Source organism: Muscardinus avellanarius (genome assembly GCF_963383645.1).
Source record: "Muscardinus avellanarius genome assembly, chromosome: 15".
In the NCBI taxonomy this organism is placed as follows: domain Eukaryota; kingdom Metazoa; phylum Chordata; class Mammalia; order Rodentia; family Gliridae; genus Muscardinus; species Muscardinus avellanarius.
Window position 1 is genome coordinate 70,155,480 of NC_137801.1, and position 72,089 is coordinate 70,227,568.

General features: G+C 39.9%; 2 protein-coding genes across 3 annotated transcripts; one reads left to right on the plus strand and one right to left on the minus strand.

The window, feature by feature from the left end:
* Window positions 1–6,847: 6,847 nt before the first annotated feature.
* Window positions 6,848–13,598, plus strand: MRPL19 (mitochondrial ribosomal protein L19; the record flags this gene model as incomplete). Its single annotated transcript, XM_080711414.1, has 6 exons — window positions 6,848–6,950; window positions 7,053–7,167; window positions 9,207–9,329; window positions 9,746–9,876; window positions 13,080–13,261; window positions 13,377–13,598. The coding sequence occupies 6 exons, from the start codon at window positions 6,848–6,850 to the stop codon at window positions 13,596–13,598; spliced, it is 876 nt and encodes a 291-aa protein (XP_080567540.1).
* A 5,068-nt stretch (window positions 13,599–18,666) lies between these two features.
* Window positions 18,667–52,831, minus strand: GCFC2 (GC-rich sequence DNA-binding factor 2; the record flags this gene model as incomplete). Of its 2 annotated transcripts, none has more annotated exons than XM_080711508.1 (17): window positions 18,667–18,784; window positions 19,307–19,431; window positions 21,603–21,749; window positions 23,830–23,896; window positions 25,833–25,909; window positions 28,002–28,123; window positions 30,766–30,916; window positions 33,831–34,030; window positions 34,735–34,847; window positions 35,581–35,662; window positions 36,566–36,689; window positions 37,747–37,933; window positions 41,314–41,429; window positions 45,074–45,171; window positions 46,368–46,496; window positions 50,177–50,305; window positions 52,546–52,831. In XM_080711508.1, 17 exons carry the CDS (start codon window positions 52,829–52,831, stop codon window positions 18,667–18,669), a joined length of 2,271 nt encoding a protein of 756 aa, XP_080567634.1. The 2 variants fall into 2 exon arrangements, with proteins under 2 accessions (XP_080567634.1, XP_080567633.1); XM_080711507.1 differs by having other exon boundaries at window positions 46,269–46,496.
* Window positions 52,832–72,089: the final 19,258 nt, after the last annotated feature.

Consider the following 72,089-nt stretch of genomic DNA (forward strand, 5'->3'; position numbering starts at 1 on the left):
TGGAACCCAGGGGCATTCTCTCTCCAAGCTACATCTCCAGCCCATTTTTTTTTTTATTCTTTATTTTGAAACAGGGTCTCACTGAGTTGCAGAGAGCCTAAGTAGCTGAGGCTGGCTGTGACCGCGATCCTCCTGCCTCAGCCTACCAAGTACTGGGATTACAAGTGTGCGCCACTACGGCTGGCTTTTATTCTTTACTTTGAAACAGGGTCTCACTGAGTTGCAAAGGACCTCACTAAGTAGCTGAGGCTGTCCTCAAACCACGATCCTCCTGTCTCAGCCTACTAAGTACTGGGATTACAAGCATGCGCCACCATGCTTGGCTAGTTTTGAAATAGGGTCTCATTAAGTTGCTGAGGGTGAAGCTGCCCAGGACCTTGGATACAAGGTGATACACCACACAGCGTCTGGGGCTGACCTGGACTCCCAGTGTCTGCCTCTCTCAGGCTCTGGACAGCATCACACATTGTGGGTCTACTCTGATGTGGAGCTGAACCAAACCTTCGCAAGCCGGCCAGGTGCAAACTCAGTAGCCCTGCAGCCTTGGCAGCCGCTGTCTGTCCTGGAAGAAACAGCAGACAGGGGAAAACCAACCGAAAATCAAGTCCCGTCACCCATGCACGGGTGGCTGGGGAGGCTTTTTTTTTTTTTTTTTTTTTTTTTTGGTGGTACTAGAGGTGGAACCCAGAGGCTTTCTACCTCCGGGCTATACTCCCAGACCTTTTTTATATTTTATTTGAAAACAGGGTGAAAGCCTCACTAAGTAGCTGAGGCTGGCTTTGAACCCATGCGATCCTCCCGTCTCACCTCCCAAGGGCGGGGATTACACGCGTGCGCCACCGCGCCCGGCTCTGGGGAGGCATTTACCGCAACCAAGTCCCACGTGTTGCCGTCAAGGTCATGAGTGTTGCCGTCAAGGTCATGAGTCCGATGTGGGTTATAGTCTTTGTGCATATTATATAAAGTCCGCAGCTCGGTTCCCTGTTCCTTTAGATTGCTTCATCTAACTTCTTTGACAAAGATCTGCGCAGTCACCCATCCCAGCTTCATAGGATTCCTGGAGCTCCCAATCCTGTCCTTAAACCTCTCAGGGCTGTGTTGGCAACGTCGAATCCAAGGAGGAGGATTCGTGGGCCAATCACTCTCAGACCAAAAGGATAAAACTAGAAATGTGCCCTGCACATCTAAATTCCTAAGAAATGCTACTCAATACATCAGCTTCTTTTGTTTTTCCTCACTACTGATTCATGTTTCTTTTTTTTTTTTTTCTTTTATATTAGGGATTGAACCCAGGGATATTCTACCTCTGTGTTATACCCTCAGCTATATTTTTTATTATTTATTTATTTATTTATTTATTTATTTATTTTGTGGTACTAGGGGGTGGAACCCAGAGGCTTTCTACCTCCGGGCTATACTCCCAGACCTATTTTATATTTAATTTGGAAAGAGGGTCTCACTAAGTTGCCGAGAGCCTCACTCAGTAGCTGAGGCTGGCTTCAGACCTGGGCGATCCTCCTGTCTCAGCCTCCCAAGCGCGGGGCTTACAAGCGTGTGTCACCATGCCTGGCTATATTTTATTTTTAATTTTGAATCAGGTCTTCACTAAGTTGCCGAGGCTGGTCTTGAGCCTGTGATCCTCCTGTCTCAGACTCCCAAATCCTGGGATTACAGGCATGAGGCCACTGTGGCCGGCTCAGGGTTTCTTTTCCGCTGGCTGACACTCTTCCTCCTCTCCTTCCCATGGCAGTAACTAGTCTCTTTCCAACTTTGAAACATGGAAGAAGCCCGTGATTTAAGATAGGTAGCTTGACTGTATTACTCACGGAGGGCTTTCTAAAGGAGGTAGCATTTATGTTGAGTGGGTACAATTAGACTACTTTTGACCCTCTCTGCTTATGGTGTTGTTCTTTTCCCTCAAAAGGGCTCTGCTCAGTTTTCCAGAACATACTCTTCTACCACCTGCATCCAATTTTCCTGGGCACCTGTCAAAACTGCAAATTCCTGTGCTTTACTCGGACCTCTTCAATCCGATCTCTGAGGAGCGGGGCTTATGAATCTCCAGGTTAAACAAACATCCAAGCTGCTTCTTAAGTGCAGGAGATTTGAGAACCTCTGTGACAGACTGAGGATTTTGGTAATAAGTATATTAACATCTGGTCTTATTAAATTCAGTCTCAAAATATCTGAGTAGCACAGGCAGGGTACCTCTCCTCTCCTCTCTCATCAGCAAATGCAATCTTCACATTACGTTTAGTCTTCAGATGTAATCTCAGCCCGTAGCTCCTGGGGACGAGCCAGGGCAGGGTGGAGCTGCTCTGGGCGGGATGGGGGCTGTACTGGTTGGTGTCCTACGGGCTGATTTTCAGCTGTAGTAAACTTTTTCTCCTCTGCCTTGAAAAGCAGAAATGTAGGGATTCAGTAGGCTGGTTAGAATTACTCGTTTAGTTCACTGAAGTGACCTTAAACATGTTACTAAACTTAGTGTTCTTTCTTTAATCTGGGAACAGTAAGAGCTACCATAGAGTCTTCTAGAGGGGGGGTCTTGACCCAGAGATATTCCTTGGTTGCTAAGTCTCCCCAGGAGAGGCCAGGTCAGGGAGCAGCCTTGATTTTTGCCACGTTGAAAGAAGTATCTCCTACATGTCCCTGTCTCTGTGATCACCGGCTCTGATGCTGTGAGCTCCTGGCTGGGCAGGGATGGCGCTTGACTGCTGCAGAATGCCAGAGCACATATTCTGCGACCAGCACTTTTTTCTCCGAAGGCAAAATTTAATGTCAAATAATAAGGCGTGCTTGACGAACATAGGAAAATGGGAGTTAGATATGGGCTTCAAATGTTTCCTGGCAGCAGGCTGAGGCTCACACTGGGGATTATTTCATTAGTGGAGTCAGACAACCTGAGAACTATTGGCCACCGCTCACTGTGTCCGCCTCTGCTTCAGTTCCATCAATGGACCGGGAAATTCTCCCAAAGTCACTTGGCTAAGGTTCCTTCCTTTCCTGGCTGATTGCTGGCCAACTTTTCACTTTGGAATTCTGGTTTTCTAGACTACCATGATGACCATCCTCTCTTCGTAATGAGAGATTCTTTCTTCACATGTGTTAACACATGGATCAGGTCACAGGGTTCTTTTGATGGCATCTTTAAAGGAGGTTAGAAAAATGAAGCTGAGCCGGGTGTGGTGACGCACGCTTGTAATCTCAGCATTCGGGAGACTGAGATAGGAGGATCACGGTTCGCAGACAGCCTCGGTTAGTTAGCGAAGCTCTCCACAACTTAGTGAGACCCTATTTCTTTTCTTTTTTTTTTTTTTTTGGTGGTACTGGGGTTCCTGGAAGCCCTTCTACCTCCGGGCTACACTCCCAGACCTATTTTTTATACTTTTTTTATTTGGAAACAGGGTCTCCTAAGCCAGCGCGCGCGGCTGGCTTCGAACCTGCGCGATCCTCCTGTCTCTGCCTCCCAAGCGTGGGGATTACAAGCGTGCGCCACCACGTCCGGCTAGTGAGACCCTATTTCAAAATAAAGAATAAAAAAAAAAATAGGGATCAGGGCGTGGTGGTCCACACTTGTAATCCTAGCATTTGGGTGGCTGAGACAGGAGGATCCTGGTTCGTGGACAGCCTCACCTACTTAGTAAGGTCTTTTGCAACTCAGTGAGACCCTGTTTGAAAATAAAGAATAAAAAATAAGGCTGGGGATGTAGCTCAGAGGTAGAATGCCCTTGGGTTCCATCCCCACTACTGAAAAAAAAAAAAGAAAGCTTTTTTTTTTTTAAAGGATAATTATATGAGGCGATGGTGATGTTAATTAATTTGATTATGGGAATTAACAATGGGCACATGTACCAAATCATCACTCTGCATGCCTTAAATATATACAAATTTTGTTTTCATTCATACCTCAGTCAAGCTGTAAACAAAAAAATTATTTTGATTCAGACGTCTCCCAAAGAACTTAGTAATGCATTACCTCATTTTACTTGGACAATTTATTGTGTGTCAGATACTGTACCAGATCGAGAAGAGGAATAATGAGCAAAACAGACAAAAATCCTGGTGTCAACAATAACCTGGCGTGGGGAGCTTGCCGGAACACTTTAGTCCCTTGGCTGAAGACCATGTCCACGGTCTCCTTCCCATGGGTGTAAAATAGAGAAGTGAGTAATTAAAGCTCTATTTCTGTAATTAGCTCACAGAAAGATCCAGCCTTTCCTTCTGGTGTTTGGTGGAAAAATGAAACCTACAGTTTGTCCTTCATGCTAAGGTGAGGTCAGAGAGGCATAATGCATTTTGGGTAAGCAGGAAGACGGGAGAAAATGCATTCTTTTGGTGCATTCTGCCAGTTCTGCACAGCTCCACAAAACTGGGTGGGCAGCAGGGTTGGCTCGGAAATGTTCAGGACTTTCTGCCCTCCTCAGCTGAAGGTTACACATAGATCCTCAAGGTCAGCGCTACTGCCCCCTGGAGGGAAACACTGGAACATCAAGGGGGCAAAAGTTGGCTTAGGTGCAATTGGGGAGCTTTGAACAAAAATAAGGGGGAGAGCTAGGGGTGGTGGTGCATGCCTGTAATCTCAGGACTTGGGAGGCTGAGACAGGAAGATCACAGGTTTGAGGACAGCTTCAGCAACATAGCAAGACTCTCAGCTTTGAGGTTGAAAATAGAGTTAGGGGGTTTAGGAGGGAGGTAAAAACACCAACCGGGTTATCAGAGACCGCTATTTTATTTGGACCCGGCCCCTCCGGAGAGTCAGCCAACCATGGGGGAAGAGACCGCCGGGCTGGAGAGCTGCGCATAGACCTGATCAGCGGCTGAGTCATGTGGTGGATCAGAGGTACTGCTGTTTTATAGGCATGCTGATTCTCTCGTGGCATCTGTAGCATCGCGATGCTTGGAGTCTCGAGGCACCCGGAGTCTCACGATATCTCTGCTTCTGGTTTCTGGGATTCAACTGTGAGACCACACGGGGGAGGGACCCAACTTATCATCAGCAACCTAGTGAGACCCTGTTTCAAAACAAAAAAATAAAACAGGGCTGGGAGTGTCACTGGGGCAGAATGTCCTTGGGTTCAATCCCCAGTACCACAGCCCCCTGGGGTGGTAGTAGAGGTGGGGATGCCCAGGGGTGCACTAAGCATTATTTTTTTTTTCCTGAAAAAGGAGCAATAAGCCAGTAAATTTGGGAATATATGGGCTTATTTCTCTTCCTTACCAGTAAGATCAGTCCTAGCAAGAAAAAAGGCCAAATTATTCTCAATATATTTAATATAAAAAAATTCTTTCAGCTCTTTGGGAGGCTGAGGCAAATGGATCATAAGTTCTAGGACCAGCTGGGCAACCTAGTGAGACTCTGCCTTAAAAAAAAAAAAAAAAAAAAAAAAAAAAGGACTGTAACCAGTGGTAGAGCATCCCTGTCCAATCCTCACAACTACAAAAAAAAAAAAAAAAAAAAGAAAGAAAACACTTCTCACACCACCACCATCTGTCACAATTATCTTTGCCCTCCTCCCATTTACTCTTCCTTAAGGGTGGGCAGAGGAGCCACACTTTTGTCAATCTCAAACATCATTGGTTGTGTGATTCCTTGTTACTTATAAGATCGGTGCTTGTTCTAATCAACAAAGCTGGAGTTAAAATAGAAGGCCCTGTCCTTTCTCACAGTACCCTGAAGTCTCAAAAGCGGTCCTCTTTCTCAGGATGTTGTAACACTTCATCAGGACAGCAAGCCAAAGTCCGTGTGGTAGGCTGTAGGGATGAGGGGGAGTTTGGATTCCCTAAGGTCAACAGAAAACTATGGGAGGCTTTAAACTGGAAAAAGACAAAGTATGCATGTGTGAGCCATCTCTTTTGGTTTCAGTGTGGAGTAGAACTGGTGGTAATTAAAAGCTAGATGACCAGTGAGGAGGTAATTGCGGTGACCAGCAGCGATTCAACTTTATTTCCTCAAAGGGGGTCATTCTGTCTGTAATCTCAGCAACTTTGCTCAAGCTGTTTGCCAGAAACTATTTTATTTTCCTTTCTGTACATTCACTGGAGTTAGTGACGGTCAGGTAGGTAGGTGGTGAGCACAAGGAGAATTTGACTCTTCCTGGATCTTATGGAATGAGCCCTACCTTCCTTTCTTCTTTGCCTCCCTCGAATATCTTCCCATCCCCTTTCCTCCTGGGAATTTTCCCTCTAAGCTACACCCCAGCACTATTTTATTTTATTATACTGGGGATGGAACCCAGTAGCCTTCTACCTCCAGGCTACATCCCCAGATATATTTTTATATTTTATTTGGAAGCAGGGTCTCACTAAGTTGCAGAGGGCCTCACTAAGCTGCTGAGGCTGGCTTCGAACCTGCGATTCCCGTTTCATTCTCCCAAGTAATGAGATTACAAGCGTGTGCCGCCATGCTTCGCTAGCCCTATTTTTTTTTTTTTTAACAGGACCTCGGTAAATTTCTGAGGCTGGCCTCGAATCTGCGGTCCTCATGTCTCAGCCTCCCAAGTACTGGGAGTACAGGTGTGTTGCACCATGCTTTGCTCCTATATTGGGGGTTTTACAGCTGGGAAAAATGTTGCCTGAGAAAGTGAAGATAAGAGTTGATTTAGAGGGGAAGGAGAAAACTTTTAGGGCTAGAAGAACATCCGAGCTAGAAGAACACCCTTCTTCCCCTGGGGAGAGGTGTAATTTGGTACTTTAATGAGGAACTAGGGAAATTATAATACTCTTTCCTAAGCTGTCCAGAAAAGGACGATTGGAGTGTCTGGCCTGTTTTGTCCCATTGCAGCCACCGTCCGCCCGCAGGTGACCGCACAGATTTCTGGGAGTTGTAGTCCCAACCCCAGGAGCCGGCATGGCGGCCTGCATTGCCGGGGGCTGCGGGGGCGCGATGGGGCTGGCGCGCGGCTTCGGGGCCTCCAGGGCCCTTCTCCCCGCGCCGGCCTCGGTGGCCTGCGGTAAGTGTCGCGTGCCGGGCGCGGTGAGGGCGGCCGGGCGGGCGGTCTCCGCGGGGCCGCGGGTTTGCGGGGAGTGCTGACCTCGGTTGTCCGCTCGTGCAGGGGTCCGCGTGCCCGGCCGGCAGCGCAGCACTGGGCCCGACCAGCCCGGAGCCTTCCGGCCGCCGCCGAAGCCGGTCATCGTGGACAAGCGCCGCCCGGCGGACACGGGCCGCAGGTGAGCCCGGGTCCGCTCCGGGAGGCCGGGGCTTAGAGGAGGCCAGAAGCGGGGAGTCTGAGGATTGGTGGAGGCCGAGCTCCGCCATTCCTTAGCCCGCGCTATAGCGCGCTCTCAGCTCAGCTTTGCCCTCTTCGCCTCCCCAAGCCAGTACGGAAGTTCTTTGTAATTTATAAAGTCACAATTACAAGTAGAAGTCCCCTAGGTTTGAAGCTCAGCCCTCCGTGGTATTTGGCCCATACTGGAGTTTTCCCCTTGAGGCTCATCTTGTTTAACCTGCTTAGACCCAGGAGTTGACGTTTTCTCCCCAAGCCCCTGAAACCTGGGTAGAGATCTATGGGCCCAAACTCACTGTGTTTAAGAGGGAATTCCTGGCAGATGCGGAATGATAGTAAAGCTCTGCACGAGTTTATGTGTGAAGTTTGCTCTTTTGAACACCTGATTCACCTGATGAATTGTAACCTTGGAGGTGCACGTACGTTTAAATAAATAAGATTTATAGAAAGAGTTACTGTAAGATTGTGTAAAAGTCAGTTTTAGGAGGAAAAACTTGGTACGATCATAGGCATTCTAAAAGAGCTGTAGGTTGCTGATTAGATTGTTTCTGGGGATTAAACATTTCTAGTATTCTGTGGTTCTAAATCGAAATAAACAGGGATCTAGGGAACCCAGAGATTCAGGAAAAAAAAATAAAGATTTTCTGTAACTGCTTTTTAAAATATTTTTTGGCAAGGTGTGGTGGCTCACGTTTGTATTCCCAGCATTTGGGAGGCTGAGACAGGAGCATAGTGCAGGTTCGAAGCCAGCCTCAGCTACTTAGTGAGGCCCTTTGCAACTCAGTGAGACCCTGTTTTTTTTTTTTTTTTTTTTTTTTTTTAAATAGGGCTGAGAGTGTCACTCAGAGGGAAAATGCTCCTGTGTTCAATCCCCAGTACCCCCCCCACAAATAAATAAATAAATAATAAGTAAATAAAATATTGTTTGAAGGTGGAAAAGGAATCTCTTAAAGGCCAGCACTGAGTGAAATCCAGTTAAATGAGAATGTAAATTGTATTGCTGGAAAATATTTTGGCAGAACTTAGTCGATTTGAAATTTCTACCTAGATGCACAGGAACTTCAACTAGATTGATAATTTATTTCTCAAGATTGTGGTAGGGACATAAGTATTTATTCTAATGTCCTACTTTTTCTATATGTCATTTCATAACAAGTTTAAAATGAGTTAAAGAGAATAGGAGGCTTATTTTTAAAGTCAGTTGTTACTTGGTGATAGACATGTTGATATGTTTTCTAGCAGAATTTACTGAAACTTGTAGCTCAACGGGAAGTCAGAGATTACTGGCATAGGTTTTGGAGACGGACAGACATGCCTACAGTTCAATCTTGACAGATTTCTAACTCATATAATCATGGCTCGTTTATTTATCTTTTTTAGGCTTTAGTTTCTTTTATAAAAAAGGAAATGATACCAAACCCACCTAGTTGCCCTAAAGACCAATGTATTAGCTTGCCATCACTGTGACACAGTGCCTGAGAGTTCAAAGGAGGAAGGATTTATTTTGGTTCATGGATTCAGTCCACGGCCACTTGGCTCTGCCTCTATCGCTCTGTGCCCGTGGGGGCTCAGTGTATCATGGCCGGAACGCATAGGGGAAGAAACGAACTCATCTCATGGTGGCTTAGAAGCAAGAGAGAGAGGAAGGGGCGAGGTCCCAATATTCCCTTCAAGAGTCTGCCCCAGACCTGCCTTTGTTCCTCTGCGCCCCACCTGCCAGCCAAGCCATAAATGCTACTTAAGGTGTTTTATTATATATAGCTTTTAACAAAGTGCTAGGTGCGTTCCCAGGAACTGTGAGCTATTTTCATGAACATTAACACTTTTAGAAACCTCGGTTTTAGAAATAATGCTGACTTCTTGTTTAGAGAATAAAGGACTAACCAAGCCAAGGCCGTCTCCTCCCAAGTCTCTGTGAAGCATCAACTTTTCCTTCTAGTGGCCTAAGCTTGTTTTTATTTTTTTCATTTATATTTTTCATAGGTTCTTGAGTCCTGAATTCATTCCTCCAAGGGGAAGAACAAATCCTGTGAAATTTCAAATAGAAAGAAAAGATATGTTAGAAAGGAGAAGAGTACTGGACATTCCAGAGTTCTATGTTGGTCAGTAAGAGCTGGATGTTTTTATTCTTAGTAGTTGAGGGGTTGCTTTTCTTTTCATAAAGAATGATTACTCAGGGCTTTGCTCTTATGAGGTACTTATTCCTCATATTGCATTAAAATGTTTAGGAAGGTAAATTACCTAAAAGCGTTACTTATTTCTGTATTTCATATAAAAGTTCACTTGTAGCTAGGTGTGTTGGTATATGCCTTGTAATCTCAGCACTTGAGGGCTGAGACAGGAGGATCATAGATTCGAGGCCAGACTTAGCAATTTAGGAAGATCCAGCAACTTAACGAAACCCCGTTCCAAAACAAGAAATAAAAAGGGAGGGGGTGTAGTTTGGAGGCAGAATGCCCTGGTTCAGTCCCGGTATCAAAAGGAAGAATACCCGCCTCGCTTCTCTTTGAGTCTGTAGGAAGCATCCTGCGCGTCACCACAGCTGACCTGTATGCCCCGGGAAAAAGCAAGCAGTTCCTGGGGATTTGCATCAAGAGGTCAGGAAATGGACTCGGAGCTACTTTTATCCTTAGGAATATTATTGAAGGACAAGGTAAGTCTCATTTTCCCGTTTTGTATAGAAAATGCTCTCTCAGGATTCTTTTTTCGTTTTGTTTTCTGCTTCTTGGAACAGCACATGTGAAATTTAGAAGAGAATGGGCGGCAGGGGAAGACGGGACTTACACTGCTCTGAGAGCTGCGGTTACTGCCTACGTACAGTGGTGTCGGCCTTCTCTCAGGGGCTTCTTTCATTATAGGGACAACAGCCATTCGAGTGGACTTCACAACCATGGCAACTTCGGGGAGGAGACCAGGGCCGCCAAAGCAGCACAGGCACTCTCCCTTAGAGCAGACATCCTCGGGAGCCGCGAGGCAAACGGCATCCTGAGCGCCCTGCTGCTTTTAAAAGGAATGCCCCCATTTGGCTTTATCTTACGATGGGAAACAGTCATCATAGCTGTTTTCTAAGACTCGATGGCAAACTATGTTTGCATACTGTGTCCTCTTGGGAGAAGGTAGAGAAATAAGAGGTAAAATTCTAGAAAGATTATGAATCCAGATGGCAGGAAAAGTTTTCTAACTTAAAAGTGTGTGCGTCACGATTCCCAATGGTGAAGTATTATTTCACACAAATTTTGATGATTCCGGAGCAGTTGCTGTCTTGCTCGTCCTATAATGACTGGGAGAAGAGCTATGCAGAGAGTAATTCAGCAGGCCCTGATCGCGGAAGCTGGCGGGTGTGTACTTGAAGCCGGGTAGTAGAAACAAAGGAGTGTGGGTGTGAGTTGATGGGCCTGGGTTTGATTTCTTTCTTTTTGAAAACTCAAGTGTTTCGTTTCTGCCTCGCAGGGCTCTAGTCTGCAGCTGTGAGATCCTGTGCATGCCGCAGTGGGCTCTAGCTCCCTCCTGCCCGTCCCTGTAATTTGTTTGACCCCGCCTTCCCCATCAGTAGCCCCGCTGTAGTTTTTCCTTGGAGTGGCTTTAGGTCCCATCTCATGATGATCCCACGCTGATCCCTCCAGGACGGCCCTTTTCAGAGTCAGCTGCTCACGCGCGGAGCCCATCCCCGCCTCCACTGGCGTCCTGTGTGCGCAGTCAGTCACCCTGAGAGCTCTTTACTGTGCTTCACAGGGTGTTCCTCTTAGTCTTCTCTGTTTCCATATGTGATACTACTGCCCACCGGTTTACAGAAAACAAAAACCTAGGAGCTTCTCTTTCACATATTCAGTCAGTTTTCTTGGCTCAGATTAGCCTGTTTCTCTCCCTCCATCGCCACCGCTCATCCTGCCGCCAGCACCTGTTGCCTGCACGTGTGCAGTCCAGTGTGCATCCTGGTATCTTAACCTGTTTGTGCTGCCATGACAAAGCCTGGACTGTGATTTTTTTTTTTTTTTTTTTTGGTGGTACTGGGGTTCCTGGAAGCCCTTCTACTTCTGGGCTACACTCCCAGACCTATTTTGTATTTTTGAAACAGGGTCTCTTAAGCCAGCACGGCTGGCTTCGAACCTGCGCGATCCTCCCGTCGCCGCCTCCTAAGCACGGGGATTACAAGCCTGTGCCAGCACGCCCGGCTTTGGATTGTGATTTGTGAACAGAAACTTATTCCTCCCTTGTGAAGGCGAGGAAGGCCAGGATCAGAGCGCTGGCAGGTTCTGGGTTGCTAAGGACCCTGTTCCCTGGTTTCCAAGATGGCGCCGTGTTGACACGTCTTCTGGCAGGGGCCGATGTTCAGCCCTCACCTGCTGAGGTTGAAGGGCAGAAAGTTGTGAGGCTAGTTCATCAGGCCCCACTTGATAGCACCACAGTTGAGATTTTCAAAATGAAGTGTAAATTTTCACGAACTTTGGGTTTTCATTGTGAATTCAAACTGCAGTGCCTTGCTCACCAAGTTCCTCTCTCCAGTCAGATGGGCCCTGCCTTGATTTTTCCAATATGGCAAGACTTCTACCACTCCGGGGCCTTTCTGTTTTCTGCTTGGAGCGTTCTTGGTCCTTTGTGGTGTCAGTTCTCACGTCACCTTCTTGGAGAGGCTTCATAGAGCCGTTTGTAAAGCTGTCCCTTCAGTCAGAGTCCTTACCCCTCAGAGGCCGTCACCCTTTCTTGTCTTTACTAGAAATTACCTTGTTGGCTTGCTTTTTGTTGTTGTTCATTATCTGGAACTCTATGAAAGCACAAGGGATCTTACCTGTTTGCTTGCTATGGGCATAGCTTATACATCAGTGCTTGGAACAGGATAAGTACAGTAAATATTGGGTTGAATTCTGGTGTTAAAGCACTAGAATCTAATGTTGATCATATTTAGGAGTATTTGTATTTCTGTTGGGATTGTTTCAGAACACGCTCTTGCCATTAAGTATTTGGTAATACAGATGGTGTATATTACATTACACCTAGCATCCTGACATACTCAACTCTCTTACTAGCTTGCTTCATGTGGGGGCCCAGTGTGTTAAAAAAAAAAAAAAGGCCATTCTTTTTTTTTTTTTTTTGGTACTGGGGATTGAACCCCAAGGCCAGCCCTTTTTATTTTTAATTTTGAAACAGAGTTTTGATAAGTTTCAAAGGGTAGCCTCAAATACGAGATCCACTTGTCTTAGCCTCCCAAGTATTGGGATTTATAGATGTGTGCTACCCTGCCCAGGAAAAACAAAAGTATCTTAGGAGGGGCATCTAAACCAAAGTTAAAACATTAAATAAAAAATTATATACTCAGGGGCAGTCTATCTCAGAGATACACCCCCAGTCCTATTTTTATTCTTTATTTTGAGACAGGGTCTCACTAAGTTGCAGACACACTAAGTAGCTGAGACTGGCTGTGAACCACAATCCTTCTCTCTCAGTCTCCCAAATGCTGGGATTACAAGCGTGCGCTACCACGCCCGGCTCCTGTCATTCTTAATTTGGATGGTTCATTTTTAGTCAAGTAATTGGAAAATAAAGAAGAACACGAGAGGTGCATTTACTCAGGCTTCAAGTTAATGCATATTACCAGAATTATAGAGATATGAAACAGCATGTTTAATAGAAGATACTTTTTATAAATCAGGCTTTCTTATTTTCTTTTTTCTTAACTTTTTATTAATTTAAATGGATTTTAGTTTGTTTTTAGTCATCTTTAACATTTACAAATTTATGCAAAATTTGTAAAATTTTTACATGTAAAACCTTGTGCTGGCTTCTTTATGAAACAGCTTTTACTGTAGTGTAAAGCACTGGCAGGAATCTGGACTTACAGTCTATGTGTTTTCTTCTTAGGTGTTGAGATTTGCTTTGAGCTGTACAATCCGCTAATCCATGAGATCCAAGTGGTCAAATTAGAGAAACGGCTGGATGATACCTTGCTGTACTTAAGAGATGCCCTTCCGGAATACAGCACTTTTGATATGAATATGAAGCCAGTGACACCAGAGTCCAGCCTGGAAGTCCCTGTTAATAAGGTATGAGTGTATATTTGGAACTTGAGTACATGTGTAGAATGAAGAATCATCTAAATGAAAAAATTTTTGCTTATGTCTTACGAACTTAATTTTTCTTTTTTAAATGTTTCCTTAGCTAAAGGTAAAAATGAAGCCTAAGCCCTGGTCCAAACGCTGGGAACGTCCATATTTTAATATTAAAGGAATCAGATTTGATCTTTGTTTAACCGAAGAACAAATGAAAGAAGCTCAGAAGTGGAGTCAGCCATGGGTGGAGTTTGATATGATGCGGGAATATGATACTTCGAAAATCCAAGCTGCAATATGGGAAGAAATTGAAGCATCGAAAAAGGCCTGATGCAGGGAAGGCATCTGGCTACTTACAGAGGATATATTGGCTCTCAGGATTTATTTTGAAACCGATGTAATTTCATTTATAAGAAATAGTCATTAAATGAACTAAGCACTCATTAGCACACGAGTTTATTACTCTAAAAAGAGAAATATGTTTCCCAAATGGCCCAAGAGTCATTTTCTTATTGGAGACAAAGCAAAGTTGGAGATGAGAGAATTACCAGAAAGTTCTTCAGTGATCCCGGAATCCAAGCAAGGGGAGTGGCTAGGATTATTTTCTATAAACCATGAAATAAATCATTGATACAAAGCAAGGTATGATTTTTTTGTTTGTTTGTGGTATTGTGGATGGAACATAGGGGCATTCTACCTCTGAGCTGCACCCCAGCCCTATTTTTTTTTTTAATTCTTTATTTTGAAACAAGGTGTCAGTAAGTTGCAGAAGGCCTCACTAAGTAGCTGAGGCCTTTGCAGACTCAGATCCTCCTGTCTAGGTTGCACCACCAGGCCTGGCAAGGTATGATTTAAAGAATAATAAAATGAACTTTCATAAGAAATAGAACATTTATTAATACTTAAGGTTAAGAAATAGAACACTTACCAAGATCTAAGAAGTCTTGTTTGCTATCATTTCTCTACCCAGACGTTGACACCATCCTGTGTTATTCCCTCACAATTTTCCTAACTTACTGTTTATGTATAGATTCCTAACCAATATAGATTTTTTTGTTTGTTTTTGTGGTACCGGGGACTGAACCAAGGGGCATTCTACCTCTGAGCTACACCCCCAGCCCTATTTCTAATTCTTTATTTTGAAACAAGGTCTCACTAAGTAGCTGAAGCTGGCTACGAACCTGTAATCCTTCTGTCTTAGCCTCTCAAGTACTGGGATTTTAAGTTTGCACCACCATGCCCAGCTAGTTAGTTTTGAAAAACTTGTTAGTAAGTATGAAAGATAGTATTGCCATTACTAAGGTATTAAAGAAAACATGTCAGTCTTTGGGTCACAGTCTGGCTTTGATTTCCTTAAGAACTTAGGAACATTTTCAGATTTTCAGGGCATGATGAATTAAACTCCAGCTATTAGGAATAGGTCAAAATAGGATACTTCAGGGTCACATGATGAGTCCTTGGTAATCTGTGCAGCTGAACATGGGTTGGAAAGCCTTGATGTCACATGTAAACATCCTTTATATGTAAAAGTATGTAAAAGTACAGTACTAGCACGGATCTCTAAGGCACCCGCCTTTCTATTGAAACGTGCTCAGATTTGCCCTCGAGTGCCTGTCTTGTGGATTCCTTTCTGTGTTGGGCTATTTCCTAAATTCTTTATTTTTCATCTTACAGGCTACTAACTCATTTGGGTGGAACACATTCCTTCGTAGCTTCCTGAAATAGCATGCGTGAAAGTAAAAGTTTCGAGACTTTGCATGTCTTCTTACTGATATTTCATAGAATTTTAGATGGGAAGTAATTTTCCTTCAGAATTTAAAGATATTGATCCATTGTCCTTGTATTTCAGTGCAATGTTGAGAATCCAAAGCCGTTTTTTTCTGCTTCTTGTGAATGACTTGAAAACTCAGAATTTCTCAGTCATAAGTACTGAAGATTGAGCGATGTGCCTTGGTGTGGGTCTTTTAATCCACTGTTTGGGGCTTTTGGTGAGCCTTTTCATTGTAGTAACTTATCAGTCTGAAAACATAAGATTTGCTAATGATTTCTTCTTCTTTGCTGCTTCTTGAGCTAGGATTTGGATTTTACTATTAATTAATTTATTTATGGCAGTACTGGGGAAGAACCCAGGGGCATTCTACCTCTGAGCTATGCCCCAGCTCCATTTCTTATTCTTTATTTTGAAACAGTCTCCCTGAGTTGCAAAGGGCTTCACTATGTAGCTGAGGCTGCCCGTGAACCCGGATCCTCCCATCTCAGCCTCCCAGGTACTGGGATTACAAGTGTGCACTACCACACCCGGCTATGACTTGGATTTTAGGTACCCAGTGCTGGATAGCTACTTTCTTCTATCAGTGTATTTTAGTTCTTTAGCTCAATCTTCCAACTCTTTTTGCTATTACACTTTGAAGTCTCATGACCCTTTTTGACCAGTGAAAGTTTCTTTTATATAGTATTGTTTTCTTATATGCATTTACTCTGCTACCGAGTATTAGTATTACATTTTTTCTCTTAAAATGTATTTCTTTGGCATGTTTATTTCAGTTTTATTTTTTCAGTTTGTATTTGTTTTAGGTCTTTCTAAGATATATTAGTGATTACTTAACTTATGGTTGAACGGGTGGGGGGGGCTAGCTTAGAAAGCCTGGGACTTCTAGGAGAGTTGTCTGTAGGGTTATCTGGTTGGGCTTCTTTGGGAGTCTCCTCTTCCATGTGGATAACTTGGTTGGAGCAGGTTCTCTAGAGAAAAGGTTTCTAATCTTGGAGGGAGTGGCTGCCTGCCAGACAGCCGACATTGAGCTGCTTTCTTGATCTGTCACTAGTGGTTGTTACACAGCCAGCTAATTACTTTCAACAAACAATAGACCATCATTTCTTGTGCAGATGATTTGCTGAGGCTCCCTCTCAAAATTCAATTTTACTTTTGTGCTGGCAATTGGAGCCAGGACCTTGAGCATTCTAAGATACGCTCTACCACTGAGCATTGCTCCTAGGCCCTCAAAGCAAAATTTTAACAGGTGCCTATTCTGATATTTTTCTTCTCTTTAACTTATCAGAAGATAGCCATTAAAAACTTGTTCTAGCCGGGCGTGGTGGTGCACACTTGTAATCCCAGCATTCTGGAGGCTGAGACCAGAGGATCGCGGTTCGATGACAGCCTCAGCTACTTAGTGAGGCCCTCTGCAACTCAGTGAGACCCGGTTTCAAAATAAAGAATAAAAAATAGGGCAGGGGGTGTAGCTCGGAGGTCAAATGCCCCTGGGTTCCATCCCCAGACCCACAAAAAAAAACCAAAAAAAAAAACCCAACTTGTTTTTTTTTTTTTTTTTTGCGGTACTGGGGATGGAACCCAGGGGCATTCTACTTCTGAGTGACACTCAGCCCTATTTGTTATTATTTTGAAACAGGGTCTCATCGAGTTGCAAAGGGCCTACATAGCGAAGGCTGTCTACCAACCGCAATCCTCCTGTCCCAGCCTCCCAAATGCTGGGATTACAAGCGTGCGCCACCACGCTCTGCTAAAAAACGTGTTCTTTTTTTACCTTGATAAAAATACTTCAACTTTCTTGGTAGAATGGCAGATCAACGATACATTTCGAGGCATAAAACATAAATGCATGATCAGTTCACGAGGACACATGCTCAGATACACCCAACTGGTTCTGCTTTTCACTAGAAGTCTACCTTTAAGATTCTTATGCATCTTCCACCAGAAATAAAGCTGGTCTTAATATACCAAATGCACATGGTGGTGCTGCCACACCAAGGAGACGATGAGACGGGCAAGCCAGATGTCACCAAGCTTCCTCCTGTTTAAAGTTGTCTTTTTCTTGGTTCAGCGTTTGCTTGCTTGCTGTTTTAGTTCTGACAAAAGGTTGACTGACTGTCCCTGCTTGTTTCTCAATGTTTCTGTGGGAGGAAAAGCTTGTGGATTTGCCTGTTCTACCATGTTGCTCATGTGTGTGCTTTAAATTACCTTTCAGTGTAAAAGAAGTGACTCCCTGAATCTTTGGTATAATTCGTAGAATTCCAAAAGGTAGAAAAAAGGATACACAGTCATAGTTTAGCATTCTGACCTTATAAGGTGTAAATGCTATGGAAGCAAATGTTTTATTTAGGGAATAATAACAAAAAAAGTCTACGTTTCTACTTTTTTTTTTTTTTTTTTGCGGTATCTGAGGTTGAACTCAGGGGCATTGTACCTCCAAGCTACACCCCAATCCCTATTTTTTTAATTTTTATTTTTTGCAGGTCTGGGGATGGAACTCAGGGGTATTTGACCTCCAAACTACACCCTCTGCCCTGTTTTGCATTATTTTGAAACAGGGTCTTACTAAGTTGCGGAGGGCCTCACTAAGTAGCCAGCCTCAGCTACTGCGATCTTCCTATCTCCGCCTCCTGAATGCTGGGATTACAATCGTGTGCCACCATGCCCAGCTGTCTTTTTATTTTTGAAACAGGATCTCACGGAGTTGTGAAGGGCCTTGCTAATTATCTGAGGCTGTTTGAGAACTGTGATTCTAAAGAACACTTTTGATCCACTGCTGAATCTCTGGGTACAGAGGGCTGAGTGTATTCATGCTCTCAATTTTTAAAGACGGGCTATTCTGAGCTCCATTCCATGCGCTGGCCACTGTGCGAGGCATTTCAGTGTCTCAATGTCCACAACAACCTCGTTACAGATGTGATACCTCAGAGAAGTAAGCAACTTGTCCAAAGTTGCACAGGTTGTAGCTGTTAAAACGCAGAAGTGTCTAGAAAGTTTTCAGAATCAGAATCTGGAAGATGAAGATGGGTGTTGGTGTTTTAAAAGTCCTCACGTGACTAACATCCTGCTAGATTTGAGCGTCACTGCACAACATTCTGCCTGCAGACAGCAGAATGAAGTAAAACTCAAGGCCGGTCATTTGCTCCATGTTAGCAGATAACAAAAATGCCAAGGACTGTATCCAATCAAGGTATGTATTACTAAATTATTTGTTATAATTAAGATTTATTAACATTTGTAAACAGGTGTAATTAAAATATGTACAACTTCAAAACAGTTTTATGGTTCAGGATAGAAAACTTAATCAGTGTGCTCACCTAGGCCAAAACACCTACATCCAAGATACCTCCAAGCCCTATGTTTGGGTGGAAAAGCAACAGAAGAATCAGAGAAGCACTGAACTCATACTGCTCCTGTGCACGTGATTCCTTCAAACATGAGGAATCCAGGTGGGCAGCTTCCGTGATAGCAGAAGGTAGAGTGCAGAGGAATGGAGGAGGGGGCTCAGCTCTTTCACCAATCTACCCCCATTACAGGAACTGGAGAGGCACCAATGTTTTCTTTTCCAGGCAAAAGAACTGGATATATTGTTTTCATATAAAAATATTTAATATTTTCTTATAAAGTTTATTCAAACTTCTTTAATTACTGATTTAAGATGGTCTAGGTGATATTCTTCTATGAGGGATTCTGCTTGGTTCAGAGCTTTTATTTTCGCCAGGGTAAGAATTATTTCTTTGACTTCATTTCTGAAAAAGAAAAAAAATGCCATGTTATCAAAGCTGAGGGTGTGGCTGGGTGATCAAGACCACAGGTGTAAAGAGCTTAGCAGCTTGAGGCCTGAGTTCAATTGCAATGACAACAGTAACCATGACACTACGAACACTAAAAACACATGATGTGTTTATGCTTTTTTTGATGCTGGGATTGAATCCAGGGTCTCCTGCATGCTACCCCTGAGCCAGCTCACATTTAAAATTCTTAAGAGATCTTTCGATTTAAGGTTTTAATTTTAAATTCCCCTCTGTGCTCTTTGGAAGTGCTTAGTTTGGAAGAACTTTTACATTGACAAAAATGAATATGAAGTGTAATATAAAATAGTTAACTGTTCCAAAGATAAACCATAAAAACATACAAATTCTTCACTATTACCAAGCCTCAACAAAATTTTAAAAGTATAGTAAAAGTAAACCTCTTCCTTTCTAAAAACTGCTGAGAGAATACAAAATTCTTATACTTTTTTTATGGAAATAAAAAAGAAAATGTATTACCTGAATTCACCTGTAGATAATTTATGAGCAGACTGCAATAAAAACTGGATGAAGTTTTCTAGCTGGGGAATAGATGTCCTCAGAGCAGAATTTCCAAACCATTTTTCTGGTAAACACGCTGCTACCTGTTAATCAAAACACATGGCTGGCTTACAATAATGACAGTTATCTAAGAATCCTTGCTAACATAATCTCATAGTGATTATGCAAGTTGAGTATCATTCATTTTGTAGTTGATGGTTTAATAAAATTCTGATGTTTTTCTTCCTTGTTAAAGATGATGTAACATTTAAAAATAAATTTTTTATTACTAAGAGCTTAAAATAGATTACTCTTTATATTTTGCGTAGTAATATACACTAATTATATACTATAATATTGTTATTATATTAGTAGTTATATTACTTATAATTCTTTCTATATTCTTGTATTCTGAGCCATACCATCTGTACAAAACATACTTTACAACAGGTATAAACTCCTAGACACAAAATTACTTTCCGTCAAGAAAATAGAATATTTACAATCAGTATTTCACCTAGCATAATCTACATAAACAAGACATAGTTGAGAAAATCAAGTGGGTGACTAAGGTAACACAGAAGCAAAGGAAAAATATAATTCATAATTTTAATTTTTTAACTCTAAATACACAAACATATTTTTGAATCTGGGAATTGAACTCAAGGGAGTTCTACCTGGGAGTTACACTGCAGCAATTTTTAATTTTTATTTTGAAACAGGGTCTTGTAAAGTTGCTGAGACTTGCCTCAAACTTGTGATACTCCTGTCTCAGTGTCCCAAGTACTTGGTTACAGGTATCTGTGCCACCATGCTGGCCAAGTTTAAAACACTGCTTTAAATGTCTATATTAGCCATGCATGGTGGCACACACTTGTAATCCCCGCTCTTGGGAGTTAGAGACAGGAGGATCGTGCTGGATCAAAGCCAGCCTTGCTGGCTTAAGAGACCTTGTTTCCAAATAAAAATATAAAAAATAGGTGTCTGAGAGTGTAGCCTGGAGGTAGAAGGGTTTCCAGGAACCCTAGTACCACCAAAAAAAAAAAAAAAAAAAAAAGTCTATATGAAGCTAGGCATGGTGGAGGGCAAACATATATAATCCCAGGACCTAGGAGGCTGAGATGGAGGGATCGCAGGTTCAAAAACAGCCTCAGCAAGTTGTGAGATTCTCATCAACCTAGCAAGACCCTGTTTCAAAATAAAAATAAAGTAGAGCCGGGTGTGGTGGCACACACTTGTAATCCCAGTATTCGGGAGGCTGAGACAAGGAGGATCGCGGTTCAAAGATAGCCTCAGCTACTACTTAGGCCCTTTGCAACTCAATGAGTCCCTTTTTCAAAATAAAGAATAAAAAATAGGGCTGGGGGTGTAGCTCGGAGGTAGACTGCCCCTGGGTTCCATCCCCAGTACCGCAAGAAAAAAGTAGAACTTAGGCGGGTACAGCTCAGAGATTGAATACCTCTGGGTTCAATCCCTAGCACCACGAAAAAGAAAACAAAAAAATGAGTTCATGTAGTACATTCAATTTTTCTTTGGAAAAATCAAAACAAAGACACTTTTGTAATTGTCCTCTAAAGGTAACACATCTTGGGAAAAAGTTTTGGTAAAAATAGGAAAATGAGTTGGGTGTGGCAGCTCGTGTAATTCTAGTATTTCGGAGGCTGAGGCAGCAGGGTCACAGCTTTACGGCTTGAAGAGCTTCAGCTATTTGTTGAGGCCCTCGCAACTTAGTGAGACCCTGCTTAAACGACAAGCCAGAAAAATGTTTAAAAGTTAAAAAAGGAAATGTTCCTCACCTAAATTTATATTGGTATATAGTGAAAGGTGAGGATCTAACATTCCTTTTTTGTAAACAGCCAGTTGTCCCAGCACCATTTATTAAGTAATTTTCCCTTTCCCTACTGGTGATATAATTTTTTTGGTGGTACTGGGGATGGAACCCACGGGCCTTCTACCTCCGGCTACACTGCCAGACCTATTTTATATTTTATTTGGAAACAGGGTCTCTTAAGCCAGCTGAGGCTGGCTTCGAACCTGCGTGATCCTCCTGTCTCCGCCTCCCAAGCGCGGGGATTACAAGCCTGCGCCACTGCGCCTGGCTTACTGGTGATATTTCAAACCAGTATACTAATTTTTAAATACAGAGGGGCGCTTATGCTCTGGTACATTGATTTGTCTCTTCCTTTGTGAGTATCACATTCATTTCGCAACAGGGTAGACTTTAATAGCTAGCTTTTAACCAATGTAAAACCAGAACTGTTCCTCCACAACTTACCCGGCTACACTTTGTGACGAGCTCTGGTCCAGGCGTGGCGTTGAGAAGAGCTGTAACCAGGTAGCGGTTCAGCAGTTTCCCCAGTCCTAGCTCTTGCAATGTGTCATCTGGGAGAAGTCCATTCCAAAGAAGGATATTTTGGAAGAGCTAAAATAAAATATCAAGTGAAAATGCACATGTTTTCTAAAGAGAAGTTATAGTTCATCAAAATCTTCCAATTCCCATGACAATTAGCCTCATTAGAGATGTCAATGTTAGACAGAAAATGTCAACAAATATCTGATTCTTTCTGATCTCCAAGTATTTGCTCTTCTATTTTTTCCTCCTCTGGTGCTAGGGATGGAACCCAGAGAAATTTTTCCTCCAAGATACACTCCAAAACCTATTTTTCTATTCTTTATTTTGAAATAGGGTCTCACCAAGTTGTGAAGGCCCTTTTACTAAGTAGCTGACGTTGGCTGGAACCTGCGATCCTCTTAGAGTCTCGGCCTCCCAGTGCTGCGCCACCACGCCCAGCTGTGTTTGCTTTTTTGATTTTCACTTTTAACATTACCACACCCAATCTATTTCAAATAACTTCACTGGGGTTTTTCCTGGTCAGCAACCTTTCTCCCCAAACCACCCTCTTTACAGCTTGGGGCCACCAAGTGGCAGGGTACAGGATCCCAGGAGTCATAAGGGCTGCTGTTCAGCCAGAGCCACACCACCAATGAGCAACCTTGAGTAGCCAGTCAGTGCTGAGAGCTTCACTGCCCTGATATATAAAGGAAGAATTGGCTGTGCATCTGGAGATGACTGGGGCGAAGTATCCAACACTATAAAATGACTACTGGTGCCTTTCCCACCTCTAAATCCAGACCCGTCTGAATCTGAAGATGCTTTCCACTTCCTCTCCAGCGCTTTCTTGCTCTGAATGTGGGTGATGTGCATGCAGTTTGCTAACAGGCCATGTTTTCTCACACTACCCCGTCACTGATGACACCCATGCTCCTGGAAGCCCCTCCCTGACTCAGCCGCGGCACACGCATATGCACTCCACTGAAACAACTCCTGCTGAGGCGATCTATGTGTGAACTCTCAAATCCAATAAATACTGTGGTCGAAATTTCTCCTGATTCTTTTGGGTGGCGTTTGACACTCATCTTCATTTGTGACAACCCTTGGTTTAAGCTTCCTTGAGGCCACTCTCCTGTGGCCCTCTTAAAGCTTCTGGGAGGACTTCACCTTCCCCGTCCACTCTCCAGGATTCCAGTTCCCTCCTTTGCCTCCTATTCACACTTCGCCCTGTTCACCTTGCCTCCTCAGAACGCGCCACTCAGCCACGGCTCCAGGTACTGACTCTATGGACTCCCCAGACCTCAGCTCAGAGCTGTCCTTGAGATTTGGACTCACGTATCCAACTGCTTCCTCGGCTGTGTCAGTATACTCTGCCAGAAACAGATGTTACCTTCCCTGCCGGCCTCTTCTTCCTGTTTCTCCTCCAATGTCCCCAAAGGATGTCCTAAACTACTGGGTTGCCAAAGTCAGAAACTTGACTGTGCACTTATGCTCTTCATAATGTACCATTAATTAATCATTGAGTCCTCTCTCTCTTTGTGGTACTGAAGATGGAACTCAGAGGCATTCTACCTCATTAAGTTGCTGAGGGCCTTGCTCAGTAGCTGAGGCTGGCTTTGAACCTGTGATCCTCTAGTCTCAGCCTCCCAAGTACTGGATTTAGAGGTGTGGGCCACCACACCCAGCTTGAGTCTATTCAATGCTTCATCTCCCAAAAATGTTTGAACCCATTTCCTCTTCCCATCCCTATTGCCAAGGCTTAGCAATGACTTCTTTACTTTTTAAAATAAGGGTTAGTCATATAGATGGCCTAGGAGTAAATCTGGACTGCTGCCTGTGTTTTTAGGGCCTTTGGGTTAAGAGAGGTTTTCACATTTTAATATGACATTTAAAAATGTTTAAAAAATAGTGTAACATGTGAAAATTGTATGACATTCAAATTTCTGCATCCACAATTAAACTATCATTGAAACACAGACACATTCATTTGTTAACATATTGTCTACGGCTGTTTTTGTACTATAGTGGCAAAGTCGAGTATTTGCAAAGATACCATAAGGCCTGCAAAGCCAAAGATAACTATGGTCTGGTTCATAAGAAGTCTGCAATTCTGTTTAATATAAACTCTATTAAAAATAGATTTACCAGTTGTTGTTGTTGTTTTTCTCACCTTTAGAGCTGACCAGAACTGTCTTTCTTGGAATTTTGCATGTGGTGATGTTTTGTTTTCTACAGCACTAATAAGAAACAAGAGAAAGAGAAAGGAGAAAATGCAAAGGACTGTTAACTCTTTCAGAACCAAATTTAAAAACAAATTTTTGTTAACCAATTACATCGAGTCTTAATGGAATATAAGTAGAGGTGCTCTGATGATATCTATCAAAATTACAACTGCATCCACTCTGACCCAACAGTTCCATTTCTGAGAATGCCTTGTGTATATAAACTAGAACATGTTAAAAAATGCCAGGTCTGCCAGATTATTTCTATCATTGTTGCTAAGCTTACGACTGTCATATCAACCGTTAAAGGACAGCTACGTGATGATACGATGCAGCTAAAAAACTGAAGGAAACATGAGCGCATGAAACAATCTCAAAGACATGCTAAGTGGCCGAGCGTGGTGGCGCACGCTTGTAATCCCTGTGCTTGGGAGGCGGAGACAGGAGGAAAGCCAGTTGTGCTGGCTTAAGAGACTCTGTTTCCAAATAAAAATATAAAAAATAGGTCTGGGAGTGTAGCCTGGAGGTAGAAGGGCTTCCAGGAACCCCAGTACCATACCATGCCCCCCCCACCAAAAAAAAAAATACGCTAAGTGGAAAAAGTAAACTGGCTACATCTATTTATGATATACTTGTTTGCTATAGAAAGAAGGGAAAATAAGATTACAGCATATATAAGTATTTACTTTTTTGAACAGAGGATTGAACCCTGTGGCGTTCTACCTCCAAGCTACATTCCTAGTCTTTTACTTTTTATTTTAAAACAGGTCTTGTTAGGTTGCAGGGGGTCTTACTGTTTGCATAAAGAATATCTAGGTCTGATTATTGTATGCAGGTGTGTGGACACAAAGAAAAGGGTAAAATCTGAAAAGATGTAGATCAAGACGCGAATGAGAAAAACTTTTCATTTTAAATATAAACAAGCAAGAGCCACATGACAGGCGTGGCAGTGCACGCTTGTCATCCCAGCATTTGGGAGGCTGAGACAGGAGGATCACGGTTCAAGGACAGCCTCATCTACTTAGACCCTTTGCAAGTCAGTGAGACCCTGTTTCAAAATAAAGAATAAAAAATAAGGCTGGGAGTGTTGCTCGGAGGTAGAATGCCCCTGGGTTCCATCCCCAGTACCTCAGGAAAAAAAAAAAAAAAAAAAACTATTTATATATATATATATATAAACAAGCCACATTTGTACTTTTGAAACATGTAAATGCATTACTTCTCTGAAGCATTACAACACAAACCTTAGCCAGGGTAGAATTTTTATATGCAGACATCACTTCCTGACTCAAAATAAATCAGGGAGCTCTAAGGTTCTTTTTTTTACCTTTCCATAAAGCTCTTCCACCCTGTGGGTACTCATTAGGTAGCTATAGTTCATAAATCATTACTGTAACTGAAGCTGCTTAGCAAATATATGACCATGCATGTCGTATTTATATATTTTTTTGTAGTACTGGGTATGGAACCCAGATGCATCTGTGTTTTATAAAGTGAATACAGCATTCGGTTTCAGCCTCAAACCTCCAGTGGAGTTTGAGGTACTGGCTAAACTTCTTTCAAGGCACTGCCCTGAGCATTCCTCCCCCCGTGTCCTGTGAGGCTGCTCCTCATCTGAGTCTCACTTCACAGCTGAGGGCACTAATGCACGGAGAGCCTGAGGTCAACTATCTGGAAATGGTCTGACTTCTGAACTTGCGCTTTTTACCTCTTTGCTACCCCTCATGTTCCTAGGATATATTAACAAAATAAAAACCACACAAACAATGTTCAAGTGGTAAGATCATGTATGGTATACAGCAGGTGGCTGAGAACTATTTGTTGAAATCTTAGTTTGCATCTTAATAGAATATGTGTATGTGTGTTTTGAAAATACTCTATTTTCTTATAGAAATCTGTATTGTGTGATGGGCTATCTATCTCAAACAATCTAGAAATTAACAGCTTTTACCTCTTTGGATACAGGGGAATAAAAACATCATCTTCTATTGCCTTCTTCATTCTTGAAGCAATGGATTTAAGTAAATCCTATTATTTAAAAATTTGAAAACCATTAGTGATACTCATAGCTGGAAGGATATTTATCAAAAAAATGTAATAAAGATTTGCACAAATTCACAGAATCAGCTGTTAAAATTACCAATAGAAGCTTAGGAGAAACTCCTCCAAATTGTTTCTTCCAGCTACAGTGAGATCATTTTCACTGCTATATTGTATTTTGTTGCCTAATTACTAACGGGACACCTACACGGTTTCCAGTTTTAGGGTCTACTGTGAATAACAGTGTTATAAAGGTTCTTGTAGATGTCTTTTAGTTTGCACAACTATACATTTCTAATGTATATATATTTAGAAATGGAATTGCTAGACTATAGCTCGTAATCATATGTCAAACATTATACAGAAGCGACAAAGGCTTTTCTTTCTTTTTTGGAGGGTAGAATTGGGGATTGAACATAGGGCATTCTACCTCTGAGCTATGCCCCCAGCATCATTTGATTTTTTATTTTGAAACAGGTTTCTTGGTCTTGAACCTGTGATCCTCCTGTCTCAGCCTCCCAAGTACTGGGATCACAGGTGTGTGTCACCATGCTCAGCATACATAGCATTTCTTAAAGTAGTGGTATCTCATACACACACACACACACACACACACACACACACACATTATTTTTTTGTGTGTGTGGTACTGGGGATGGAACCCAGATGCATTCTATCTCTGAGCTACACCTCCAGCCCTACTTTTTATTCTTTATTTTGAAACAGGGTCTCACTGAGTTGCAAAGGGCCTTATTAAGTGGCTGAGGCTGTCCTCAAACCTCGATCCTCCTGTCTCAGCCTCCCAAATGCTGGGATTACAGGAGTGCACCACCACGCCTAGTTTCTAATTTATATTTTCATCTCTAGCTGTATATGAAAGATTCTGTTTCCTTACATACTTATTAAAACTTGTAAATAAATGTTTATAATTCCAGTGGCTATGCAATCATATCCAATAATGGAGGTTTGCGTGTGCATGTGTGTGTGTGTATGTGGGGGGTGATGCTGGGGATTGAACCCAGGGACATTTTACCTCTCAGCTATACTCCAGCCCATTTTATTTTTCTTCTCAAATAGTCTAGCTAGGTTGCTGAGAGTCTTACCAAATTATGGAGGTTGTCTCAAACCTGCAATCCTCCTCCTATCTCTGCCTCCCAAGTACTGATGACAGGCGGGCAGCACCACACCTGGTTCCTCTTATGTTTTAGTTTTCATTTTCTTGTTGAGTAATATGTTAAGCATCTTCACATAAATATTTATTTGGTGAGCCCTTTTGCAATGTACTTATGTAAGTTTCAAATCTATTTTACTGGTTTTTAATACTGGGTTCTATCTTTTCCTTATCAATCTAGCTAAAGTTGTTAAAGACTATAGAAACACACGAATATAAATATGTAAAGATAAGGGGAAGAAGCAGAATACACACATGATCACTATGATTAGAACTTTGCAAAAAAGGCTGGATGAATCTGGGCGTGGAGGCACAAGCCTGTAATCCCAGTCCACGGGAGGCTGAGATAGGAGGACCGAAGGTTCGTGGGCAGCTTCAGCTACTTAGTGAGGCCCTCCGCAACTCAGTGAGACCCTCTTTCAAAATAAAGAGCAAAAAATGAGGCTGGGAGTATAGCTGGGAGGTAGAATGCCCTTGGGTTAAATCTTTGGTACCACACATATATACAAACATATAATAAATATATACATAAATATAAATATCAAATATTTTTTTATAAAACATAAAGTTGCAATGCACTAATAAAATTATTTTTACAAAAGCATATCAAACTAAAGTCTTATTTCTCTTCCCACTTAATTTTTCATATTTCTCAAGTGACCATGTTAGTATTTATAATGTTAAAGACAAAAACACTCAATTTTATTACTCTATTTCTTAAACATTTTGGATTATTTTAAGGAAAAAAGTCATTTTCTAGGCAACAGCTCCAGCAAATAGTATCTGAGCTTATATAAATTATTTTACTAATCTACTTTGCTTTCAATGCTGGGAATCAAAATCAGGACCTTGTGCATGCTACGCAAGCGCTCTACCACTCAGTTATACCCAGCCCCAAGAAATTATTACCTGCTTGCTAGTACTAACTTCATTTTCGTAAGTGGAATGCTCCTCAAGAATCACTCTGCAGTGTGTTACCAAACTTGTTGTCTGTGAAGCTGATGAGGGATCCCAAATGAATTCTATAAAATCTGAAACAATATTAAGGTGGGGCACAATTTATTTGGTAGATGATTTACTTCTCACGTGCAAATAATGAAGACCTTTCACATAGACTACTTCCTCTTTATTCCAGTTAAAATCCAGAGCCGGTCATTGCGTTACTTACATACCCTCTCCTTGTCTTCTTTGACCTTTGTTGAACTCAACCTTTCACTGAGTTTGTACCTTAAATTGACTGCCATAAAACTCAGGCAAGCCCTCAATGCGGGCCGGCAGCCATGTTTTCCTTCCCTGGTCCATCCATCCCCCTCTTGCCCAGACCTAAACTATTTTATACCTTCTTTCTCTTCCGCATCTCACTCATATCCCAGACACTCTTCTAGAGGTATTTCTTACTTTCTTTTTTCTCCTTCCTGCTTGTTCTCTCTCTCTCCGCTTATGTTACTTCTTGATGTGATGAACAAATCAGACAACCAGAGAAGCTCCATGGTCTTCTGCTGCGGCACCCACTCAACCGCACCTGTGCGCACCTGCTCTCCTCGTGCCCTAGGCTTACGGATGAATCATCACATCCAGGGAAGGCCAACCGGGAAAGTCTTTGGCTTTTGTGAAGATCCTGGTCCCACAATCCTGCCTTTCACTTTGGTACTGCCATTGCTGTTTTGCTTTTGGTCCTGGAGATTGAACCCCAGGGAGTTCTACGTCCAAGCTACAACTCCAGCCCTTTTTATTTTCAAACAGGTCTCACCAGGTTGTTAAGAATCTTGCTATGTTGCTGAGGCTGGTTTTGAACCTGCAATCCCTGTCTCCGCTTCCCAAGTGCTGGGATTCCATGTATGTGCCACCACACCCAGCTTTGCCATTACTTCTACTGGACCTTTCATATCAGCCTACAATTATTTATCTTATATTAAAAAATAATCCCCTTCTTAATCCTACTAACTCCGCCCTACAATTATTTATCTTATATTAAAAAATAATCCCCTTCTTAATCCTACTAACTCCGCCATACACCTGGTATTGGTCCATACTTCTCCTTTCAAACAAAATTCCCGATGTAAAATGTTGGTCTCCAATTTTTTCCTTCTCATTTCTTCCTGGATTTCTTTCAATTAGGCCTCCTCTCTCATCAGTCTACCTGAACTGCTTTTATCAAATCCCTGAGGACATTCACATAGCCATAAATAACTTACTTACAGTAAATAACTTACTCCTTATTTACTGACAACACTTCCAACAGTTCATCCTTCTTTCTTTTTAGAAACACTTTATTTACTTGGCTTCCAGGATACCTAGCACCCTCCTGGTTTTCCCTGCCTGATTCTCTGGTCATCTCTGTGACTTCTAAACCTAGCATCCTTCTGGATTCAGGTCACTTCCTTCTCTTTTCTTTTTTACATTCGCTTCCTTAATATTTTATTTTTATTTTATTGTGGTACTGGTGGTGGAACTCAGGAGTTTTTCTACCGCTGGGCTGTACTCCCAGACATATTTTATACTTTTTTTGGAAACGGAGTCTCACTAAGTTGCTGAGAGCCTAACTCAGTAGTTGAGGCTGGCTTTGAACCTGTGCGATCCTCCTGTCTCAGCCTCTCAAGCGCTGGTATTACAAGAGTGTATCACCATGCTCGGCCATTTCCTTAATATTTAAAGTCATTTTATGGCTTTACATGTCATCAAATACTGCTAAATGCTAAATTTATACTTGCCAATACTCAGATATGCAACAATCTTTTTGATATTCTCACGTAGATGACTGGCATCCCAAACTCGGTATGTCCCATCTGCGCTCCTTACACACTCCCTAAATCTACTCCTCTCAGTCTCTTCCACATCAGGAGAAGGCAATTCCAACCTTTCAGGTGCTCAGGCCCCAAACCATGGACCCAACCTTGATTCCTCTTTCTCTCTTGCCCCATCACCAATCCATTAGAACATTTTGTTAGTATTACTTTTGAAAAAGATACAGAATTCTGCCATGAACCCAATCAGTATTCATTTCTTGTAGAGTAACTGATTTAGAGGATTGTTTAATCATGTGAATTTGGATTTTTTAGAAGAATATTAAATGAAAAAAACCTTTAAAATTTAATCAAGTTGGCTAAGCAACAACTTAAAGTTGGTTGGTTCATCTTTTAAACCAGAGTTCTGCATCTTTACCATCAAAATTCATTCTCTGTGACATCATGAAACAGATCCTCACCAAGTACAATTACAGGCAAACAAGTGTCTTCAGACTGTAAAGCCGAAGGCACAGGCATTAAGGCTAAGTGCTTACAGCTGCTAGTGAAGGAGGCAAAGAAAATGTAGTCATTCTTCTACAGAAAGGGAGAAGAAGTAAAAGGAAGAAATATAACAAAAGTCAAGATGAAAGATACATGCAGTATGGGTTGAAGTGTGCCACTAACAAATTAGTTTGGTTCCACAAAAGCAGCAGTAATGTCATAAATGCTAAAGGCTTAGAGTATTAGCCATTTGGTAACCAACTATCTACATAAACAAGCATTTTTTAAACAGCTTAAATTTGACATCTACTGATCTCAATCACATGTAACATTTCCTTGTGTTACAAAACTTCTGAAAAAAATATAGTGATTGTAACAGAAATTAATGACTTTATACTCCATTAAAGAATAAATAATTTAATTTTAACAGGATTATCAGGGAATACCTGTAAGTCGAGGAATAATTGTTTTGTTGATGATAGATGACAAAATCTTTTTATCAGAATCATCATCCTTCCTGGCTTCTTCTACACTGCTACCCATGAATTCTTCAACAGATGTGAACCACGGCATCTCTTTTAAACCTATAGAATTCAACTTAGAAACAGAATTATGAAAGTTATAAATAAATTATTAAAAAGTATATTTTAAAATAGTTAACTTTTTTGATAATTACCAGAACTTTTCTAAGGATTACTGTGGGGAGCCATTAAGGCTTTCCCCTAGATTGGTGTCTCTGATTCAGCTGATTGTCCTTCGCCCAGAATCAACAAGGTTTGGGGTTATGGAAAGTTCAAAGAGGTCTGAGAGGGTGATGACACGAGGGTACTGAAGGCCTATCTGTAATGTGTGTTTTGTATTGGTCTTTATTGTATTCCGGTGGTGGTAGCACGAGAATGTTGATTGGCTTGTAGCTGTGTATAAATACCTCTGGAAAAACAAGGTTGGTGTCGGCACAATAAAGACGAGATTGACCCAGAAGCTGCGTTGGCCAGGAGCGTCCACGCAATAGAGAATACTGACCCAGGCATAGTCATCAACCCATAGGAAATATTGACCCACAAACAGGGGTCGACCAGTAGAGATAGCAGGCTGGTGGCTCCCCCACGTTAGGGTTAAAAACTCTTCATTCTCACGCCTCACTTCGGAACCCCTACTCTTGCCGGCTGGCTCCGGCAGGTGATGGCCCGTACGGGGAAATTCTGAAACTGAGGATCCCGTGAAGGACACCACTGAATAATAAAGGAGCACGCTCAAAAGATTTCTGGTAGCGGTGAAACGTGGGAATTTTGTAATATATAATCGGTCACTAAAGTAAAGCTTTGAGCAAAAGCTTTACTTTAATGACCGATTATATATTACATAAGCCGGCAAATGAAGAAAGAAACTAAGATAGAAAATGAAGAAAGTAAGATAGAAAATGAAGGCGCCTAACGTGTAAATAGTAATAGAGGATAGGTCAGAAGATTAGTTCCTAACGTAAGAGTTGTAAAAATCCAATGGGTCAAAAAATATACAATGGGTCAGAAGATTAGCCTTTTGTTTTTGTTACATAGGCATTTTGTTAGAGAAACTGGGAGGGAACATGAAGGCGCTTTGCCTTCGCTTCCTGAAGAAGATACTTTAGATACTGAAAGCGAGGAGCATTTTGAGGAAACTGCTGCTCAGTACCATAGAAATGAGTTGGGGCTTATCCAGACATTCCAAAAACAGAGTCACCGGAGCCCGATTTGTGTATAAAGCAATTACAAGTAGCCATAGAGACTTTAATTAAACGAGTAGATCAGAGAGCTCCTTCAAATAGTGAAAAGGGAGGATCTCAACAATATTGTCCTATTATCAGCAATGCAAGCCTTCAAAATTCTCCCACTGTAGCATTTGCTAAACAAAACAGTGAAAAACACACACATTACAGATAGGCCTATCAGTACCCTCATGTCATCACCACCTGATTCTCTCTCAGACCTAACCCCAAACCTTGTTGATTCTGGGTGAAGGACAATCAGCTGAATCAGAGACACCAATCTAGGGGAAAGCCTTAATGGCTCCCCACAGATTACGGAGAAGCATATCATATTTTAACACTATTTATGTACCATTAGACTACCAAGGCTAGGCAGATGACATGACTAAGACATGGTGTATAGGCAATGTAACAGAAGACTGCATTGCACACATCTATTCATACAACAAATACTTAGCAAATGTTAACACTGAGCCAGGCCCTTCAGAGCCCACCACATGGCAAGTGCTCTGGTAGAAGGAAAATACACGTTGCTTAGACACTGGAAACAGCCAGGAAAATGGTTTACAAACATTCATCTACTTCAAGTAAAATTTACTTCTGGTGCTTTTAATCTCATAAGAATGAATGTGTAATCTGTACGTGGTTTAGCTAATTAAATAATAGCAATAGCCAGTTATTATTTGTTGGATAGATGAACGTGATGATCTCTACTAGCCAAGTACCCTGTTCAGTCTGAGTGCTAACAAGTAGGATGCTGCCAACTGACTACCCAGCACTTTCTTAGAAGCAAGCCTGGCTTCTTAATACGCAGACTATATGGTCCCGAGCTTAACCTGGAACCAACAGGTATGCATGACTAAGAGAGAGAGAGCAGAGTGTGGGCTTAGCCCGGGCAGGGTCTTTGTTCAAACCCCAGCATGGGGCTAGGGAACTGAGACAGAAGGAGGAGGACGGGCATGCTTCTTTCTTTACTTTGCAAAATATGTATCCTCAGCTCTCCTCTCTTCCTAGAATTTCATTATCTCATTTCTGTCTGCCTAGTAGGCATATCCACGTGGATCTCTATCATTTCATTGTCTTTGAAGTGAAAACTTTCAAAATCTCATTCTTTCTGAGAAGTCTTCATTCCTATCACTGGAATGACTACCCTTCTAATATCCCAGAGTCCAAACCTTGGGGTTATCTCTATACACAAAGGATTGATGTTATCTTTTACACTTCACTAATTCCTACTTCATAACACGTCTTGCAGTCAACCCTTCCTTTCTTTTCCCTTTGCCACTATCTCCCCACATGGTGAATTTGTCAGCTTGAACTTGGGCTGTGCTAGAGCGATACACCTCTTTCTCTTCCCTCCACGTTAGCTTAGGGTTCCTAAAAACGACTTTCAGTCTGTCACTCCTACTGCTCACAAAAACAAGTTCTTATCTCTCAACTTAGGATCTGAACAGCAGTGTAATCTCTAGCTCATGAACTGTATTTTCCCCTTTGTAACTGTAATCTCCTCCTGTTGAAATCCCACATAACTCTTCAAAGCTTCACTGAAATCTTTTCTCTTTCTTCTCTGAGCAGCTTTCTCAACGAACTCTTCCGGATAAGTCACCTCCAACTAAAGAATACAGAACCCTTGGAACAGGCCTTTATGTTGAATTTCCCCAAATCTAAATTTCAGCTCCACCTCCATAGGTAAGGAGTTTGATAGCTAACCTGGTAGCAGAGGAATTTAACCAGTGTGCACAGGTTAATCATGCTAAGCCTAAGTACCTTAAGAGGATTCCAATCTAACAACTGAACTCGTATTAGGGGATTTAAAAGCTTTGGTATGCATAAACCAATGAAAGCTTCACAGTAGGAATCAGGAAACTCTTCTCTCCATTGCCGAAATTTCGATAAAACATTCTGGATGTTACAAAAATCATCATGCACATCTTCAAAAACTTTCTTCTGGTCTTCCACAATTTCATCTGTAAACAAAATAAATCTCTTTATATTATGCATTCTAAGTTTGCTTCATTAAAGTACAGGCACGTGTGACTATGTAATCAATGGAGCTGAAAATTTTCTTTTTTTATATCTAAGTTTGTTTAAGAAAATCACTTTAATAACAAGTGATATCAATACTAATAAATGCAATATGGCAATATGGCAATATATTACATATGTAATATGTAAAATATTACAAGCCCTATCTCACTTCATCAACACAACTATCTAAAAGGTAGGTAGGTATAACTTACTTATTTACAGACAATAATCACATAATGTTGGATTTGCCTCTGCTCACACAAAAAATCTTTCAACTATACCCACTGTACCTTCTCACTGTGTCAAAAATGGCTTCACTAAATTCAGCTGTTTTCAATTAAAATGTTTTATAAAATGGCTGTACACGAAGTATGAGGTAAAGAAATTAAATCAAAATGTTCATTTGTAATATAAGAAAGGCTACGGGAAAAAAACTACACAGATGCAAAAATACAACATTCCTCCATTTTACTCAATTTTTCCAGAGGGAGGAAAAATTTTAGAGGGGAAAAAGAGTTTTCCATTTATCCTGACATTTCCCAGCTGTTTCACGAAATGTACACACTTAAAGGCAACCACAGCAAAGTATTTCCCAGCACTTCAGCACTTCAAGTCAAGATCTATTAGCCACGTGGTAACTGACCGTGGCGCTTCTGGAAGTCAAGCGTCTCTGTGGAGGACAGCTCATCTTCACTGGACAGCCCTTCCTGATGGTCGTCATTCCCAGAAAGTGCTCTTGCTTGTCTTCTTTTTGTCCTATATTTTGCAATAAACCAAAAAAGAAAGGAAAAGCAAATGGCTCTTGCTAAAATTAAATGCCTTGAAACTAAAAGTAGAAGTAATTTTACCAATTATATATAATGGCCAGAAACACACCATCATATTAGCACAAGACTTTGTGATAGTATTTTCAGTATCTTTAGCTTCATTAGTTTGAATTGGTGCTTTTCCCTTTTCCTTCTTATAAGACTTTCTCAATTAGATAATTCCCATGGAGTAACCAGTTTCTTTTTCTTTTTTTTTTTTTCTTTTTGTGGTACTGGGGATTGAACCCAGGGGCATTCTACCTCCAATCTACACTCCCAGCTCTATTTTTTCAAACAGGGTCTTACTAAGTTGCAGAGGGCCTCACTAAGTAGCTGCGGCTGGCTGAGATCTGCAATCTCCCAAGTACTGGGATTACCAGCATGTACCACCATGCCCAGCTATTAAGCAGTTTCTGAAGAGGGGTCAATTAGTTAAGACCAGCTTCTAGTGAAACACAATTCCTAGTCTGATATGTCATTTTTTTACCCATTCCTTTCAACTGATCCAAAAACAGCAGTGTATCTTTCAAGCAACTGAGGACTGTTTAACTAAAGTTTGGCTTTACAATAATTTCACAAAGTATTTGGTCATTTTAGGGTTAATTATATCATATAAATAATTCTATTTAAGTAGTGAAAAGTACTTGCTCATGATGCTTTAAGTCTTCACTTTCTATAGGTACCTTCGCGATTCCATCTCTTCCAACATGCACTGAGTTTTTTCATCTACCTCAAAGCTTCCATTTGTTGATGTCTCAGCTTTTCCTGTTAATACATAAAATTTATATTGTACTGCAAATTCTCAAAAGAAAAATGAAACACCTTGAAAATAAAGGTAGTATTATGAATTTATATAAATATATATAGATATAAACATAATACTCTTAAATTATATATCTCAATATGCAATAAAATTTTCATGTTAATTCCCTATGAAAATAAAAGTAGGCACCAAGTATGCTAGCCTACAAAGTACCTTTGTTGGTGTATGTTGTTCAGTACTTGAAAATAGCAACAAAATTCTGCTACTAAGTTTCTTTTCCTTATTCTTTTTCAGCAATTTTCACTGGCTTTCTCTGTAGTCAAGTACCAGAAATATTGCCTATTTTATATATAGCATTATTTATGACTACCATGCATATTTATTTACAACACAATGTCATATGTTTAAAGATCACTTGCCTCTGATCTTATGAGCTACCTAGTTGAGGTCTCATTCCTTTCAATAAAGAATAAACCCTGACAGCACTATAATCAAAAACATTTCCAAAAATAAAATAAAGAAAAAAACCAGTGTAAGAACTAAAAGGAAACATCCAAATCTTATGCAATGAGATTTTACAGATGAATCTATACTGACAGAAAGACCTTGGGCTCAGTCTATAGATTGATGTGAATTCACCTCAAAAACATTCATGAAATGGCCATATAAATATTTTCTTTCAAATATTAATTGGAAGTTATGATTTTTAGTTTTTTAGACTTAATTTAACATATTTTGAAACTCTACCTCTAAATGTTTTGAGTTTTTGAAAGGAGGTGGGTGAAGGGGTTAGTAGGACAATATATAAAAAGCATTTTTACATAGGAATAAGTATATTTTTCTTCTTCAAATGACAGTATAGCTTAATGAAAAATACACCATATTAAAATTCAAAAAGCACTAACGTGATAATTGTTGCAAATATGCTGATTCTTGTTTTAGTTCATCTTGCCTGCGTTTCGTTAGGGTCACAGCTTGTTTTAAAAGAAGTGCATGCATGGATGACTCTAGTTCTTGGATCTGGATAATCTGAAATACATGTATAAGTAACATTCTGCAGGTCACTGAGAGTAAATTACAAAGACAATAAAGTAATATTTAGAAGAAAAAGAAACAGGTATAGGCTCAATCTCATATAAAGAGATTTTAAAAACTATCACATTTTAGTTATAAAACACTGTGAGCAACAGACCTAGCTGCAAATAATTTCAATATATAAAATCAACTTATTTAACTAGAACAGCTATAAATATTCTAGATAATGAAATCAAATGGGATGGAGCCAGGAGCCAGGAGCATGGATATGTGTAAAAGGGAGGATTCTTCTTTGAGATAGGAGAGTAGGAGACAATGAGAAGTATTATTTTTAAATATTTTCTCTAAAGGACAATTAAAGATCTCAAAGTTAGAATTTAGTATGCATAAACAAAAACAGTATAAAGGAAAATATTCATAAATACCATCACACAAAAACTTAAAAACACATGAATAATAAAAATAATCATAAAATCAAAGGACAAATACCTTGAAGTTTACATTAATGAGAATAAAGCAGTAATATTTTTAAGTTCTAAAGAATTAATCAGCCTCACTAGAAAAACTAAAAAAGAAAAGAAAAAATATCCCCATTAAGTCAATTCACAAGAAAAAAAAACAACAAAACTACAGACAGCTAATAAAACAAAGGCTTTGAGATTAGAATACAAAGAAATCCACTTTTTTCTGATTTAGTAAACTAATAAAACTGCCAATCTTTCTGGAAGACAACTTGGCCAAAATGTTTTATAAGCCTTAAAAATATTTAGACTTAATTCATTTTCTTTGACTCATTTTATTTTCTAGGGGTTTTCTTAAGCAGAGAAAACTTTAGCACCAAATATACAAAATACCACAATATATAAAATTTTACACAAAAAAATAAGTGCGAACCCCCCACAATGTTCAACAGTAGGAATGCTTAATATCATAATATGTTTAAAATATGTGGGAAAAACACTGAGAAAAATATTTAATTGCAAAATATAGACTTTTAATTGTGTGGTAAGGGTGTTTCTCCCCAGAAAAGAAATTATGTATTTGTATGTACCTTTTCATTAAGACAGCCAATTAAATTTTCTACGTATGTTTTCATGCTTTTATAGAATTTATAATTGAGAGCATGACTTGATGAATTCTCTAGATTCTGAATTGTATTCTTTGAGCTCTTGACATCCTGGAGATATTTTTCATATTCTCTCTGGTGTGCACGATGAGTATCCTGTAGTAATGTTAATCTAAATAAATAAAATAAACATGCTTTATTTTTCAGACATTTTATTCTAAAGTAACAGCAGTCTACGGTAAATGTTTACAAAGACAAGGGAACTGATTTTCATATAAACCTGCGTTTAAGCAAAGTCAATCGTCATAATTAGAAAGAGGTCTCAAAGGAGGGTAAGAGAAGACACTGATAGGTTTTTAGAGGTGGCAAATCATCACAGATGAGTTTTAGAGAAGCAGCTGATGAGCATGGCTTTAGGCCGAGACTGATTGAAAACAATTGTTTTTTCTTTTTGTAGTATTGGGGATCGAACCCTGGGATGTTCTACCTCCAAGTTATACCCTAATCCCTATTTTGTTCATTTTCAAACAGGGTTTGTCTCATTAAGCTGTGGAGGGCCCTGCTAAGCTGCTTAGGATACGTTGCTTAGGCTGTCCTTGAACCTGCAAGCCTCCTGTCCCAGGAGGCTTGAGAATGAGAATTTATAAACTACGTGATTTCCAAGAATAATCCATGGCCTTAGATTTGAGACATGGGGAGTTACTGTTAGAACAATCTGTACTCTTTCTTGGAATATAGGTATCTGAGTAAGCTGCCATTAAAGCCTTTTAGGAACGTTAGGGTTTGATACCGTTCGTCTGTTTTCTGATCCCTAACGCTTCCGTTTTGTCGTTAGAATCTGCTGTTCCTTGAAGCATGGCCCATTTCCTCCGGTGTGTTTCCCTGCATGCTGCTCTTTACTAAAGCGAAGACAGCCCATGTTTTTTCAGCCCGTGTGAATATCACATGCATCAACTGATGTTACATGAGAAAATCTAACATCATTCATGATGGTTCATCTTTTAAAATTCAATACTTGTCATAGACAAATGCCAATGCGAAATAAGAAACATATTTCCTTAATAAGTGGGATGCATTTCCACTAATATTTGACTCTGAATACTTTAGAATTAGACAATTAAGTAAAAATGAAATAGACTCAATTTTTGATTCAACTGTTTTTTTGTTAACTTGGTCTATAAAAAAAATAAAACTCTTTAGCACTTGTTTAGGCCAAATGTCCTCTTTCTAAGTTTTCAAAGTCTTTCTAGTACTAAAAAATAAGAAAATAAAAAGAAATAATGTACACAGGCAATATTAATGTAATGCTTTACTATTAATTGGTAGCATATTACTGGCTATAGCTGTGCCTTTGTAAGTATGCACTTTGTGAAAAAAGCTAGGTATACCAAATAGTGAAATTAATTTGCTTCCCCTTTTTTGTATAAAAATGGGCAATAAACATAGACCCTCTGGAAGGAAACCTAAGAAACTCGTAGCAATAGTTTCCCCTGGGGAAGCCAATTTTGTTTTCTTTGTATATTCTTTTGTATTGGTTGATTTTCATTTTTCTTAAACCACGAATGTGTGTTTCTTTTTAAAATAGAAAACCCCATTCTTAAAAAAAAAATATATGACAGTGAAGTTAAAGCAACATTATGCAGATTAAATGAAAAGCTAATCTAAACTGGTAACGCACCGTCCTCCCTTCCTGCTTCAGCCTCGCAAGGCAATTCCTTAAGATATAGTAACAGCTGGGAGGTTCTGGTTTATGTGCAATTCTAGATGCAACAAGCGTTTCAGTTGTTTTCTTCTAAGAAATTATGTCAGAATACCACTAAAAGAGAAGTTATTTCAGAAATAATCTTGAATGTTACAGGAATTTTACCTAAAGGCACTATTAAAAACATTGAGTTAAAACAGGAGTTGGCAAACTTTTTTTTTTGGTAAAGAGCCAGAGAGACTTTAAAGGCTATCAATGATTGCTGCTGCAACTACTCAACTCCCTGTGGTAGAACAAAAGGCAGTTACAGACAGCACGTGAAAATGCAACCAGGCTGTGCTCCAATAAAGCCTAACTTACAAAGAGGAGAGTTGGTAGTTTGCCAAGTCCCTAGAAAACAGAGAAACCTAATATCTAAAAACATATACATGTAAAGACCTTCAAAGGTTTAATTTCCTATAAAATGCTACAAAATGTCCTTTCCACATCAAATCTTCATTGAAATCAACAACTAACAACAACATATTTTAGTTGCAAAGTGATTAAGGAATGAAGCTACTTTAAAACCAATTCATAGAAAAGATACTGGGGAAGAAAATTTTGAACCTATTCTTAGGTAAAAGGATAAATAAATACTGAAAAGCTGTCAAAATTTCTTTAAAAGGCAGGAGAACCAAGCCCACTCCTATCAAAACTGTATAAGACAAATTAAACTTTTACCATCATACTTCTCTCATACATCTAATAATACACATCATTTGAACAATACAATACAAAATACAGATAATTAAAACAATATAACTAGCCAGGTGTGGTAGTGCACACTTATAATTCCAGTCCTTGGGAGGCTGGAACAGGAGGATCACAGGTTCATGGCCAGTCTCAGCAACTTAGCAAGGCCCTCTGAAACTTAGTGAGACCCTGTTTCAAAACAAAAATAAAATAAGACTGGGTTATAGCTCAGAGGGAGAATGCTGCTGGGTTTAATCCCTAGTACCACAACAAACAAACAAACGAACAAAAAGCAATATAACTTATCATGGGTTTGCCTAAATTTTGGTAAAAATACCATTTGTATTATTGGTTAATACTGTCTATTTAAGAGATAAATATTAATACTGTGAAGATAAAAGAAAGTTGTACTTTAGAAAGAAAATTTATACCAAGAGCCAAAAAAATATTAACGATGTCATGGCTGACTTTCCTGGGAAATTTATTTTAAGTGAAACAACCTAAAACCAAAGCCCAACAAATTAAAATTTACAGGAACACAAATATTCATTATCTATAGTTATTTATTTATTTATTTACTTATTTATATATTTCTTGTAGCCCTGAAGATTGAACCCAGCCCTAATTTTTTTGCTTGACTGTTTTAAATCAGGGTCTCACTAGGTTGCTGAAAGTTTCTCTACGGTGCCCAGGCTGTCCTTGAACTTGCAATCCTCCTGTTCCAGACTCCCAAGTACTGGGATTATAGGTATGCCACCATGCCTGGCTTAGTATTATCTATTACAGAAAATTTGGAAGTCAAGATGTACAGCAAAGAAATAGTTGAGTAAATTATAGTATATTCACTATAAAAACATGATTTTTTAAAATTAAAAGCTATTTATAAAAAACATAACAATAATAAAAAAACTGAAATTTCAGGATAACTGATTCTAACATAACTGACATAAAAACTGAAGGACATACAGAAATAAAATCAGGTGAGTTACTAAAGTAACTCAAGAAACATTTTTTCTTATAAATCTGTTTATTATTAGTATTTGATAATTAAAAAGAATGTGCTTTTCCACTATTAAATGCCTAAGACAAATATAAATTTCAAACTGAATGCCACTCACCTAGCATTTAATTGCTTCTTTATAACTTCTAGATTTACTGGTGGGAATGACATGGAGGTGTCAAACTTCTTTACTGCTCCAGATTCCCTGCTGTGGGAAAGGTCCATGTCTCTTCCCTAGAAGTAACATGAAAGTTTATTTCTAAAACATATTTTGTTAACTTATAAATCGTAAATAGAATACAAGAATACACAAAATTCTCTACCTTTATCATTTTTCATAGTCACAACAAATGTTTTTAAAGTCTTCAGTTTTAAAATTTAGAACTTAAATTTACATGCCAGAGGCAAGTTTTAGAAATCAAAGTTTTCATAGATGTTTAGTTCTCAAAGTTTTGTACATTGTTTACATCCTAATGTAGTCTCAGGAAGTCCTGCAGTTTTTGAAGAAACAACAGGACCCTGCAGAGTCCTCAGCATAGAACCTGTAGGAGTTCAGCGCAATTCTGCTTATCTTTCTTCCTGTAAAGAGTTTAACGGAGACCTCATAAAAGATATGCTCACATTTATGTGAATATAAACCTATCTGATAAGAAATATGACTAGTTAAGTATTTTGAGGGCAGGAGTTTTTCCTGGATTATCCAGAGGGGCCCTAAGTACTGTTCCTTGTATCCTCAAGAGAGAAGAGAGGGAGTTTTGGGGTGTAAGAGAAGGGGGAAAGCGAAGATGGCCGAGAGAGAGATGCGGCCTAAGCCAAAGAATGCTAACTGGCGCCTAGAATGCTAACCAGAGCTTCCGGAGGAGTTACTAACTACTACTAACACCTCAGTTCTTTCTGGTCTCTAGAACTGTGAAAGCATAAACTTCGGTTGCAATCAACTACCAAGATGGTAATAATTTGTTATAACCGCCACAGGAAAATAACAGTGGCAAATGGTAGATCTTCAATAAAGAAATCTATAAATATTCTTTCATTAGTAACAAAAATTTCAAATCAAGTGAGAGATTTCATTTTTGTCCATTAAACCTGCACATAAAGCGGCAAAATCGTGGTGAAACGTCTTAATAGCAGTGGTATTATAAACTGAGCTAAAATTTTTTTATAAAGCAATAAATACATACTAAGTGCTAAAAATTAATCTCCTTTGATTGTTAATAACACTCTTAGCAATAACCCAATAAAATAGTTTAAAATCACACATCTCAATGAAAGAAAGAAAAAGAAAAAATCAGATATTTATTCTTACTAGTGGGAAAATAATTCAGATTGCAAATAATCTAAAATGTTCACAAGAATGGTTTAAAAAATTGAGTCAGAAACTCCAACAATATTGTATAGCTATTAAAACTAGTTATTATGATAACTATGTTGAAATAAAGGGAAGACATATATATTAAGCAAAGAAGTCAAAATTCAAAATTGTAGGCAGACGGTGGTTCCCAAAGTGTGTGAAGGAATCCTAATGAATTGAAAGGGGTGTGGTGACATAGTTTAGATTTGCTAGGGAAACACTGCAATAATCAACATCTATTGGGCTGACACCTCTAATTAGTTCAGTTGCAACATTAGACTATGCTATATTCACTCTGATGAAGTCATATTAGTGGAGCTGGGTTTTGGGAGGATACTATGATAAAAAGCCAAAACTGTGTGAAAATCTATAAAAATGAGAGTGACAATATCCAGTCGGGTTCCAAAGTCTGAGAAATAGGTATACACATTCTATTAGTAATTATGGTTATTTAAAAATAAAAAGATTTTTCTTCTATTTATCTGCATTATTTTTCCTAAATGACTATCAAATTGTTAGGATTTAATGTTATTAAATTTCTTGGACTTAAGTATTTGATAAACAAAGTTTTTAGTCCTTCTTTAAATTTAGGATCACCATCATTACTGAGATGCTAATAGCTCTGTGAATCAGAAAGTCTGGGACCCTCTGCTGTGCACTATGATAGTAATTAGTCTGAATAAAGCACATCAAAAGAATTATGAAAACTTTAGTAGGTACAATAAGGACTGCGACATATTTTTTCCTCAAAGTATTTTTCTTTTAATGTATTGCTGTACTGATTTCCAAAAAAAGTGATGAAAAAATCTGCCTGTTATAAATTTAGTCTGCTATATCATTTCTCTGGTCATAAATTCAAAAATTATGATCACAAGTTTACTTCTGTTTAGTTTTTTAGCTTTAATAACATGGAGATCTTACAATATATTCTTACATTTTTTTTTTTTGTGGTACTGGGGGTGGAACCCAGGAGCCTTTTTTTTTAACCTCCGGGCTATACCCCCAGACCTATGGTTTTTTAAACTTTATTTGGAAACAGGGTCTCACTAAGTTGCTGAGAGCCACACTAAGTAGCTGAGGCTGGCTTCAACCTGTGTGATTCTCCTGTCTCAGCCTCCCAAGCGCTGGAATTACAAGCGTGCGCCACCATACCCAGCAATATGTTCTTACTTAAAAGAACAAATAATAATCTCCAAAAGCATTCTTATCAAAAGATTCAGATATAAAACTTCATCTTTGTACATTACACTGCTTATAAGCACTTTGACTTATAATTTTGAGGCTTATAGACAACTATTCAGGTATTTAATATTCCCATTTTGTTGATGACAAAACTGAGGCTCATAAAAATTAAGTAATTTGCTCAAAGTTGTACAAGTATTTATTGAGCACCTACATTACACACTGTTGGATATGATCCTGAAGAAAATAGTTAACAATTCTTCACAAGTAGATTATATTCTAGTAGCAGACCTGGACCCAAATCCAGGAATTTTAACCCTAAGTGCAATTTTTGTTGTTTGTTGTATATGTATGTAGCCACAGGAACCTAATATATATATGTTATAAAAAGTATTACCTCTGTGTTTACTGGGTATTGAAAACAGGCCTGTGCAGACTAGTCAAGAGCTCTATCAAAGCCACGCTCCAAGCACTTTTGTTTTTGCTTTTACTTTAAACCTCATTATATGTTTAACTTTTTTTTTTATATATATATCGTACTGGGGATGGAATCCAGGGCATTCTACCTCCGAGTCACATTCCCAGCCCTATTTTTTATTTTTTATTTGACATAGGGTTTCACTGAGTTGCAAAGGGCCTCATTAAGTAGCTGAGGCTGGCCCGGCTCTAATTTAACTTTCAAATGCTTACTTCATGTACTACAAACTGTTGGTTACTATAAAATTAAAGATAAAAAACTATGATCTACATACATGAAAGATATTTATAATAGAATAGAAAAAGGACATAATATATACAGTGTAGTCTGTCAAACAGTGAACTCCCTAGCCCCTGGAACATATTTTTCTTTTAATGTATTGCTGTACTGATTTCCAAACAAAGTGATGAAAAAATCTGCCTGTTAAAAATTCAGTCTGCTATACCATTTCTCTGGTCTCCTTATTTGGAGAAAGGGTCTATATGGTTTTATCCGAGTGAAGGAAGTTAAGCTCACCCTGGATCATCAGGGTGAGCCCTAAATGTGAGACAAGTGTCCTTGAGAGTCTAGGTACAGAGAGTGCATGCGGAGGCAGCGGCGGGGCCAGGAGTTAATCACCCCAGCAAACACCTGCAATGACCAGAAGCCAGAGAAGACAAGGAAGGATTCTCCCGTTGGTCCTTGGAAGGAAGCACACTCCTGCTCACACCTCCATTTCAGGTTTCTGCCTCCTCACTGCTAGAGAATTATTACCTGTTGCTTTAAGTCACCAAGTTTGTGGTTCTGAGTTAGCCACACACTAATTAATATGTGTGGTATATGTGAGCAGCCACAGGAACCCAATACACGTAGTATAAAAAGTATTACCTCTGTGATTTTAACTGCTTTCTTCATTTGTTGCTGTTCCCAAGTATCTTGGTTTTCATCTTCCTGACTCTCTTCACTTGTTCCTTCATTTCTGCTTGCTGCCAAGTAAAAAAGCCCACATATAAACACTCAATAGTTTTCTATGCTAGTGGCAGCAGCCAACATTTTGGGGTTTTATTATATGTAGACTTAACAGCACATTACATGTTATTTGTTCTTTACAATAATCTTGGAAGAAGGAACCATTACTGCCCTCATTTTACAAATGAGGGAACTCAAATTCTGGGGCCAGGGGCAGACAACTGGACTGAGGACTATGTTGAAACTAGAACTTAGATCCAGCAATCTGATTCTAGAACCCAACTGTCCCACTAGAAGCACTTCGTCCCCAAAGATGGAAAAAACTGAGAAAGAATGAAATGTTTGGTTTTCTTCATCAAAGACCTCTAATTTCTGAGAATGCAAGAATTGAAATCTAACTTCTGGGCTACATGGAATCAACATCTCATTCTGAAAAAATATTACTGGAATTACAAAATGTTTGGCAAACATATATGTTATAAATGAGAAACGTAAAAAACAGTCCCTTGAGAGGTATTATTGGTAGAGAAATTTTTTTATATTAGGGAAGATTTTAATATATGACATTTCAAACTTCTATAGAATCTTCCATGTTAATAAAAACTTTATAAAGGTAGCAATGGTGACTTCTAATGTTTTAATAAGGAGATACTACATAATTTTTTTTTTTTTTTTTGGTGGTACTGGGGTTCCTGGAAGCCCTTCTACCTCCGGGCTACACTCCCAGACCTATTTTATTTTTGGATACAGGGTCTCCTAAGCCAGCGCGGCTGGCTTCGAACCTGCGCGATCCTCCTGTCTCTGTCTCCCAAGCGCGGGGATTACAAGCGTGCGCCACCACGCCCGGCCTATACTACATAATTTTTTAACCTATTAAAAATCAAGTGGGGGGGGGGTCAGGCCTTAGTAAATATTATTACACTTTGATAATAACATTTTGATATAGATGTATCTTTCAGAAGCCACAATGTCATGGAACAAATTGATAATAAACGAAAACCAACATCAACACTCTTTACAGAGTGAGATATGACATTACATTTTTTATAAAAATTTCATCATCATATATTTTAATAAAAAATGCCTTAATCTTCATATCTTGGTAAATATGTACCTGTTTCTTTGGCCATTCTTTGCCTAAGCGTTTGAGGCTTTGGGGTGAACGGTATTCTCTTCTCGTGGTCATCTGGCTCACTCTCGGGATCCTCATCACTGTTCTTTTTTTTAAGATCCGGGGTGGTGGAGTCATGTTGGACATCCAAAGAAATATAGTCACCTTGGGCCCTGGCCAATTCCCGTTTTCTTCGGGCTGCCAGGATAAAAGCTGCATCAGGGATCTCAACTGAAAGAAACAAGGGCGAGGACAATGAAAACCAAAGAGCAACACACACGCCTGTTCTTCACATTTACACAAACAAAAAGGTGCTCATTGCTTGCTGGATGTATGTGACCTTAATAAGTAGCGCAAAACCTACATCAGTAGAGGAAGAGAATTAATTTCATAGAGACAAAATGCAGTTTAGAGAAATAACGCAATCTAAGTCTCAGGAAACACACTGAAATCATTCTATTCACCTTGTAACATACTCTCTTTCTTATCAGATGTTGCTGACTTTCTGTGGAGGGCTAGCTATTTCTTACTTCTGGAAGCTCTGAGTGTCGGGGTTGGAAAGAACAGGAGGCTGAGCATGCAGCTCCTCAGGCAGTGAGCACTGCAGAAATTAGAAAGATCAAGGACAGGCCAGCCTGGCTGGGCCACTGTGAGCCCACGCTCTGCTGCCCCCGCCCCCGCTGCACACAACCCGTGCAGAGGGAGTGAGAAACATCACCACCAGCCCGAAGGCAAGCCAGACCGCAGGGTTCTGCGGTGAGCTCCACGGGAATACAGGAGAGAAGTTAAAAAGTGTAAAGGAAACAAATTAAGTGAACCTAACCAGATAACAACTTTTAATACCACCTTATTTATTTTTTTCTATATTTGTACAATACACATTTCATTAATTAACTCTCCCAGTTCAAAACAAAGTTTCTTCATGTGTGGTGATTGAAGCTAAAATTTATCCTTATACTCTAGGAAAAAATATGGCTTTGTAAGAAAAATACTATGATGAGTAAAATGGCAAGAGAAATTCTCACCATTCTAAGAATCTGAAATTAAAGAGATGTCAAGCCACGGAGGCTCATATAAACTTTCCTGACCTTTCCCACAAAATGATCTCAATTCTTTGAAGAAGAAATAGGAAACCTTTCATGGGCTTGGAGGTGTATACATGCTACAATATTTAAAAGAACAACAAAAAAGGAGACTGATTTGAGAAGTTATAAACCGATCCATAATCAAAGACCAGACTTACTGATATTAGTCCGATGTAAAATAAAATGCTTACATCAATCATAAAACAATACTTAGTGATCACTAAAAATCAATAAATATTCATTGAGAATAAGTAACATAAAATGAGTGAGTGCTTTTTTACAGACTAGCATTTATTTATAGATTATTATCAGGAGAATAAGTGTCAGGTGTGTCTATATCCTCCTGAGGGATTTTTTTCCCCATCACAGTACTGGGGATGGAACCCAGTGGCATTCTACCTCTGAGTGACACCCCCCAGCGCTATATTTTATTCTTTATTTTGAAACAGGGTCTCACTGAGTTGCAAAGGGCCTCACTAAGTAGCTGAGGCTGTCCTCAAACTGTGGTCCTCCTGTCTCAGCCTCCCGAATGTGGGGATTACAAGCGTGCGCCACCAAACCCCGCTCTCCTGAAGGATTTAACAGATTCTTTTCTTGTGGATAATGCTAAAAATGTGAAATAAACCAAATAGTTCACTCAAGTGTTAACTGGATGAATAGTTATTCATCTAAAAGAAAAAAATGTTGATATGAAGATAAGTAGGGGCCTGACCAAGAGCTCTGTACTTTGCCTTGTTTGGTTTAATGATTTTATGGTGATGTGAGGAAAGCACAAGATGACATATCTTTAAAACTAAAAGGAACTACTAATACATTCTCAAGCAGAGTTAAGATTCAAAATCACCACAGTGGTTACATGAGTAATTCTCAGTCATAGTTACTAATTAGAATCATCTAGGAAACTTGATAAATTACTGGTACACCGGCTCTCATCCCAAAGACTCAGACTCAGCTGATCTGAGGTACAGCTGAGCCTGTTTTTAAAGACTCCTGGGGATTATGATGTGTAGCCAGGAGATAATATATTTAGGTTCAAGCACTCAAGGGTATGAAGAGGGAAACAGGAATACATGAATTGCAAGTGATTCATCTACAATAGGGTTTAAATAATAAGTCACAAGCAACGGGACTCACTGGTGAGCTACCATGCTACATAAAGTCAATGATCTCTCACGCTCCAATACAGAAGTAAAAGTTCAAGAAGAGAAAAGTCTATCCTGTTTCTCTATAGACAACATCGAGCTCAATGGCTCCTACAGAGCAGATGCTGGGCAGATAGGGGACCGATGAATAAAGTTAACATCATGCTTTTACAGACCACTCATAAGCAACTTTCACATACACAATCCCACCTGACACACAATCATCTAAGATGCAGAGGTCAATCAGCACCTCCCTTTGGTAACAAGCAGTTTCTGCCTCTGGGAACATTTCAAGACAGATTCTCTATTACTGGGGTTCATTCTCAGAGTTCATCATCTGAACATAAAACAAATGCATGCTCCCTTTCACCCACGAGTCCTTGAGACCATCACATCCCTCCATCTTTCTTTGCAGACATTACCCTTCTCCAGCCCCTTCCTTCCAAGTGTCCTCCTAGCTCTTGGAAAAGAAAACTTGGCAACTTTTCAACAATGTTTCTCAATGAGGCATTTGGGGAGGGACACTTTTTCACTGTGCTAAACTGTCCGGCAGGCTGCAGGACGTTTATCGTTCCTTGTCTCTGGGCTCTATATACCAACAACACCTCAGTCACTGCGACCATGGAAAACTACTCCACACTTTTCTAAACATCAATCTCTCCGTGAGGTGGGCGTGCTGCCAAGACTTTATATCCATCCTCTTACACTGCTTAATCTATCACCTTCTGTAGCCATATGGGACTCGGAAAGTTTATCTAAATTAATTTCAATTGTACTAGCCATATTTCTTTTTCCTTATTATTATTATTTTGTGTGTGTGTGTGTGTGTGTGTGTGTGTGTGTGTGGTACTGGGGCCTTCTACCTCCAGGCTAAAACTCAGCCTTATTTTTTATTGGGAAACAGGGTCTCGCTAATTGCTGAGGCTGTCCTCGAACCTGCGATTCTCTTATCTCAGTCTCCCAAGTACTTGAATTACAGGCATATGCCACCACACCATGCTACCAGTAACATTTCAAGAGCTCAAAAGCTACACATAGCCAGTGGTTACTGTACTGGCCAATGAAAGAATATAATTTTCCCCCCATAACAGAAAATTCTTTTGGACAACACTGATCTAGATTTTATTTCGCAGGACTTAATTCTTAATTTTGGCTTCATTAACTTAGTACTTCTATATCTTGTTCTGAATCCTGTGAACTTGGATAAGAAAAAAAGAGGTTCCAAGGCTAAACAAATACAGGTTATTATTATTTAATTGATAATAAAGAAACAATTTGTTACTATATTCATTTTTTTTAATTGGTGGTGGCATTGGGGATTATAAACCAAGGGCCTTGCACATGCTAGGCAAAGTTTCTACCACTGAGCTACATCCCCAGTCCTACATTACAAGCCTTTAAAAACTATTTTAACAAATATCTCTCAATACAGTTTGTTTCCTTTGTAGTGCTATTTTCTCTGAAGAAGTCTTAGCTTTCACCGGACTGAAAAGGGAGCCCGGAATACAAAACAAGTTATAAAGAGCAGAGCTGGAGTATGGGGCCAGACAAATATCTACGGCTGCTTTTGCTCTGCAGTGGCAGAGTTGAGAAGTTGTATAAGGACCTGGGTTCGGCATCAAGCACAACCCCACCCCGTACCAAAGAGAGAAAAGCCCTAACTAAAATCATAGAAATGACCAACCTACTGGTGGAAATTCCTTTTCTTCCAGAGAGCTGGAGCTGTCAGAGGATGGACTCTGGTCATCCTTACTTCCCAAGGAGTCACCTGTTCCATCCTCCTCATCTGTTGAATGATCAACCGTTCTGGATTCTAATAGGGGATTTTTAATGTAATAATAAAAAAAAGGAGTCACAATCTTGAAAGCAGTAAGTGAAATTCTGACACAGGTATAATAAACATAGGTATACATAATATGGCGTTTCAATCCTATTCCACAATTTAAAGTAGACCTACAGATCTTTCTCCCCCTCCCAGTTTTTCTCAAACAACTAGATGGTCTAATCAATACACAAAAAACCCAATTTGTATTATCTATATATCTAATAAAATATTTCTAAAAGGATGAAGTGAGAAGAAAATGAGCACTGAAGAAAAACAGGACAAAAATTGAAGCAATATCGTGAAAAAAGTGGTAGTGAATAAGTAGAAAAAAATTTAATGTAAACTTGCCATATATTAAGAACACTGAAACCTATTTTATATGATTTACTCAATACTCATGATTTTATAAGGTCAATGCTGTTACTGATGAGAATGCTAAGGACTGATAAAGAATACAAGTCTAGGGAGTAGAGATGGGCTTCTGACCAAATTCATTCCATCGACCTCTCGAATTTAGGCTCTTTTATATCACGCCATATTTCAATGGCTGGTGGCAAGAAGTACTTTAATTTGCTTTAATGAGCATGCCGGTCCAATTATTGTATGGGTCTGTCTTTTCAGTGTGTGATATTGGAAAGATCACTTGGGTCTGTTAAGCTCAATCTATTAAAAGAAAAAGTTTACAGTGTTGGTGTGAAAATTGAAAAAAATAATTTTGATGTTACTGACAAGATTTGTTAGTTCATAATTTTATACCTTTACACTTTACTCTAAAATATAAAATTTCCTCTTAATTAGAAGACCTACAAGCAGTTCATAAGTCTGGAGTAAATATAAACGTCAAAAACTAAGTGGATATACATGTGGCTCTTATCTTTCTTGGCTACTGCTATTTATGACAACCTCTAACTGCTCCCAAAGTGAATTAAAAGCAAAAACAGCCGGGCATGGTGGCGCACGCTTGTAATCACAGCATTCCAGAGTCTGAGACCTGAGGATCACGGATTGCGGCCACCCTCAGCTATTTAGTGAGGCCTCCACAACTCAGTGAGACCCTGTTTCAAAATAAAGAATAAAAAATAGAGCAGGGAGTGTAGCTCGGAGGTAGAATGCCCCTGGGTTCCATCCCTAGTACCCACCCCCCCCCAAAAAAAAGCAAAAATAATGATTCTCAAAGCATGATCTAGCAATCCTTGGAGATTCCCCAGACCCTTTCAGAGCATCCATGAAACAGAATTACTTTAGTCTTAATCTGAACACTTTTTTTTTTTGGTCAGTGTTGACATTTACGTAATGAAGCAAAAAAGTAGCAGGTAAAGCAGGTGTCTATTCAGTATTAAAGCAAGATAGTGACAACGTGGATTAAGAGTCATTATTTTTCATCCAGTCATTGTGCAAGGAAAAATAAACTGCCAGATTCACACACCTTCCCAGTAACTCAAAGGACCTCAAAATGACTACATTGTATTTAATGCCATTCCTGGACAGTCCACTGCCATGTATGTATACTAAGATACTTAGGGTTACACAGAGTAAGCTCAGTTTTTGCGAATCACTGATGACAGAAGAAAACAAGCAAAAGAGACTGTCTCACAACTCATGACTTAGGTTCTAGTACTATTCCCAAGTAACCTATAGAGGGGAAAAAAATTTTAAAGCAAGTTTCCAAAAGAAATGTGCAATTTGTACCTAATAGCATTGGGAAATATTTAGCTCCTGTACTTTTACTTAGGAAGAGAAACCTTTGTTTATGAAGATTTAGGTTTTTCCATTAGTTACTATACTAGATTGTGATTGGCTGAGGGCGTGTTTTTGTTTTTTTAGGTATTGAAAATGGAAGCTAGGAGCATTCTACCTCCGAGTTGAACCCTCAGCCCTAATTTTTTTTCTTTATTTTGAAACAGGGTCTCACTGAGTTGGAAAGGGCCTCACTAAATAGCTGAGTCTGTCCTCAAACCCTGACCCTCCTGTCTCAGCCTCCCCAAAGCTGAGAATACAAGCGTGTGCCACCACGCTACAAGATTGTTATTAACCACACCTCACTGCACCCCGGGAGCCGGACCTGCAGGCAGCGGCATGCACTGGAGCTCAGGGGTCCAGCCCGCCACCCCGGACCCACACCTGCGTGGCAGGAGTCAGCAGCAGGGTCTAGGGCCTTCTAAAGCAGCCCCTGCGGCCGCTCCCCGCCCGCAGTCACTTGGGCCGCGCACCGCAGTCCCCCGCGTCACCTTGGACGCCGGAGCTGACATCTTCACCAGGAGTGGCTCGGGCTGCACGCCGGGAACTCGCCCAGACCAGACCCCGACCCCGACCCCGACCCCGAGGGCCCCGGGCCTGGTGGGATCCTCCCGCTATCTCCGGGCCGACTCCATCTGACAGCCGGCCTTTCTCTTCCGGGCCAGGGGCCGCCGGCTCCCCTGGCGCCCCGGCCTCTGCAGACGGCTCCTCGGCGCCATCGCTGTCGCTGGAGTGGGCTCGGCGCTGCCGGAAAGTCCTTTTGGGCCTGTGAGCCATAGGCTGGGCCCCTCTCGCGCTCGCCAGCCAGAGGGCTGGAACTCAGATCCCACGCGCACCTCCGCCGCTTTCTGCTTCCGCATGTGCGCGCGCACCACTTCCTCTTTGTGCTGCGCATGCGCATGCGCGATGCGCTTTCCTGGGTCTGATTGGCCCGCTCTTGTTCTCCGAGCCCGAATAGATGTAGGCGTGGTGTTCTAAGAGCTGGATCAAAACAGGCGGGAATTTGAATGGAAGAGACTCCATCCAACTCTGGGGCTGCGTCCCCACCGAGAGCGGCCCCACGCGCTCGGTTTGTGCATCTAGGAATCAGGGTAGCATCTCCGTCCTAGACTTGGACCAGATCCCAGGCCTTCTTGTGGGAGAGCGCTCCCTCCAACCAAGAATTTAAAAACAAATATTAGTGTATGTGTTGGGTTGGGGATTCCTGTGAAAGCTATCCCCTGAGTCTTAGTAGATCTGCCTGCAATGTGGATGGCCACCATACAATCTGGAGAGAACCAATACAGAAGGCAGATTGGTCTCTGAGAGCTGTGACAGTTCTCTTCTGCTGCATTGGACATCTGAATTTCAGGCTCATGGCCTTAGGACCCTGAGGCTTAACACAACGACCTCTGGGTCAGTGTTTATGATCACTCTCAGAAGACTTGAGTGTCACAAAGGCATTTCAGATGGCTGCAGTTATAAAGCTGTGGGCACACAATGACGAGACACAGTGCTACATGTGTCCAGACATTTTGCTTTTTTGACTTTTTTTATGAATATGGTTCAACTGCTCACAAAAGTTACACTCATGAGTCTATCTTTCTATATCTGAGTGTTCTTGCATGCAAGTATATGCGTGTTATTATTGCCTATTGTTTAAAATGGCCTATGAAGTTTTCTGACATGTTTTATATCTTTTTCAAGTAAGTTCCCTTTAAAAATGTAAATAAATGTCTTTTAAAGAATTTTTAAGCTGTGTGTGGTGTCACATATCTAGAATCCCAGTATTTGGGAATCTGAGACAGTAGGATCAGAGATTTGAGAACAGCCTCAGCAATTTAAGAGACTCTTAGCAACCTAGTGAGACTCTGTTTCAAAACAACAATAACAAAAAAGGGCTAGGGGTACAGATTAGAAGTAGAACCCCCCTGCATTCAATCTCTAGTACCACAAAAATTTTAAAAGAATTTTTAAATCATTTTTTCTAAAATTATATTTTCAAGATTTGGGGGATTTTTAAGGCCTTTGGAATTTCAACATTTAAGAGTATGGCATTCAGATTGTCTTCAGGATTGTTTTAGTTATATTTCCATTGACAAATCTTTGAGAAAAATGGAAAGTTGGCTGGGAAGCAAAATAGAAAGAGGAAGGAGCCCGGGGGCCTATTATCTCCTTCACTTCAAAGGCACGCCCCGTATAACATAACTTCCTTTAACTAGGCTCTGCCACTTACCTAAGGACTGTTCCTTAAGCAGCAAGTTCCTACAGCAAAGACTAAGAAAAATGAATTACCCTTAAGAAATTAAGAAAATACCTTAAATGTAACTTGCTCATTGATGACCTTTACATCAAATTGTGACAGTATGTAAATGCCATTATGTGCCTTGAAAACTAGTAGTTCTTAAAGAGTAAACCTCACAGGAACCCTATTCATAGTCACAGAGGGGATCTAAGGACAGAAGTTAGTCACCTCTTAATCACCGTCTCTGACGATACCTCTTCAGGAATGGTTCTCTGCCTTTCCACAATGTCACTTGAGATATTTGTCAGATTGAAAGGGGGTCAGTAGGTAAGTAGCCACTTAGTGAGGCTTTCAGCAACTTAGTGAGACCCTCCTGTTTCCAAATAAAATATAAAATAGGTATGGGAGTATAGCCTGGAGGTATAAAGCCTCTGGGTTCCACCCCCAGTGCTACACACACACACACACACACACACACACACACACACACTATATATATATATATATATATATATATATATATATATATATATATATATATATTAGGTCTAGGGGTGTAGCCCAGAGGTAGAAGGCCCCTGCATTTCACCCCAGTACCACAAAAATAAATAAATAAAACATAGACCAAATATTTGTTCTAAGAGAGATAAATGAAAAATTGGGGATTCTCTGTGTGTTACCTGGATGGGAGAGAATGAAATAAAAATAGCTGGTTTAATAAACAGGAGGAATCCTGAGTTTTCTTCTCTGTTCCTGGGGGAAAGCAGACCAAATGTTCTGTTGTAGAGTTGTTAGATTTATTTAAAAAATAGGATGCCCAGTAATTTTAGATAAACAAGGAGAATTTTTTTGATATTAGTTGGGGCATACTTGTATGGGGCGTTTTCGAACAGTAGTCTAAGAGAGATGAACAGAATTTCAATGAGTAGGGAAGGGCTCCATGACCTGGTGTGCTGTTGGTGGTGGTTCCAGAACCTGAGGAGAGATGACAGCCATGAGAAGGTCCAAGTTACAGAAGGTAAGGGGATGCAGGGTTTCTACGACATGGTGTTAAGTTTCTTGCAAACCATTAACAAAACTGCATTTCATACATAGGCTGAAGACTGCAATGGGGAGTGAAGGATTTGGTGCTCAGGTCAGGGTGGTGAATGCCAGTGTGTTGGTGGCTTCATAATGGCTGCGAGCGTCAGAAGAGACAAGGAGAGAGGCAGAGGACACTAGCCTAGAATTGGCTATAGCTCCCCTCGCCCTGAAATGTATCCACGAAGGGGAAGATGCTCTAGTGGGCTACACATGGAAACAAGAACACAGCGGCCAGAGAGCAAGTACTTTCTCTCTCTAAATAGCCTTGCCTGGTACCAGCATCCACATTTATCACTGACTTATACTTCTCTTCTAGCTCATGAATACTAGATTTTTCCCCCCCAGAAGATAAAGATAATGGCATATCTCTTATTTGTCCTACACCATACTTATTTATAATGCTAGCTTAATAGTTAATTGGTGATTATTATGAGACTCTGGGTTATTCTTCTTTTATGTAATTTAGAATGGCAAAAATTAACAATAGATGAAAATTAGCATATGAAAAATTTCCAACTTCTCCAAATTGGTGTCAAATGTACTCAGCCTGTGTTGAAAGGAAAGGCATTTTTAGTCAGGTCGTCTTTTTGTTTAATAGTGGGTGCTGAGCTCCCTCTAGCGAGAAATAGGCTACTTACAGAAGGATTTTATTAGTTTTAGAAAATTTTATCAGTCTTAGAAATTGCCTCTTTTTTTTTTCTTTTTTTTCTTTTTTTTTTTTTCCGGTACTGGCGATGGAACCCAGGGGCATTCTACCTCTGAGCAACACCCCCAACCCTTTTTTTAATTCTTTATTTTGAAACAGGGTCTCACTAGGTTGCAAAGGGCCTCACTATGTAGTTTGAAGCAGGGCTTCGAACCTGCATGATCCTCCTGTCTCAGCCTCCCAAATGCTGGGATTACAAGCATGCGCCACCACGCCCGGCTAGAAACGGCCTCTTTTCTTATTAGATAAAACTTCATATTTATTTTTATAAGAAATAGATCTATTTTCATTTTTTTTACTTTTTTCGTGGTACTGGGGATAAAACTCAGGGGCCTTTTACCTCTGGGCTACATCTCAGGCTTATTTTTTATATTTTGTTTAGAAACAGGGTCTCACAGCCAGGCGTGGTGGTGCACACTTGTAATCCCCCCGCTTGGGAGGCAGAGACAGGAGGGTCGTGCAGGTTCGAAGCCAGCCACGCGCGCTGGCTTAGGAGACCCTGTTTCCAAATAAAAATGTAAAAATAGGTCTGGGAGTGTAGCCCAGAGGTAGAAGGGCTTCCAGGAACCCCAGTACCACCAAAAAAAAAAAAAAAAAAAAAAAAGAGAGAGAGAAAGAAAGAAAGAAAAAGAAAGAAAGAAAGAGAGAAACAGGGTCTCACTATTTTGCGCAGACCCTCACTAAGCTTCTGAGGCTGGCTTCAAACGTGCAATTTTCCCGTATCAGCCTTCCAAGTACTGGGATTACGAGTGTATGACACCATGCCCGGCAACCATTTTTTAAATTTTTAGTAATTATATTTTTATTTTAAGCCTATCTATTTCAAACTTTTTCAGAGGGCAAAATTTGGGAAAATCATATTTATTAACAAGATATCATTGTTTTTTTGGAATTGAAAAAATGTATAGAAACATATCCATGCAAATTTAGAAGTAATTGTGCTTTCATGTTTTTCAAGGACTTTTTTTTTTACTCTTATTAAAATAGGAGCCCTGTGTTAGAACCAGGAATTCATAAAACACATGGGGCTCTGTTCTGAAAAGTCAATTATTAGTAACCAAATTAGCCCTAGACACTAGTTTCTTGGAAATATTTCATAATATCCTAGAATCTTAACTGTTGAGAATTCTTCCTGCCTGCCTGCTCCTTTCAGTACTGGAGATTGAACTCAAGGGTCTCTACTTCTTCTGATGTACACTCTCAGCCCCTTTTTTTGTTTTGAAATGGGTTTCAAGTTACTGAACATCCTCCTGCCTCTGCCTCCCAAGTACTGGGATTACAGGCATGCATCCCTGTGTCAGCAATAATTATTTATTTTATTTTATTTTATTTTATTTTGGTGGTACTGGGGATGGAACCCAGGGGCCTTCTACCTCTGGGTTACACTCCCAGAACTATTTTATATATATATATTTGGAAACAGGGTCTCTTAAGCCAGCTGAGGCTGGCTTTGAACCTGTGCGATCCTCCTGTCTCAGCCTCCCAAACGCGGGGATTACAAGCATGCGCTACCACGCCTGGCTAGCAATAATTTTTTAAATTATAGATCTTTGCTTTCAGATTAAGTAGGCATCTGTAAGGTGTCACTCTGTGTGCCTAATCTACTGTTTAACTGTCAAGTGCCCAAAGGACTACTACAGGAAAAGGTACTGTTCAAGCAAAGCTAAGTTAACCAAATCAACTACAATACGGGAGAATACCATTTTAACAGAGACTTTTAAGTGATTTAAAATGAAAAACAGGCCAAAGCATTTATAGGGTCTGATTTATGCTTAAAAAATTTCAAGCATAAATGCAATACTGTCAACTACAGGTAGTATATCTCTAGAAATTATTCACCGTGAACAATTGAGACTTTCTTCCTGTTGATTACCGAATCCCCATTTACCTCTGTGTCTAGTTGGCTCATAACTTGTCTTCCACAAGCAGACATTATGGGAATAACCACACTTGGTCCCAGTATAATTTAACTAAAAAAACTGGAAGGTATGCCTCTTGCTAAAATTGTTTATTATAGAGACAAAAGAATATATTTGATCCCAGTGTTGTTTAACACAAGGGCAGAGAATTATTTCAAATTCTCTTCTCAACAAGAGTTATGTATTAAAGACACCAGTTCTTGGTGGGTAATAAAATAAGAGCAGGCAAAATTATTGAGCAACTACTATGTGTCAGGTACTTCGACAAACACTTTCTCACCGAAACCTTACGAGGTGGGTTGCTATCCTTGTTTTGTTGATGAAGAAATTGGGGGGAGGGAGAGATTGATTCAAAGTCAATAAGTTATCAAGTGATGAGATGAAAATTCAAATCCAGACAACAAAAACTGGGCTCTTAGCCTAACTACTACACGATGCAGGACAATTCCTTGCAAGGAAAAGAAGACATGTGCAATGAATCCTGCTGTGCTAGTTGACCACAACCTGTCAGTGCAAAAGAAATCAAGTTAAAGTTGACACACTTGGTAATTAAGAGGAAAAGTTGTCAAGAAAGGATAAGTCAAAGGTGATGATAACTTTTATTCATTTTGAATCCTTTGTATCTTAGTTCTAGGAAAACATGTGGAGTTTTACATCTATTCCAAAAAATCAGTTTTCTAACAAACCCAACCTTTTTTTAGAAAAATGTGTCCACTGGGAATTACCATTTGAGGTGTTTTTCTTATTATGAAATGTAAAACACATGCAGAAAAATAAACAAACATGTACTGTTTAAACACTTACCACAGAGTAAATCCTTTGAGCCAGATGTGGTGGCAGATGCTGGTAATTCCAGTACTTGGGAGGCTGAGACAGGAGGAGCTTCGTTTAAGACTTAACTTTAGCAACTTAGTGAGATCATTAGCAACCAAGTGAGACCCTGTTTCAAAATAAAAATAAAATTAAAAAGGGTTGTTAGTGTAGCTCAGATACAGAATGCCTCTGAGTTTAATACCCAGTAGCATGAAGTAAAACAAAAAACAAAACAGTAAATTATGTAATTACCACCAAAGTACGATATATAAAATTGTTAGCACCCCCGCGGTCCCTTTATTACTTCATTTCAATCATTTTACTCTCCCTGTCCTCAAAGCAAAAATTACTTTGAATTTTACAATAATCACTTCTTTGCTTTAAAAATGATTTTACTGTCTAAGCAAACATATGTAAACAGTCTGGTGTAGTTTCTTTGTATTTTGAACTTGATTTGTATAGAATTATATCTTGTTTATTGTTGGTGTGCCTGGCATTTTTTTTTTGCTTAGTACATATTTATGTTATAATTTCATACTGTTCTTTGTAAGTACAGTTTATTTTTACTGCTATGTGGTATTCTATCATGTGACCATGCCCAGGTTTGTCTATTCTAATGGTATTGACATTTGGTTGTTTTTAGTTTTTTTTTTTTTAATTACATTACAAATAATGTTATTAGCCGGGTGGCACACGCTTGTAATCCCCATGCTTGGTAGGCAGAGACAGGAGGATTGTGCAGCTGCGCTGGCTTAAGAGACCCTGTTTCCAAATAAAAAAATATAAAAAATAGGTCTGGGAGTGTAGCTCAGAGGTAGAAGGGCTCCCAGGGACCCCATTACCACCAAAAAAAATAATAATGTTATTATAAATATTCTTTCTTCTGTCTCTTAAGGTCACGTGTACACAGTTCTATTGATCATAAACTTAGGAGTAGCATTATCGGGTTATATGGCACACACATCTTTAAATTCAGTGGGAAAATGACGGTGTCCAAGTAGTGATCATCTGAACTTACACTCCCATCAGCAGGGTATCAGAGTTTCTATGAACTGGACATTGTGAAACATGCTTGTAGTCCCAGTACTTGGGAGCCTGAGACAGGAGGATTGCACGTTCAAGGCCAGCCTCAGCAACTTAGCAAGAATCTCAGCAACATAGTGAAGCCCTGTTTCAAAATAAAAAATAAAAAAAAGAAGGGCTGAGGGTATAACTCAGAATAGCTCTGAGTTCTATTTGCAGTACCTACCCTCCAAAAAGAAAAAAAGTTTCCATGGCTTCTTAACTTTTCTAATACTTGGTATTATGTATTGCCAGTTATCTTAAGTCTTAAGCATGTAGGTATATGTGCTTTTACTTGAAATTGAATTTCACTGATTGATTATAGATAAGGATGATTTGATAGTCATTATATATATGTATATATATTTATATGAACACACACACACATCTCCTCTTTTGTTAATTGCCTGTTCAAGTTGCTTGCCCATTTTTCTGAGTTGTTTATTTTTTCTTCACGGTATGGAAGCTCTTTATATATTCTTCATATGAATATTTTGACTAATATATGTGTTGTGAATATGTTTTCTCACTTTGTGATTTGCCTTTTTTTTTTTTTTTTGGTTAAGAGAAATTCCTAAATTTTTTTGTGTTAAAATAGCATAAGGTATTTAATCTTTTTTTTTTTATCATTTGTTTCTTGTGTGTCCTATTTGAGAAATATTTATCTATCCCAAAGTCAATAAGACAGTCTCTGCTATTTCATGATACATAAGGATCTATCATTTATCTGCAATGGGTAACTGATATCGGTATGGAGTGATGCTATAGTTCAGATCTGACATGTGCCTCAAAGCTCATGTGTAAAAGCTTTGGTCCTCAGCTGGATGCTTTGGTAAGATAGTAAAGACTTCTGACAAGCAGGGCCTACTTGGACAGTTTAGGTCAGCAGAGGTATTTCCTCAAAGGAGATTAGGGGACACCAGTCTTTTCTGCTATTTTTGTGGTCTTTCCATGAGGGGATGGGCTTCCTTCAGCACCAATGTGCCATTATAGGCACAAAGCAATAGAGCCAAGGGATCATACACCAAAACCTCCAAAACTGGGAGCCAAGAGCCAGGCATGGTGGCAAACACTTGTAATCCCAGCATTTGGGAGTCTGGGACAGGAGTATCATGGTTTACGGCCAGCCTCAGCTACTTAGTGAGGCCCTTTGCAACTCAGAGAGACCCTATTTCAAAATAAAGAATAAAAAATAGGGCTGAAAGTGTAGCTTGGAGGTAGAATGCCTATGGGTTCAATCCCCAGTAACACACACACACACACACACACAAAAAAAAAAAAACCCAAACAAAACAAAAAACAGGAGCCTAAGTTAACCTTTTCTTTTTAAAATTTAATTTATCTCAGGATAAATCAGTTAACATCATGGAATGCTGAATTACGCAAGTAAAACTGGCAAACTTTATTTTTCTCATGAGTATCCAATTGATCCAATTTAATTAAAATCATATTATGAAAAACTTCCAAACATATGTTAAGTAGACAGAACGATTAAATAAACTTTTAACTAAATAAACTCAGCTTTGACTATTTGTAACTCATGAACACTTGGATTAGTTTCTATTTCCATCCACTTCTTTCTTCAGACACTGTTTTGAAATAAATTACAGATACGATGTTTGATATATAAATATTTTAAGCATCTCTAAAACATAAGGACCACTTTAAAACATAATCACAATACAATTATAATGCAAAAAGCAATTAATAATAATTCTTAATAGCATAAGTATCTAACTGGTATTGGAGTTTCTAATTTTCTTATGAATAATTTTTTTTAGTTTGAATCAGGACCTAAATAAGGCATGGTAACTGGATTAAATTATATGCATTTTAAGGTTTTTTTTATTTATAATCACTTTCTCTCTCTCTCTCTCTCTCTCTCTCTACCTCTTTTTTCTCCACTCTTGATTTTACTTTTCTCCTTTCAGTCTTAAATTTAGCTGTTAAGAAAACAAGAAAACAAGGAAGATAGTTTCTATAGTATAGATTTTTTCTGATTGTCATTTTTAACTGCCCCATGTATTTTCTCTGATAGAAGTTTGCTCCGATTCCAGTTCATCTTCAGCAGGACTATCTCGTACAATTGTTGTCGTCCATCAAAAGTTGTACAGTGTCCAGTTGTCTCTGTGTGTGTGAACATGTGCAGGTGTGTGTACACACATAATGTCAGATGCCATTTATGCTAAATATATAGACCTAATGATTCTCCAGGGCTTGAAAAATAGTAATATGCTAATTATATATCTCTGTTTCATTTATTATCTGAAGTACTTCTGTTGATATATTTTTCAGAACGAGGTTTTGCTCTGTTGCCCATGCTGATTTTTGAATTCCTGAGTTCAAGCATCCTCCTACCTCCTGAGTAGCTGGGACTGGAATACTTTTTTTTTTTTTTTATGTGGTACTGGATATGAAACCCAGGGGCATTCTACCTACAAGCTGTACTCCCAGCCCTATTTTTTACTCTTTATTTTTTTGAAACAGGATCTCACTAAGTTGCATAGGGCCTCACTAAGTAGCTGAGGCTGTTTGCGCACCTGGATCCTCCTGGATCAGCCTTCCAAATGCTGAAATTACATGCATGTGCCACCACCTGGCTTTGGAATACTTTCTTAAAAATACAAATCTTATATTGTTTTATTTGGTGGTATGATTTATGTATCAAAAATATTATGAATCTTTATTCCATTCATTTTTATCAGTTTTCAAAATAATAAGTTGTTTTTATAGTATTCGCTAGTAATGGCAAATCAGTATTTTGCAAAAAAATTTTTAATGTGAACCCATAAAAGCGTTTATTCATATTGAACATGTTTTGATCCATTGCCATTACTATTTCAATTGATACTTAAATTATTTTAACTTTTAACTTTTTTTTTTTTTTTGGTGGTACTGGGGGTGGAACCCAGAGGCTTTCTACTTCTGGGCTATACTCCCAGACCCATTTTATATTTTATTTGGAAACAGGGTCTCACTAAGTTGCTGAGAGCCTCACTAAGTAGCTGAGGCTGGCTTTGAACCTACGCGATATTCCCGTCTCAGCCTCCCAAGTGCAGGGATCACAAGCGTGCGCCACCACGCCTGGCTTTATTGAGCTTTTTTTCAGTACTGGAATTGAAACCCAGGGCCTTGCACATGCTAGGCAAGCTCTCTACCATAGAGCCATACCCCTAGCCCTCATTTTTCATCTTTGAATGTCTGCTTCATTTATCTTTCCCCATCAACTCACTCTCTGCACTTCTTTTTGTTTATTTTTTAAAATGGGGTCTTCCTGTGTTGCCCAGGCTAGTCTCAAACTTCTGAGCCCAAGTGATCCCTTAGCCTCCGGAGTAACTGGAACTATAGGAATATGACACCTCGCCTGGCTCTCCACTTCTTAATATTCACAATGAGAAGAGCCCCCCCTGAATGCCACTCTATTCCAATCCACCTTTGCTATTTTAATCAGAATCTCCATTATCTTTATTGTCTATGAACTTCAAAAAGAATAGAATTCAGAGGACCCTAAAGTTATAACTCCCACAACTCTAAGAAACTTCAGATATTCAAGTACTAAATTATTTCTATTATCCTTGATGGCAGTAAGATCAGTGCCCCCTAGAAACAAGCTCCTTTATTAAAACCAGGCTGTTTCATGAATTTGAATGCCAACTCTAATCCTAGATTCTACTCTCTTTTTTATATTTTATTTTTTATGTGGATCATATTGAAAATAGCATATATTCTGCACATGGTGCTTGATGCCCTCTCCTCCCTGCTTCCCCTTTCCCCCCTCCCAACAATGAGTGTCCAGGTTGACCATGCTACATTCAGTTGTACACATATTCGAATGTCGCTCCTCCAGTTAATCAATCTCAGCCTTCTTCCTTTCTACCCTTTTTCTCTAGCTTTGCTGAGGTTTCTCCTCAATTATCTGGAGTCCTTCTGGTATCCCGAATACTCCCTAGTTTGGGCATAGTAGAGAAAACATATGTCCTGATGGAGGACATGGACGAAGCCCGAGGAACGAAAGGTTCCAAGAGAGTTAAGGTGCTTTGGCGACTCTGGGTGAATCCTGGTCTTTCTGGAATTTCATGCCCCCAGCCCACCAGTGAGAGCAGAAATTGGCCGCAATCACACCTTTAATAATCTTTAACCAGGTCTCTTTGTTCCCCCTTGCTCTTGTAATTTCCCTTTAATAATTGTATTTTGTAAGCACATAATGTATGTTCTATATCAACCACTCTGTATTGTACTTTGATGTTTTCTTTCTCATGAAGTCATGATTTTAGCATAGCTGAAAAAGAGTATAAAAACTTAGTCCTAGAGAATAAAGTTGTCAGTTGCCCATCAGGCAATTGTCCATGTTTTCATTTCAGGGCAGCTGCTCATCAGGCAGCTATTCACATGCCATCATTTCAGGTCTCTCCCTCCCAAGTCCCGGAGAAGAATCTCCACAAGTGTCCCTTCTCTTTCTATGCTTGGCTGATCTTACTTAACTTAGTGTTCTCCAGGTCTTTCCATCTTGCAAATAACATGATTTTGTTCTTCTTTATTGCTGAGTAGAATTCCATTGTGTGTATTTCCCATAATTTTACAATCCATTCATCTGTTGATGGAGACCTACGCTGGTTCCATATTTTGACTATTATGAATTGTGCTGCTATGAACATGGGTATGCATATGTTATTGTAGTTCTCTGATTTCAACCCCTTTGGAAAGACACTCAGGAGTGGTAAAGCCAGATCATATGGTGGGTCCATTCCCAGTTCTCTAAGGAATCTCCACACTGATCTTCATAGTGGTTGAACTAGTTTGCACTCCCAACAACAGCATAAAAAAGTTCTCCCAATATTATTGTGTTTGGGTCTATTTGGAATCTGATGTCTTGAAGGGTTTGTTTTACAAGTGTGGGTGCACCCACATTTGGGGCATAAATTTTTACTGTCATTATATCTTCTTGCTGAATTGTTCCTTTCAATAAGAGGAAGTGCCCTGCTTGGGCTCTTCTGATTTATTTTAGCTTAAAGTCTGTTTTGCTGGATATCAGCATTGCTACCCCTGCCAATTTTTGGTCTCCATCTCAAGAATCTGCCCAACTTGAGGGACAAGTAATCAGCTTGTTGTTCTTGTTGTAGGAAAGTCTACTTATACTCTCAATGTAGTCTGTACCTATTGAGAGTACTTTTTTTGTTCCTATCAGACTTATAACTGCCTGCTTACATTAATTTAACATGCATATTCAGGATAATTGTTAGAGATTGTGTTTCCTTGAAAAGATTTCCCAGAAATCTCCCCAAAGAAACAAGTATAGGGTACTTAAAAAATTCCCAGTAGAAAAATGGGCTATAGTTTGCATGATAAAACAAAAACAAAACTAAATAAAACAATAAACTGATACCAGGAAAATACTTCAAAACTTGTACTTGAAACTAGGGGAAAATGACAAATTATGTGACTTCTTCTCTAGAAACTTGATAAACCAGTTTAAATTTAAACTTATTAGTTGGAGTAATCCTGGATAGTCATGTAACCTTTGAATTATTGTAATAAGTAGAGAAAAAATTTATGCTATAACAATCATCTCAAATTTTCTGCAGTACTGGGGATAAAACTCAAGGACATTTGACCTCCGGGCTACACCCCCAGCCCTATTTTTTATTCTTTATTTTGAAATAGGGTCTCACTGAGTTGCAAAGAGCCCCACTAAGTAGCTGAGGCTGTCTGTGAACCACAATCCTCCTGTCTCAGCTTCCCAAATGCTGTGATTACAAGCGTGTGCCACCATGCTTGGCTAACAATCATTTCTTGATGACTTTATATATTAGAGGGCAAGTAAGATAAAGTAAAAATCTACCTGAGTCTCTCCTCAGGTAGTTTTGGATACATGTTTTAATTACCTGGGTTTTATGTGCCTAGGCTTTGAGACTTTAAAGGTGAAGGAATCATATTTTCTAGGTCATTGCAGTTTTTGCAGTTGGCTGATATATCCTGCCCATAGCCCTGAATGTTCTGCATAGCGAGAGCCATGCCAGATGATTCAGCAACTCATCCTTGGACAGAGAAGGAGGGATTAACCCCCATGCAATTGTAAACTATTCTCTCTCTCTCTCTCTCTCTCTCTCTCTCTCTCTCTCTCGGGATTACATCCAGGGGCATTCTACCTCTAAGATATACTCCCAGCCCTATTTTAGTTTTTATTTTGAATCAGGGTTTCACTAAGTTGCTGAGGGTCTTGCTAAATTGTTGAAGCTGGCCTCAAACCTGCAATACTCTTGTCTCAGGCTCCCAAGTACTGGGATTACAGGTGTGGGCCACCAATCCAGGCTATCTTTCTTTGCCTGATTGCGATCAGCAAAATCTCTGCAATGGTAAAAATCTGGATATCATCTGTGCCTGGTGAAGAATGGGACTGGGAAAAAAAAAAGTGGTCCAATATGTTCAGAAACTGACCTGAGACCACCACCAAAACTATCATGCTGTTTAGTTTCCATCTGGCATTCTCAGCTGGGCTGTGTTCTTTTGTCAAACAATCTCAGAGAACACCAGCATCACACATGGTCATTCTATGGTCATGATGGATCAATATAAAAATGAAGCCCACAACCATGTCCCTGAACACTGTCCAAATCATAAGAAGGATCAAATATCCTCTGGTCCAGGGTAGTGTGAATGAGTGCTGCTCCTATATCAATTACAGTGTCAGTTTAGTTTCACCCAAGTCTTTCTCCAATGAGATTTATTATGATACCCAATGATGGATTTGCTTTTGTTTCCTGATAGCATCCAGTCTAGAGCAAGGTCCTGCTCCCTTAACTACCTCCATCAATCACCCAAGACAAACTCAAAGCCTGTAGTGTTTGCTAATATGTTCCCACTGAGACATCCCATAGCTTCCAATGGTGTGCGTTCTCCCTCGTTGCAACAGGCAATAAACCCAACTTGCTCAGATGTGGGCACATGCCTCGTAAATTTTGGCTGGAGGATATTGACAGATTGATGCTATAAAATCACCATCATTGCAAGTCAAAAGTGGTTGTATTTTGACCATCTCATAAGGTTCAACTTAATCCAACATTTGTGGCAGTTTCAAGCATTCATTTCTGAGAGTCAGTGGTAACCTCTAAGAAGCTCTACCACTGCTTCTATGCAATGCTATACTCATCATTAAGAGTTAATTGGAAAATGTGGCAGAAACGGTATATTCACTTTTAAATTAATTTTCTCTAAGGCCAGGAGTGATGGTGAATGCTTGTAATCTCAGCATTTGGGAGGCTGAGACAGAAGGATTGTGGTTCACGGACAGCCTCAGCTACTTAGTGAGGTCCTTTGCAACTCAGTGAGATCCTGTTTCAAAATACAGAATAAAAAATAGGGCTGGGGGTGTAGCTCAGAAGTAGAATGCCCCTGGGTTCCATCCCCAGTACCGCAAAAAAAAAAAATATTTTTTTCTGGAAAGAGAGGAGGTAAATAGACATTGGCTAGGCTTGAAAGGGTTTATAAGCCAAGACAGAGAAGAAAGGAGAAAAGAAGAGCTGAAAACACTGCAGGGAAAGAGTAATTATTAGAATCCAAAAAGCATGGAAAAGATTGGGAGCTAGTCCTTGGGGAATAATAGACTATGAAATAATAATTGCAAATAGTAGTACTTACAGCACACTTACCTGTACAAGATTGGCTTGTTCTAGAGGTCTTGCAGGTCAAATCTTGAAAGCATCATGCTTAGTGGAAGAAGATAATGCAAAAGGACACAGAATGTAAGCGGATGCGCTGGCACACACTGATAATCCTAGTACTTGGGAGGCTGAGATAGGAGGATCACAGGTTCAAGGACAGCTTCAGCAACTGTTTCAAAATAGAAAATGGAAAACAGGGATGGGGTGTAGCTCAAAGATATAATGCCCTGAGTTCAAGCCCCAGAAGCACATACATATACACACAACAACAAAAACAACAAGAATAACTAATCTACCAAAAGCTATCTACAGATTCACTTCAATCCCTATTAAAATACCAATGTTGTTAATCACTGTTATAGAGAAAACAATGCTAAAATTCATATGGAAAAACAAAAGACTCAAAATAGCCATATTATATAATACACACACACACACACACACACACACACACACACACACACACACATATATATATATATATATATATATATAAACATACATACATACATATATATATATAATCTTGGGTTCCTGGAAGCCCTTCTACCTCCGGGCTACACTCCCAGACCTATTTTTATATTTTTATTTGGAAACAGGGTCTCTTAAGCCAGCACAGCTGGCTTTGAACCTGCACGATCCTCCTGTCTCCGTCTCCCAAGCACGGGGATTACAAGTGTGCGCCACCACGCCCGGCTATATAATTTAATTGTATGAAATGTCCATAATAGACAGATCTTAGGAAGACAGAAAGCTGATTATTGGTTTCTGGGAGCTGTAGGAAGAGGGGTGGAGGAGAGTTATTACTAACGGATACTGGGTTTCTTTTGGGGGTTGATAAAGATATTTCAAATGTAGCCTTTGGTGCTGATTGTAGGGCTTTGTGAATATATAAACATCATTGCAGTCTGAGAATTTTGTGCTGGGTGGATTATATCTTGAATATATTTTGAAAAGCTTTTCCAAATGTCTATTTAATTTATTGAATAATAATTTATTTAATATACACAAACACTCCACGAGATGAGTATTATTATCCCTGTTTTATGGAGAAAGCAATTGAAAAACACTGAAAAGAAGGAAAGGAGCAGGAGTCATTAAAAGACAGAAGTTGATGTGGATATAAATACTTTTGGTGGCTGGCCATCAAGAAGTTGAGAGAATTCCTGAATTATGGCTTCTATTTTAATTTTTCCTCTTGAAGTAGGAGGTGAGGTTACATGCAGAAGGTGTGTGAGAAGGGTGCTAGAGAATAACCAACTTTGAGAAAGTAAGTTTCAGAAGAAGCTACACGGTAAATAGACTTCCAAGAAGCACGGAGGAGACTGTAAAGCTGTATAGCACAGATTTAACTGATTGCAACACTCAGGACCAGGACATTTTGTCCAGAGATGCTTTGATGCCATAGGCAGGGGACAAAGCATTGGTCTGCTGCATCCATGGTTGGGGGATTTTAGATGAGGGGCAAGGCTAGATTGTTAAGGGTCAATTAGCAGAACCATCTGATGGAACAGGGGATCTAGAGTGGGTAAGGAAAGAAGAGAGGCCCTAGAGGGCTCCCAGATGGAGCAACAGATAGGGGGAAGGAATGATTCACAGTGGTGAACAGAAAGAGAGGGAGTGTGTCAACAAAACGGGCGAGGACATCACAGGAGTAGTAGGATGGTACACATTTAATATCCTGCGCTCCAGGAGAACGTCCTGATTTGTAGGCTTGCTGTTTTCCAGGACAGTAGTGCAGAAACTATCATGCTTCCTGGCTGGCAGTGCCTTGCCGTATGCCCTGGTTACTGTGCTAGAACAGGCAGGATTCTAGTTTTATGGAAGTTTTTTTTAATCGTTTTAAATTTTTTAAATTTTTTAATTTTTAAAAATTTTTAAAATTAAATAACAGGTTTATTTTATTTATTATTATTATTATTATTATTATTTTTTTTGTGGGTCTGGGGATGGAACCCAGGGAAATTCGACCTCTGAGCTACACCCCCTGCCCTATTTTTTATTCTTTATTTTGAAACCGGGTCTCACTGAGTTGCAGAGGGCCTCACTAAGTAGCCGAGGCTGTCCGCGAACCGCGATCCTCCAGGTCTCAGCCTCCCGAATGCTGGGATTACAAGCGTGCACCACCACGCCCTTCCCTCTCTTCCTTCTAATGTTGCTTCTGCTCTCAGAAAGGCCCTCTCCACCCACCTTGCAGGTGTTCAATGTTCAAGGGACTGAGCCAAATCTAACTCAGCACCCAGTGCATCCAAACACAATTACTCCTTCCAATTCTAGAAAAAAATAATAATGAGGGAGCTTGGGACACTGTGCTGCTCTTCCTTTGGGGATGGTGGGGCTTTAGGGTCCAGTAGAAGTAAGTATGCCCTAGGGGAGAATTAGTGATTAGTCATCCATTCTGATTACTTTCAAAAATTTTTGTAAATTTATGTTTATTTAGTGGGGAGATGGGATAGATTTTCTTTTCTTTTCTTTTTTTTTTTCCTGTTGGGAGTGGGAAAGGAAGAAAACACCAGCAAAGTTATTAAAGTCCTCTTTAATTAAAACTGGCACCTTCGGGCAAGGTCTGCCGAACGCGGGGACAAAGGACCAATGACTGAGCAGCAGAGTCACAAGGTCATCAGAATCATGGTCGGTAGAGTCACTGAGGGGACAGATTTTCTCTTAACTAAATATCATATTTACTTCTTTCTTCGTATTAAAAGTAAGTTGGTACTAGGCATTGTGGTGCACACTTTTAATTCTAATACTTGAGACAGAAGGATCACAGGTTTAAACCCAGTCTCAGAAGCTTGGCAAGGCTCTCAGCAACTTGGTAAGACCCTGCTTTCAAATAAAAAGTAAAATAAAGCCAGGGGGTATAGGTTGGAGGTAGAACGAACCTGTATTCAACCCCTACCACAACATAATACATAAAAATTTAAAATTTGGCTGGGGATGGTTGTGCACACCTGTAATCCAGGATTCGGGAGGCGGAGACTGGAGGATCGTGGTTCGTGGATAGCCTCAGATAATTAGGGAGGCCCTTCACAATTCAGTGAGACCCTGTTTCAAAAATAAAAAGACTAAAAATTAGGGATAGAGGTGTAGCTCAAAGGTAGAATGTCCCTAGGTTGCATCCCCAGTACTGCAAAATAAATAAACAAACACACAAACAAACAAACAAACAAACATAAATAAATAAACTAAAGGTAAACTGGCTAGTTTGAACCCTAAACTATGACTTGAGTTTGTTTTATACAATAAAGTTAATAATTGTTCTCTGCACCCAGTACTTCACGTGGTAGTTAGCTTCAGAGTTTTAGCCATCTTGGTCTGTGGAGGATTGTGTCAGCTCTCTTTGGTGGAATGTAACTTACCTCTTGCATATTTTTAAAAAATACTCAGCTACTGGCCATACATAGGAGTTTGTTTCCTTAAAAAAAATTTTTTTTGTCCACACGAGGGCAGTGTCTACTTTGCCTTTGCCTTGGCCAATTCCGTAAGACTACATCTCTCATTTCGCCCAATGCTGTATGTAAGTAAACTCCCATTTCCAGATCTGTTTAACTCCACTGCACCTAGAAATGTCAGGCTACATTTTTGCATGGGAACTGAGGCAGGGTGCAGCTCTTCTATGTTGCTGAAAACGACGTGGTCCTCCAACCTGATCTCCACCACTCTTTCTGATGGCCAGGCCTGTCAGAGATGGTCACCGATGTCATCCATGGGCACTGGCAGGCTCCTGTGAAGAGCAATCTCTGTGGGCATTTTGCAGGATCACTGGGTGAGGTGCTGGCTACCATCCTGGGAACCTTTATCCCATCCTTTCTCCTAATGCTTGCTAAGCCATGTGGCTGACACTCTAAAGGAAAAATTATTTCCTTCTACAGTGCTTGTGCTGGATCTATGGATGGATGTTTGTATTGCCCTAGGACTGAACTCTCCTAAGCTTTGTACTGTGTCCTAGGCTCTGGTCACAGGAAGGGATGCTTCATGATATTCTGGGCAACCGTTCTAACTTTCACAATTAAATGATGAGGGATCCAGGCAATATATAGCTTTTTGACTTAAGGCACATGTGCCAAGTATCCAGGAAGCTGGACATATTCTGAGATGAGTTATCTTGGGGGAGTCTGCTGCTACTAACATCTTGGATACCCAAAACCTGCCTCAGAGGGGCCTGTTTCATGTTTTGCAAAACATGAAAGCCATCAAAGCTTGGAGCAGCCAGCTGGGAAAAACTGGGACTCAGTGTTCTGCAGATAAATTATTTTATTGTCTTATTATTTTTTACCTGCCAACCTAAATTCTATGTGCTGGTATTGGGAAAGGCTTTGGTACTAGTTTTAAAATGTATTGAAAAATTGCTTTGGTATTAATTTCAAAATGTAAAAGTCGTCAGGGCCTGGGTGGTACACAGGTACTCAGGCAGCTTATTATAATGCAGAGTTCCCTGCACCAAAAGTGATTAGAAAGAACATAAAAGAGTTGTAGCCCAGGGCCTTCATATTTTAAAGACAGGTTACATAATAAGTAACTTCTAGTAGATAGGCTAAAACTCCCCAAGAACGAGGGAGGATGGTACAGG